Genomic DNA, 72,089 nt, shown 5'->3' on the forward strand with positions numbered 1-72,089 from the left:
CAAATCTAAGTGGAAGTTTGATTTTATGATTACAAAACTGATTTTATAATTACTTTGTAAAAAACCTCACCCAAAGTAGGAAAACATTTTCCAATCTTAAGTAACAGAAGCAGAGTAAAGCCATTACAATATAAGACTCAGATCTGGTTTTTTAAAATTGTTTTCTCATTTACTTTCTGTGGTCAATTTATGAGGTGGTGATTTAACATCATTTCCTCTTTGCTGAGTCAGTTTGTGGGGATGAGGAAGCTGGATTTTAAAATAACAGACTCAATAAAGAAATGAGTCAATTCCTGAATGCAAATTTAATTTAAACTTTACTCTCTCACCCATGGTCCAAATTTGAATGTGGGTTTCATACCCCACAACAGAAGTAGAAATGAAAAGTACAAAAGAAACATTTAACCAAATGGGGAAAATCCAGCATGTAAACATTTCATAGATATATGTATATCTTTTCATGGCAACAAGATAAACATCCATATTCAGTCTACAACCTGGAAGTCATCTGTGTTTTATCTGTTTCTGTGTTAACATCCCAGCCACATCTGATCTTCTGTATCCTCTTCCTAAGGCATGGCAGAAGCAGTGCACTTTTACAAAGCAAGACCACAATAGGAAGAAAAACTGCTAGCATAAATGTAGGGGGTGTATACCAGACAAATTGATTTATGTCGATCCATTTATTCCAGGCAAATACCAGAGCATGAATTGTGCATAGCATTAGGGCTAAATATCCCATGTTGGTCTGAAAAGATACAAAAACATGAGTTATTTATCTTCTTTCAATAGTAATAAAAAGGATTATTTTGCTAACTATATAGTGGGTGTGTCTACACATGCAAATACTCCTGGGTCAGTTTACCTTAGAGTAAATTACTCTAAACTGACCTGGGCAGGCATCTACATGTGAAGGGATGTGGGAGCCCTGTACCAGCCCCTGCAGCAGCCAGGTGGAGCTCTAGGCTCCCTCTGGGTGCTGGCCCAAGGGCTGGAAGGGAGCACGGGGCCAGGAGATAGCTGTCTCCTGGCATGGGCTAGGACATTGGTCCCTGCCCCTGGGAGCTGCCTGCTGCTGGGTGGGCTCTGCCACCAGAGCTGGGGCAGGAACAATGTTCCCCTGCCCTAGCAGCAGGGAGCTCCCAGCCCCTGCCCCATGATCCTGGGCCTGGGAGATCCTCATCTCTCTCCCTGAGCTCCACAGTTGTGGGGTCAGGGCTGGGAGATCCAGGCACTCTAACTCATGGCGTTTTACACAAAACATCATGAGTGACACTGAACCCAACAGGTGTTCGCCTGTTGGATTGGGGGGGGGGGGGGACCACAAGCCTGCTTGCTCTGGCCCTGGCAAACAAGAGAGGGAGCTCCAGCAACCTCCCAGACTGCCCCTCTCCCCAGGCCTGCCCCCCACACTGTGTGCCCTCCCCGCAACTACCCCTGTTGGGGTCTCCAGGGGACCTGGGCTGGGCTGCATGGGGGGAGGGGGACTGTCTCCCCCCTCCCCTGCCCCGGCTCCAGCCATGGCAAAGCTGAACTGGCGGCTGCGTGCTGCCCCTGTCAAGAGGCAGGGGCAACACACTGTCAAGCCAGCTGTCCCTGTCAAGAGGGGGGTGGAAGAAGGGAGCCCATTCCTTGCCCTGCAGGTTGCACTCTAGGTATCCTGGCTGAGGTATTGGGGGAGCTGGGCGGGGTCCACAAGGCTTCCTTCCCCCATCCTCCATCCTAGCCTCTTAACAGTGGAGCATGCACCTGCTGGCTTGGCTTTGCTGTGGCTGGAGCTTGGGCAGGCGGGGGTTAGGGGAGGCACGAACAGAGCCCCTTGCCTCATGAGCCCAGGCAGGCTTCCCCCAAGACCCCATGGCCTGGCCCCAATATGGCTGCACAGAGAAGAGGAAGGGGGTAATGGCCTGGCCCTGATCTGGCCACAGCACGGCACAGGGAGGAGGTAGGAGGTTGACCTAGTATCAATCTGGCTGCAGGAGGGAGGTGAAACAGGTGTATGGCCTGGCTCCAGTCTGGCTCTGCAGGGCTTGGGAATTTGGCAGCAGGGGACGGGTGTCAGTATCATTTGCCATTGGTTCCCGACCACCAAACTTGCCAACTCATGGGGAGCCCTGTGGGCTGCATGCCATGGCTCCATGGGCTAGAGGTTGGGCACCTCTGTACTAAGGTATATAAGTATCTACATCACAGAACTGGTAAGAGAGAAACATTTCTTACTAAGTTTTCAAGTATAAGGTGCTTACTAGATCAAACTTCCAAACTTAGGGCCTCAGAGCCTGATTCAACACTTGTGTAACTGCACTAACTTCAATGGAGTCATTCTTGATTTATATAACGTAAGTGGCAGGAGAACCAGAGCCTCAGACATTAGCCTTTAACTTGAGTAAGGCAAGTACATGTGTATAATTTTAGCATCCAAAAATGGATTTGTTGCTGTAACTAAGGGTTGAAGCTGATTTTTTTTTTAAATAGATTTTCTTTTCTTGAACACAGCTTTTTGAAGGGTATGGCAGGGCTAGAATTACTGAAGACTGAAGTTCTCTGTATACATTAAGGCTGAATTTTTGCCCCTGAACTCTGGTTTCTTTGTGATGCTCAGGTATCTCAAAACAGCTAGGAAGTGGGCTCTAAGGAGTGAAGGGGCAAACAACAGACAATCCTGCTTGTATAATGGGATCCCATGTAGTACAAAATTGACATAGCCATCTCTAGACCACGCACTCCTAATGCTACAATGCAAAGGGGCATATTGAAATGAACAGGGATGATCTAAGGCTGTGCACACCACTGAACTTTGGTAAATGAAAAGAAACTGTTATTCTGGGTTATATCTAAACTGGTGTCCTGCAGGTGAGAGAGAGGTTTCATTTCATGATGACAATCGCTAATATCCAACAACTGTTCGTGGCAACCATTTTGAGAGAAAGTCAATATTTATTTGCCAAGCAATTGCCAGAGAACAATGACTAAACTTCTGGACTGATTTCTAGGAACCCCACTGCATATTGATATTTTTAATTGACGATCTTAACTGACACGCAAAATCCTACAAAGGAAGACAGATCACCCATAATGTAGATTTATTCATACCTGAATAAAATTGAACTCTCTCCAGGTCAAAGAGTGACTGATGGATGGAACTGATGTTACTGCTAGTATGGCCAGCATAGCAAGTCCCAGAATTCCTAGAGAGATATAAATCTCCATCCTCCAAACATCATGCTCAATCCAGGCATTTTCCTTGCCTTGCTTGACCTGCCAAAGAAAATAACATTTAAGTGAGATGGACATGGGACCTGATATTCCCCAAAAATATAGTTTTTTTTCTTTACAATCATAAGGAAATAGGCCCAGAGACCTGTTTCTCCTCCTCCCCTCTTCATTTGGTTTTCACTTCCATTTTATTGCTTTTGACCGTCTAATGGAATGTACACAAGTCTCTGAATGCAACTGTTATTACTTCTGACAACAGTTGCAGTAGCCTATGCTGAACTAAATTAGTCTTGAGTTAGAAGTATTTACTGATTTCAGTCCTGCCTTGGCCCAGCAGAGACTTGTTCTGCAGCTTTCTTAACCTGACTTCACAGTAGGAGAAACTTTATTCTTTGACAAACAAAATTCCATTTATGGCTAAATACCATATCTGGCAGATTTGAACAACAAGAAATATATTAACAAGGACTATTTTTAAAGGGCTAATTCAGCTGGCATTCCTGATTACTTTGTTATCTTGCCAGGATAGCCATTTAACTCTGATTAACATCCCACCCCCAACCTAAAACACATGATATATTGAGCTGTACTGAAAACAAAGGTTTACAAAGGCTGGGATTCAGGGGCCCTGATCTTTAAAGTTACAACTGCCAGAGGCTGTTTAATCCTAGTGCAATGTGCTCTAGAGTCATTTTCCCCCCTCTTGGACTCATGCTCTGCATCAGGGGCTGGGAATGGTTTAGTGATACTATACTGCTTGGAGATTCCTGAATGCCAGGGGAATGCCTAACAAGCCACGTAGGTCAGCTTTAAAGATTCTAATTTTGCATATTCTGTAGTAACGAGCTGGCCTATATGCAGAATTCTCAAGAATTCTTGAAAACATCCTATCCTCTGAATAAAGTAATTATGTACTATTAGCCGAAATCTGATATATAACTTTAATGAAAACTTTACAACTCTTTCAAATCTTCCAGCCATGATTTGGAAAATATTCATATGGAGGATCTCAAGCACTTTGCAAACAGCTAATTACTGAAAGCATATATAATTATAGCCATTTTACAGACAGTTTAACTGCAGTACAAATAAAGGAAATGACTTGCTCAGCAAAATATGATAACCTAGGATTTTTCACTCTGTTCCATTCTTTAGATCTAGCTCTTTCACTTCAAAGCACTGTGGCATATTAATGGAAATAAACTGCCCCACAGCTTTTAAACAGAAAGCTTTGTGGAGTTGCTTCAGATTCAAATGAAAGTATTTCCCCCAGGCCTGTGAATGTGAACAAGATGAAGACACTATCTGGATGCAAGTGTTTGACATCTGTGACCTGACCATACCTGTTGGTATGACCAATTCAGCAGCTTGTATCTGTAAGATCTTCTCATTGGATAACACAAGCTATAGCATGCATGCATTGTGGCAAAGAAGAAACTGAGAAGTCCAAACTGTTTCCTTGATAACATCCACTTATCTAACCACTGTGGAAATTGTTTATATTTTGTGCCATAATAGAGCTGGAACCCAGCAGCTAATGCTCCTGGTAAATAAACCAGTGCCAAAAGAGTGATTGAAACCACTGGTAAAACTTTGTTTGTCACTAGAATTGGAATTTTATAGAAAGCATTTTCATTAATAGTTACAAAAGGGTAGATGACATCTCTCAGAAAAGTATAGATAAATGTTAACAATGCCAATGCAAAAGCTATTTTCACTGGCAAATGCCACTTAGGAAAGAGATCCTGCTTGCGGTATTGATCTGAAGAGCACTCAAACTCATCAAAATGATGTTTATTCTCTAAATGGAAAAGTGCAGCCACTTCTGGTGTCCTGGTGGTAACTTGTAAATCCATATTCTGAAAAGATTGGAAAAAAGGAAAAAAAATACATCAAATTTATGGAGAGATTAAAGAATTCATCAACCATCTTAGCCTTCTGCATTACTGCCCTTTCACTTTATATCTCCCATATATTATATAAATGATAAAATAATCACTATTAAAGGTGAAGCAGCTTAGACATGTGAGGTTTCAGGTAGTAAGTACCTGAGCTGAGGATATTTATATTTAGATTTCTGCCTTAGATTACATTCTTTGGAGGTGATTTTAAAATAGATGCTCATTCCAGGAAGTTAACTGCCATAAGAGAAGTTTTCATTGTAAGGTCTTAAGATAAAATAAATTAATTTCAAAAGCGGAGATATGCACTAATAACACAAGCAAAATAATGCATGAGGAAATGAAATCCAGAAACTTTAGAATACAACAGTCTATTCACTCAGCACATTTTAACTGCATCTGTAGGACAAACTGAAAATCTTTCAATTTCTGATGCCCAGGCAGTGGACTACAGTGTAAGGGACACATCAACAAACTATATTTTCATTCTCCTCAACCCCAGCCTCAAGCACACACAGTCTTAGCATTTCCTACCTCATTTACCATTCTACAAATTATGCAAAATTAGATCATCTCAATTAAAAATGGAATTTTCTGTTGCCAGGTTGGCACTGCTTGATCACACATCTACTGAAGTGGGTGACAAAATTATCATTGATTTCAGTGAAAGCAGAATTAAGTCAAACTTTTAGCATAAAAACACAGCATGCATTATTATTGGATAGTACATTTAAAAACTATCCTATGCTCAGTACCTCATTGAGAGGGAAACAGATTGCATAGGTATAAAAAAGAAAATATATATGCTAATGTTGAAATGCTCACACATCTCATGCAATAAAGGTATGTCTGGGGGTAAGCTATTATTATATTTATTGCTCATAAGGTGCATCACCTTTAATAATCCAAAAAAAAAAATAATGTAGCCTCAAAGAGCCTAGAAATAGCTGAGCTCTAAAACTGCTAACTTGGCATATATCCAGTCATCAGCAAAGAGTATTAGATTTGGAGAAACTAATTGGTGTTAGTTATTTGGAAGTGATAAATCTGCTTCAGGTTAGGAGGTTGGAGGAGTCCCAAAGCACATTCAGTTCTATCGCCCAGAATCACTCTCAAGAACCAAACTGCTGTACGTGACAATGGGGCTGACATAAATCAGAGAGCCAAACTCCGAGAGGCTGCATAAGGGAAAAGAGGCAGCAGGCAAGTAACATAAGGTTAAATATGTGTTAGTTGAAGGCTTTATCTTCACTAACACAAAGCTATTTTCTTGTCTTGTGTTTTTTTTTTCTGGCAAGATGACAATGGTGCATCATTATCTTACTGTAAAATCTGAAGTGGAGACAAGGCACTACATGTAGGTAAGCAAGACTGGCACCGTGCCCCCATCCATGGCTGATAACGTGGAGTCTACCTCACAGTAAAACTAAGCAGCCTTACCTCCACCAGTATTTTCTGGTGGGAGACCTAGTGCATGTTTTTCCTGTAGTTAAAATATACCTTTTTGTCAGTTAAGTAAGTCTAAGGGAATCAAAAAACTTCACAAAGTTTGAGTAGGGACAGTTGAAGGCATTGTGTAACTTACAAAGGGAGGAGGCCTCAAGGGCCTGCAGGTGGTATAAACTGCATCCATTGAAATTCACCTTGGAGCTTGGCCCAGAGATGCTGACCTTTCAAAGAGCTGGTTTGAAAGGCGTAATTCAATATTCTACAGGCTCTAGTGATAGAGCCCACTGCCCTCAGAATAAGCAGGAGCAGCCTGAATTGTTTCTGTGCATCAACAGAGGCTTTTTTTTTTACTGTAACAAATGTTGTTTACTGGCCTCTTCTTTCTCATCATGATATGGCAATTTTGAAAAAAGACACTTTTAAAGGGAAATTTTAAGGATATCTTTGCTAGAATACAGTGATAACTATTGGGCTTTTTGCAGCTGGTGGAGCACAGCCTTCACAAGGCTCTGAATTGTGCTCGCTCAACCACTTAGCTGGCCCAAGCTTTGTGTGTTTTTTTTAGCCTGGTCTTTGATTAAACACAATGAAATGTGCCATTTCTTCTTTATCTCCTTGTCCCAATATTGTTACAAGATTTACAATGCTCTGATATTTTAGCCTTATAGGAAAAGCAGGAATCAGATCCTATTCACCCTCCAAGGCACTTCATACTTAGTTGTTGCAATGTCTGAAGTGTCTTGACTCAAAATGTGATCCAAATCTACAGGCTTGGATTCCTGTACACTGAGTGAGGAGACCTAGATACCTCCTAAGACTGATCCTGAATGCCTTGGTCACTCAGCAGGCAGGTACCTACATGTACTCTATAGGAATCCTAGCCACATGAGGTATACATGTCTGAATTCCTGCTCCTCCCTGGAATTCTGGGGAGTTAGCTTACAGACCTTACAGGATCTGACCCAGGACTGTAAGGGAGGCACTTCTCTTATGAGGCAATCCAGCAAGACCTACCTAAGACCAGCACCAAGTTCAGTATCAAGCACAACAACCTCTATGACAGCAACCCAATGAATTCTGCCTGGTTAAAAGTGCACATGCAAAAAAAATGGAGGGACAGGCCTGGCTAACTCAGAGGCAGCAAACTCAGGACTCCTTCGGAAATCCTTTGGGCCCTGTGAATTTTGCACTCTTCACTGCTCAGTGAGCTAATTTCCAGAGGAATTGGGGACAGTGCTCCTACCAAGCTTAGCCTACAACTTAGCAATTAGGGCTCTCTTACAGGAAATGGTAGATGTGGGTTTTAATACTTTCAGGGTAAGGTAGTCCTAGAACCAAGAGCTCTGATTTCTTGGGCAAGTGCTCTGTCACACCTAGAGTAACTGGTAAAAGATGGCACCATCATTCTCCCTGCTCTGTCTTGTGCATTGAACTGTGTTTATAACTGAAGCATCAAACAAATGCTAGGTAAGGTTGGAGCCCACCTAAGGAACTGCAGGTGTACAGAGTCAAGTGCCTCCTCACACCAATTTGAAACATGACAAGAGTATATGTAGAGGTTAGAGGCCAAGGTGGCTGATCTAGATTCCCTCTGAGCACAAACAGCAGCCCATGCCTGGGCACCTAGGCTTTTTTTAGGCATCTAAATGGAGGCAAGATGCTTAGGTGATTTGCCAGCTGCTGAGAGAAATCAATTTTGGTTGCTCTTTAGCTGCCTATATACCTGGATGGGGGTGGGGGCGCTTTAGCTAGAGCAGTTCCCAGACAACTACTCTAATTAAAAAGGCTCACTGTCACATATATTAAGCCCCCACACGTTAAAACAGCTGTGGGGTACTTCATCTAAACCTCATCGAATGTCCCGTGGCCATTTTAAAATGTGCATGGGCTTAATATACATGATGATGAGATGATGCTGGAGCATTCTAATTAAAACATGAACAACATGTATAGCCTTAGTGTATTATGCATCTAAATTTCACCTTAGTCCTATTTAGGTGCCTAAAGTTGATTAGGATCTAGTCCCATGTCTCTGGATCAGCTCTGGTTCAAGAAGCAAACATTGTCATGAAGCACAAGAACCCTTTTTTATTTAAATGAGTGTTACCAAATTGCATCGGTTTCCTGTATTCTTCCCAGTCTCCCTTTTCTGAACTTCATCGTAATCCACAGTATGGTTATCTCCTGTCATACCTTCCATTGTAGAGGAACCCTAAAAAATAAGTGCTGGATTTAAGACAAGTGTTAAAATACACCACTGCAGTTTTTTTCTTAACATTCTGAAATGATATTTTCATTCACAAGAGGTTTTTAGGATTGTTGATGTCCTATACAAATGACACCTTCTTTAGAATGGTGTATGTACTTTTCTGGAAAACAGATAGCTTAGAATGGAGCTTCTTCATTCCTCTTCACTCTAGGTACAGTGAAGATCCTAAAAGCACCTGTTGCTGTCTTGCTAGAGGTAGCACATTTATATTCATAGAAGCAAAGAAGAAGGCAAGCGGAAGTGATAAGATGGAGAGATACTTCTCTTTTTCTTAGCTCTCAAACATGTGAGAAAAGATTGTCAGTTACATGGAAAGGACTTAGGAGCTGTAAGTTGACTGCACTGGAATGCCCTGATACTGCATTGCGATACAGGCATCATGGTGTTGAATCAGTATATACTAATGCTAAGTTACAACAATGCTATTATTGGGTTTCAGTGTCAGGATGCAATATTAAGAAACATATTTCTGTGATTACATTTATAGTGTGCTTCTCATCTTTTCATAACTGTACCATTTGCCTATGGTACAGGCTGTAAGGACTGTTAAATATAATATTTAAATCTTGCATTGAAGTGACTCTGGATGTTTACCAATAATATCAGAATTTGGTTCATGATTTTTCACTATGTGCAACTCTTTCAGAGCATAGCTCTAAGAATCTAGTGAGGGAGAGAAAGAGACTATTGTGTCTCTGACGGCCACCTCCTCCTCTAAGTTTCATGTTTCTCTTCTGATTATTCCCTCTAGATAGCATTCCCTCTGGGCATAGCATCATAGATCCTGTTACACAGCAGGATCAACTAGAGCCTCAGTCTGGAGCCAAGTAGGTTAACTCTTTTCTTCCCTGGCTTAGGTTTGTTCACCTCACCACAACTAGTCTTTGTGGAGAAAAGGCACTGTGTCATTGTGGAGAAAAAAATGTTAATGTTTGGGAGTTACTCAATCACACTATTGTGAAAAGTGCCACACAAAACTCAATAAATAAAATTAATTATTCCACATTTCCCCTTCTCCAAGACAAAAAATATGTCTCTTCCAATCTATTGTTGGCTTCTGACTCTTATCAATCATGCTACTGCCATTATCATTTGTAGGCAAGTCAATCCTCTAGATCAGTTCTCAACCCATGGCCTGCATGCAGCCCAATCAGCACACTGCTGTGGCTCATGTTTCATCCTGTTAAATGGATACACAGGAAGTACATTGTGTGGGTATGGCCCACATACCACACTGAGAGCTGCAAGTGTGGCTTACTATAGCAAATAGGATGTGAACCACTATTCTAGATCATGGCGTACACATAAAAGGTCTAGTCAGATGCCTGATGATTCCATTTGTGGTTGACAAGTCTAATTTGAGAGTGACACAGCTTGTTACAAGTTTCACAGATCCATATGTTGTCTAAGTTGGAGTCCAAATTAACAGCATGTTGCTTCCTTCTTTCTCACTTTGCTTCCATCTTCTAGATCAAAGCCACTCCATGTTAAGCTGCATTCAGTGCCAGATGTTCCCTCCAGACTACTGTGCATTCCTCCCAGCTTTCTACATTGATGTTGAACAGCTTAATATAATTTTCGCACACATTGTGGTACCACCATACATGGCAACCCCACTTTCTAAAGCCATCTCAAATCTTACTATACAAAATATTCTTAGGGATACGGTCTTCTCCCATTCTTCTGACATAGCCAATCCATCGCAACTTCCTCTTCTTGATAGTGGTTTCTAAGTGTCTCAGTCCCGCGCATTCTAGTACCTCTGTGTTCAGTATTCTGTCTTCCCACTTTATTGTCTGTGTAAGATCCTGAAATCTCATGTGGAAGTTGTTCAGTCTCTTAATATGCCTTGTATATGTATTCCATGTTTCTGAACCATAAAGCTGGGATGACAGTACACAAGCCAGATAGATTCACACCTGCACCTTAGCTGATAGTCTCCTATTATTCCATACATATTTTTGTAATAGCCCAAAATTCTTAGCTGCTTTTCTGATTCTGTTAGCCAGTTCAGTCTGAAGGTCAAGTTTCCTGCTAATTGTAGAACCCAAACAGCAAAAACTGTCAATGATACTAAGAGATTTATCCTCCAGAGTGATGTTCTTTCACCGCTTGGTACATGATTATAGTCTTCTTCAGAATAATTGCCATCCTGAAGCTCTTGCATGATTCACAGAATCTACCCAAGAGATTTTGCAGGGAAAATTCACTGTAGGCAAACAAGGCTGCGTCATCCACAAACAGGAAATCTCTCAGAACCAGTTCTTTCAGCTTGATTTTTGCTCTAAACCTGGTGGTGTTGAACAAACCTTATCTAGTCTGGTTTGAAGATAAATACTATCATTGCTGTCTTTGAATGCATGAAGAAGTAGGAATGAAAAGCATGGGGGCTAAAACACACCCGTTTCATCTTGTTGTTGATGTCAAAGGCATTTGTTTCAATACACTACAGTTGCCTTCATACCTTGATGCAATGAGCAAATTACATTCAACAGTTTGGAGGGACCACCCAGTTTCTTCACAATAGTAAAAAGTCCTTGTTTGTTGACTGTATGGAAGGCCTTTGTCATACTGATGAAGGCTATGTACAGTAGTATTCATTTTTCTCTACACTTCTCTTGCAGATGCTTGACTGAAAATATTGTATCAATGTTGGAGTGTCCTGAGCAAAAACTGCATTGGCTTTCAGGATAGATTCTTTCACCTAGAGATTGCAGCCTAGGCAGCAAGATGCAAGTGACAATTTTTCCGCCAATGCTCAGCAGGGAGATACCTCTATGGTTGTCAAGTCACTTCTAGTCCTTTTGTTTGACATTTCCATTTAAGTGTTTTAGTGGAGCTGTTTTCTTCTTGACTGGACCAATTGCTCATTTGATGCCTTCGTACATTCCATGGCGAGCACCTGTGTGAGCTGCTTTCTAAATAGCATCGCAGAATTTCAGCCAAAAATCTTAGCCTCCTTTTGCATTTCTCTTTGAGTCCGTCTCAGATTTTTAGAGTTATGATGTTGGGAGATTTCTTATAGATGGTTAGCGCTATTCTTTTGTTCTCAACAAGCAGAAAGATTTCAGGGTGCTCTTCAAACCAGTACAATCCCTCTCTCTAAAAATCCTAATATTTCATAGATTTCAAAGACATTAGGGCTGGAAGGGACCTCAGAAGATCATTGAGTCCAGCCCCCCGCCCGAGGGGCAGGAAGTCAGCTGGGGTCATAGGATCCCAGCAAGATAAGCATCCAATTTACTCTTGAAGGTGTTCAATGCAGGTGCTTGAAACACCTCCGATGGCAGGCTGTTCCAGACCTTGGGGGCTCGGACAGGAAAGAAATTTTTCCTTATACCCAGCCTGAAATGGTCTTGCAGTAGTTTATAACTGTTCGACCTCGTCATCCCTTGGGGCGCTCTGGTGAACAAATGTTCCCCCCTGGTAAACTTCTAGGTGGCCATCAGATCACCCCTGAGCCTGTGCTTTTCCAGGCTAAAGAGCCCCATGGCTCTCAGCCTATCGTCGTAAGGTTGTTTTCCTGACCTCTGATCATGCGTGTGGTTCTTCTCTGGACTCTCTCAAGCTTCTTCACATCCTTTTTGAATTGTGGAGCCCAAAACTGGACACAGTACTCCAGCTGCAGCCTCACCAAGGCCAAGTACAAGGGGAGAATGATGTCCCAGGATTTGCTTGAGAAGCATCTATGGATGCAAGCCAGCATTTTGGTTGCTTTACTAGCCACAGCATCGCATTGCAGGCTCATGTTCATTTTGTGGTCAATGATGACCCCCAAGTCTCTTTCTTCTGTAGTGCTAGCCAGCATAGCACTGCCGAGCCTATAAGGATGCTGCAGGTTTTTCCTCCCAAGGTGGAGAACCTTGCATTTTTCAGTGTTAAACACCATCAGGTTCTCGTCCGCCCATTTGCTGAGCCTGTCCAGGTCAGCCTGGATTGCCCTCCTGGTGTGGATGCTTCTGACTGGCCAAGTTCCACATCATTAATTAAGATGTTGAACAATATAGGTCCAAGGACAGAGCCTTGGGGGACCCCACTGGTCACAGGCACCATGATGATTGACTTCTGTCAATTACTACCCTCTGGGTCTGCCCACGGAGCCAATTTCCCAGCCAGTGGATCGTGGTGGACCCAAGGCCACAACTAGCCAGTTTCGCCAAGAGGTGATCATGGGATACCAGATTGAAGGCTGTTTTGAAGTCAAGATATGACATCAATCTCTTCTCCCTTGTCCAGGTGATAGGTCACCTGGTTGTAGAAGGAAATGAGATTGGTCAACCAAGACCTACCCGCAACAAACCCATGCTGGCTATCCCTCAGGATGTTGGCATCGGCCAGTCCATTAAGGATGGCCTCTTTAATAAACTTTTCTAAGATCTTCCCTGGGATAGAAGTCAGGCTGATGGGCCTATAGTTTGCCAGATCCACTTTCCTCCCTTTCTTGAAGATAGGCACCACATTGGCCTTCTTCCAGTCTTCGGACACTACACGAGAGCACCAGGAGTTTTCAAAGATCTGTGCCAGGGGCTGGGCTATGATGCTTGCCAGCTACTTGAGTACCCTGGGGTGTTGATTGTCAGGGCTGGCTGACTTGAAGGTATCCAGCCTCTCAAGGTGTTCCTTCACGAGGTCAGCATTGCTGGAGGGCAGGGAATCTCCCTCACCCAGACCTCCCTGTCCCATAGCGGGCATGGGCGTCCCATGGGACTGATGAAAGACTGACACAAAGTACCCATTTAATAGGTTGGCTTTTTCCTGGGCGTCAGTTGTTCCATCTGGTTCAGCAGGGGTCCAATGTTGCCTTTGCTTTTCCTCCGGCTCCCCACATATCTGAAAAAGGACTTTTTATTGTCCTTGATGCTCGAAGCTAGTTGGAGTTCAGTTGCAGCCTTGGTTTTCCTGGTTTGATCCCTGCAGGACCGGACCAGTGCAGAATATTCTTCCTTGGAGGTGAATCCCATCCTCCATCCTTTGTAGGCCTTTCTTTTTAGCCTCAGGAGGTCTGCTAGATCCCTGGATTGCCAGGGGGGCTGCTGTGCCCTCTTGCTGCCTTTCCTCCAAGACGGAATAGAATTAGCTTGTGTATTGAGGATTGCTCCTTTGAGGAGCAACCACTCTTCCTGACCTCCCCTCCCCCTGGGGTCATGGTCCCTTAGGGCCTCACTGACGAGCCGCCTGAGCTTGTCAAAGTCAGCTTTTCTGAAGTCAAGGACTTCAGTGTTGCTGATTGACTTGCCAGCTTTACAGCGGATGGTGAAGGTGATCAACTTGTGGTCGCTGTCACCCAGCTTCCCATCAATCCCTCTCTCTAAAAATCCTAATATTATAACAAGTCATGGGATACCTGATGTTTCCTTAAAGCCCCAGATCCTGAGATCATGTGATTAAAAATATAAATTGAGAAACTTAACTAAACAAAGTAAATTTCTAGCCCACCTGGTTGTAGAGAATAGCTTGAAACATGAACCAAGTGCAGGCTTCAGACTAAGGAAGCAGCAGACAAAATGAGCCCAGAAATTGTTATTTTAAAAATAATGGGGTTTTTGAGACCTCACGCATGATTGTGAAAGGTTGGGGGAGAAGCAATACTACTGCTTTCCACAACAAAAATCTGTGGCAATATTTTGATTACTTCTCTGAGCAAAACATCATGGAGAACCTTACGTTTCACTTTGACTTCTTCGCACTGAGGCAACTTTTTGGATGTTAAAAAGCTTTTGTGAGTGATGTTAATTGTTTCTGTTTCCCATACTTATTCATTTACTAGATTTATATGCTACCCTCCCAATGAAGGCTCAGGGCAGCTTACACTTGAACAAAATAACATATAACACAAGAGAAAAAGAATTAACATAAAATCTAGTAGAGAATTAAAATATGAAACAATCCCATTAAACATTATCCTAGAAACCCCCAGAATATTTCAATACACCTCTCAGTGGGAACGTCTATACATGTGTTTTAATGCACAGTAGTCTATTTTACTGCGCATTAAAGCGGTGCACAAAAAAACATGCTATTGTGTTAATGCACAGTAAAACAGGTTACTGTGCATTAAGCATCATCTAAAAAGTGTGCACTTGTGCTACTGTAAACTAAGGTAGCCTAATGCACATTAATTTAGTACCTCACATTGGAAGTATTAAAGTTAATCTGCATTAGGAAAAGCGCATTAACGGATGTGTAAACGTACCCAGTATTAACATATTTTCTAGCCCAGTTGAGCCATATAGACCAAAATGAGTGCCTGAAGCACTGTCCTCTGGTAGAGACAATGTTATCTTGTTAATCTTCCTTTCTGGGAGGAACTTCACCCAAATCATAATCTGGAAAGTTAGATGTGCAATTATTGTTCATTTATTAAAACATCCGAGACCCATTTTAATAGGAGACTGGATAGATATGCACTTTATAGGCTAGCTAAATCTAGTTCATAAAGTGAAAATCTAGTCTGCCTTCTGCCTGACTGATACAGCTAACTGCTTCTTCTATTCCAATACCATATTTATCCTGTGCATGAGGATTCCCACAATACCTTCCAGCTACTAAAGGCTTGTGGTACTGGGAGGACAGATATAGTGAAATATACCACAAAGGCAATCAGCTGGGATGACAGCTGTTGATAGTAAAAGTTGATTTGATGGCTCTTTCAGGAAATGCAAATAAGCAACATCATAAAAAGAAACAAAGAGAGTGAATGCACCCAGGGAAGCACAGGTTTCAGCTGTGTACAAGGAATCAGAATTATCAAAGTCCACATGGCTTCTGAAGACATAATTAACAGAAAATACTTGTTTAATCTGTTCAATAACAGAAGAGTCTTAAACATGAGACTTTAGTAATTCCACCATACCGTGTCTTATGAACTGGCAAAGTAGCAGCCATCTCTAGTGCCTCCATGAAAACAAAAAAACCCCAAATCATTAAATTTAACATCTAGTTTTGAAGATTCAACTAAATAGAATTATTTGGCTAAGTAGATTGCAATTGTTATATAATGAAAAAGTTGCAGTAGTTATTATGCTCACTGCATATCAATGAAGCAATAAAAAAACCTCCCGAAAATATCAACCTGTGATTCAGAAGGGGCAATTCATTGCCACTCACTTCATGCTCTGTTTTATGAACAAGATTTCTCTTTATAAATGTGCCCATTCCATTTTGTAAGGTGAGAGCTAGCTCATTACTCTGCTGAATAAACTAGGATCCAAACTCAGCAGACCTCACTCATGGAGAACTTCCTCTGAAGTCAATGGCAGCAAAGACTTCAGGAGCTGGTCCTATAAGAGAAAGAGGAAAGAAAAAACTGTCTTGACGTTTGGCAAGATTCTTCGGGTAGATATGATATCTTTTACTAGACCAACTGAGTAGTTGGAAAAAAGACACCACAACTAGTCAGCTGGTCTAATAAAAGCTATCATCTCTTGCCCGCCTATGTCCTTAGACCAACACAGCTACAACCAACAACCCAGTATCATGAAGTTGTCTTTTGAGTTTCATCTCTTTTAAAACTTCAGCGGTGGCTGCACAATTGCACCATACACCTTTCAAGAGCACCAGCTCTTCTTGCAAAGAGTGCCTTGCATTTTGGCACGTGTCAGCAATTCTTCTCAAACCTTTCCTTGCATTTCCATTTTTTAAACCTTTTAACAGTTGCCCGAGCTTTGCAGAAGATGCAGCGATACAGAAGAGGCTAGCTGGAGTAGTTGAAATACTGCCCAGCGTTGTTATCTCCCGTCAGAATGCCCTTGGGGATGGGGAATCCTGTCCTTTAAAGGCAGAGCCACGTGGGACTCCCCTGAACAAACATTTTGCTTTGCTCGCCAAGTCTGAGGCTGCTCCACTCGCTGGCAGGCGGCGCAGCCGGGAAGGAGCCGAGGTGCGGTCACGTGGGCTGCCCCGGGCGGCGCGGCGCCCCCAGTGCTCCGGCGCAGGGGGCGGCGCTCGCGGGCGCGAGCGCGGTCCGGGTGATGCCCTGGCCGGCACCGTCTCCCTCTGCAAACATTGGAGCCGTTCCCTCCTGTGTCGCCAGCTGCAGCTCTCGCCCCCCCCCCGCCGCCACCCCTCTGCTAGGACATGCCGGGATCCGAAGTTTACTTACAGCTTCTCTCGACCTCGCTGGAGCGGCGTCGAGCCCGGGCAGCCCCTCGCGCAGCAAAGCCCGGCGGGAGCGGGGAGACGCGCGGTCTGGAGCCCGCAGCTGTCCTCCCCCTCCAGCCCCGCCTCAGCATCCATCCCTCTGGCCCGCGGCCCCGCCTTCTCTCCGCCCTGGGGCACGAGGAGACCTGCCCGCCCCCAGCCGCAAGTCCGGCTTCTCCTGCTGCAGCAGCAAACCTTTAGGGCACAGACAGCAGTTACATTCCTTGCAGGATTGCCCCCCTGAAAGCACTCCACAGCCCTGCCCTAGAGCGCTTTAAAAGTGGTCAGGCATGCAACAAATTGACCCTCATCAAATGAGGGATCAGATGGAGATGCTCCACTTCCGAGCGCTGTAGGGAACTTCTTGGAGCCCAGGCCTTCAGCCCGGGGTGAGGGGAGAGCGGGGAAGCCCAAATTGGAGCAGGCCAATGGAGAACTAGGGTGCTCCATTCCTCTTACACCCAAGAAACTGAAACCCCAATGAAACCTGGCCCAACAATACAACTAATGGCTGGATCCTGTGCCAGATGCAGGTAACTTGGCCCCCACTCTCTGTTTAGATGACCTGTTCTTATTCCAGGATGAATGAAACCACCAATGCACCTTAAAAGCAGTGGTACCAGACTCCAGCTTCCTGTTGTATCTTGCCAGTTTTTGTCCCTAATCACTCACGCTTCATGCCTAAGTAGAAAACAAGTGTAACCATTCCTTTGGCACCTTGAAAATCTAGTGTCAGTACACTGGGAGTTTCACTCTGTCCCCTTGCTTGTTTGTTTCTCTTCACTAGTTGTACTGTTAGTGCCCTCCCCTGTGGTCTTTTTTAATATTCCCTTCCTCTTGAAATACTCACTTGCCACATAATTCTTCCCTAGCCGACCTGAGTCAAGTGTAGACTCTTCTCCTATACCCCATATCCTGTGCACTGTGGCACAAGGGTGTCACACACAGCTGATCCAACCTGCACCCAGTGAAATTCTTCTGCCTTAACCTGCCTTCTACCATATACACTTCTCAAATCCACACCGAACCAAATAGCCTTTCTTTAGCTTGACTGCTGTATTGCTCAATTCCACTCCCAAATATCCCCCTAAGTCTTCCCCCTGACAAGCAGCCTTCATGTAGTTGTGCTTCTAAAAAATAAACCTCAGTTTGAAAAGCCTTTCTTCATACAGATATTCCTGATCATGCCCCTTTTATAGCTGGCACTTTTGACAAGGCAGTCTTACTCTGGAGACAGATTTGCAACGTTAGCCTGGACTACAATTGTCTTAATCTGGTTTCTTCTCTTATTGTTCCCTTGTCTATATGTTGTGAGTTAACAACATTGAAAAATGTAGCCAGCTTGATACAGAGAAAGATTCAGTTCATAGCTTGTGCCTCAGAATCCTCTTAGCCAGGTCTTAATGCAGGATCTTTTATCTATGCTATTTGGAAGGACTTTATTTTTCCCTTTTGTTTGGTGTGGGATGCTCTAATACAATGCCAACCTGTTTGACCTGCAGGCAGGATAGGCTGTGCCTGATCTGCCTGCAGGCCAAATCTAGTGCATGGTGAGGGTGCAGCCGGTGTGCACTGCCATCCACCAGATTTTTCAACTTGTGGGGAGTCCCATGGGCCATATGCCATGGCTCTCTGGGCCAGATTTGGCCCGGAGGCTTGGGATTGAGCTCTAGTAGTGCACTCTTCCAAATTGAACCTGAGGCAGAAGTTAAGAGGCTGCCTTATTAGCATTAAAAAAAAGAAAGAATTGTTCCTAATATTTGAGACAACACAATCTTATCCTTTGTGTTTTTTCAGTTACATTTTTAAATGCTCCTCCCCTGTGTTGTAATTTTACACTGATGATTGTCCACATACTTCCTCTTCAGTAGTCTTCTTGTTTTGCAGTAAGTTTTAAGCTTTTGCATGTTCCCCCCACTTTCATCCTGTTTTCTTCTCTGTTCTTTCCTTACTTGCTATCAGGTTTTAAATTCAAAGTAGACTCCTCCATGACTAACTTTATCAGGGTGACATCTAGTGGTGGGAACCTGATGGCAGCACATGACTACCTGTACTAACTATGCCTTTATAGTTTCATAGTAGCTAGGGTCAGGAGGGACCTGAACAGATCATCTAGCCTGGCCCCCTGCCACAGGCAGGAATGAATGCTGGGTTCACAAGACCCCAGACAGGTGATTGTCCAACCTCCTCTTGAATATGCCCAAGGTAGGGGCAAGGACCACTTCCCTGGGAAGTTGGTTCCAGATTTTGGCCACCCTAACTGCAAAATATTGCCTTCTGATCTCCAACCTAAACCTATTCTCCATCAGCTTATGACCATTTTTTGCTTGAAAATATTCTGAAAAGCTTTATTAGCTATGAAATATTGAAAGCAAATATTTGCAGTCAATATGCAATGTACTGCCACTAGAGAAAGAATAACCATTAACAGTTTTGAGCTTTATATTAATGACCAAAGGTGAAATCAGGTCCTGTTAAAGTCCATGGCAAAACTCTCAGAAATTCTGGGATAAATTTACTGAGCAAAGGCTCAATAAATAAATGAAGGGGTTTTAAACCCGAAAGCTTGCTACTTTTTTTCGCCAACTATTTAAGTTGTTCTAATAAAAGATATCAGATTCACACAAAGAACCTTGTCTGCCTTGAGCAAAGGCTAGAATTTCAAAGGCAATTATGTGTGGCATCACCAAAGTCCTAGGGACCTAGGCACTCAGATTCTGTATGAAATGAACAGGGAGAGCTACATATGGAAAGAGAAGATCTTTAGAAATTAGAAGATCAGGGAGCTGCCTAAGCTAGCCAACAATGGAATGGAACAGCACATAAGAAGTGGATACCTCAGGAAATAAGATGACATGGCTGGCAATTAGTACAGGGGCAGAAATTATTTTGGGCGGAGGGCCGCTTACCCAGTTTTGGCAAGCTGTCAAGGGCCATGGTAGCCTCGCCCCTTGACAGGTGCCCTCCTCCCTGGTCACCATCTTGGGACCAGTATTCCAATGTCTTGGGACCAATGTCTCAGGGTCAGCACTGGCGGGGCCCAGAGCAGGACACAGGCTGGCAGGGGTCTGTGGAGCCGGGCTGGGCTGCACCAGCAGGGAGAGGGGGAGCTGGCCCGGCTCCATAGGGCCCCTGCCAGCCGGGACCCTGTACTTCTGCCACCCTGCTCTGGGCCCTGCTCGCGCTGGCCCTGTGCTCCCATGCCTGCTCACTCCCAGTGCCCCCACAGCCCCATGGTACAGGCGGGGGGCAGCGCACAGCCCCGACCCCCTGATTGCTGGCAGGGAAGGAGCTGGTACAGAGCACGGGGAAAAGTAGCCCCTTGCCTCCCCTGCTTGCGGGCCAGGCAGTGTTTGCTGCTGCTGCCCACCCGGAGCTTGCGCACTGGGTAGCCCAGAGGCGGCAGTGGGAGCTGCACTGCAGCCTACCATGGCACGAGTTCTGGGTGGGCAGCAGCAGCAAACACTACCTGGTGTGGCAAGCAGGGGGGCTGCAGTTGTTGCCATGGCACAGCCCTAATGGGCGAGCCTGGAGCTATTCAGAGCCCAGGCGCTGGCAGCAGGGGCGGGTTACAAGCTGGTACTGAGCATAGGGAGGAAAAGCAGCCTTTCACCCGCCCCATGGCTGGTCCCCGCTCTGCAGCCGCTTGCAGCCTGCGTGGGGCCGCCTGTGCCTGCTCAGGACAGCCCCACGCAGGCTGCAAATGGCTGCAGCAGGGAGTGCCGGCCACGGGGCGGGGAAAGGCTGCTTTTTGCCATGCTCAAGAACAGCTCCTTCCCTCCCCTTCTCCCCACACCTTACCTGAGCTTCCCGCATGGTGCAGCCACATGGTCCCAGGCCAGAAGCCTCTGCTGTGGCTTCCAGCTGGGGGGGTGGGGCTGGGCAGGCCCTGCTGTTGTGGGAGCCTACTGGGCTTCCCCTGGGTCCTACTGCTCCTGGTTCCTGTCATCTTTTGACAGGAACCAAGGACACATACATTTTAATTTTCAAAAATTTTTTAGGGGCCCCGCAGGCCAGATAGAATGGCATCATGGGCCAGATCTGGCCTGCGGGCTGTATTTTGCCCACCCCTAAATTAGTACTAGGCCTGTGTGAAGTGGCAAGTATTCACTTTGGATTTGGATCTGGCCGATTCGGCGGGACAGTGATTTGATTCAGAGATTCAAATCACTGTCCCGATTTGATTAGGCTGAATCAGATCTGAAGCAAATTGGATCTGAAGCTGCCCAGCTGCAGTGGGGGGGAGCACAGGACTTGAGCAGTGGGGCAGGGAGGTGCAGGATGTGGGTGCTGCTGCCACTTGCCCGGCTGGGGTGGGGGGCTGTGGGACGTGGGTGTAGCAGCGCTGTGAGCAGGGCCTATGCCCTGCTGCTGCTTGTCCCCTTCCACCCAGAGTGAGCCATGCCTGCATCACATTCCCCCTTGCCCCAGCTGGGCAAGTGCTAGCAGGGCATAGCCCTGGCTCCCAGCGTTGCTGCATCTGCATCCCACGCCCCTCCACCCGCTTCCCCTAGTCCCGTGCCCCCCTGCCCTGGCTGGGCAGCTTATCCCAGCCCCAATCCCTCCCTTGCTGTGACGGTGTTGATTTGCCCCCCACCACACCTCTTCCCTCCCCCCTCCGCCCACCACAACAGACTTACCAGCTGGATGCAGCTGTGTCCAGCGTGGTGAAGACTGCTGCCTGTTTAGTCTATGGCTGAATCTCTTTTCTGAATTGATTCAGAGGCTTCTGACGTGATTCAGACCTTTTAATTGGTCTGATTTGATTCGGATTCAGAGATTTGGCCGCCGAATCAGGCCAAACCTCCTCTGAATCGAATCGTGTACCGAAGTTTCACACAGGCCTAATTAGTGCCTGTTTCTGGCCAGGCAAGGGATTCCTTCCAGTTGGCATTATAAGCTGTTAACCCTTTCTAAGGGCTTGTCTGTGAAAAAAGAGAGAGATGGAGAGAGGGAGGGAGGAATAGTCCTCCTTCCTTTTCCCTATTGTCCACCTTTTGGAACACTGACTTAGGGCATTTTTGTGGGGCTTTGTGGAGATATCTGGATTTAAATCTGTATTCTGCTTGATTCAGAGCAGGGACTTGAAGCTACCTCCCAACAACCTGAGTGCCATGATCATTCAGATAGAATCATTTTAAATTAGTTATACAAAATGGAAAAGCTCCAGCAGAAGATACATTCCTAAAATACTGAATACCCCTAATATTTTATGGCATTAACCTGGGTTGCAAGAGACTGAAGTTTAAGACCCTGATCTGGCTCTTGGCTGCGGTGGCTGCCTGTCACTTTTTCAGGCTCTGGGGTCTGGGAGCATGGCCACCTCCCCTTGTGAGGTCTGCTCCCTTTCGGGGTCTCTGGCGTGCCAGCTGGAGGAGCTCCAGGCCACAGTCCAGAGACTGTGTGCCATCAGGGATGGCGAGCGAGAGAAAGACTCCTACTGCCAGGCCCTTCTCCCCCTGGAGGCGGAGGGTAGACCACAGTTGCCTTCCAGGACAAGGGAGGACTCGAGGACCTCCCATGCTGTCCAGTTAAGGGGTTGGACCAAGGTGACCAAGGGCCCTAAGGCCCGCCACACCAAGGTCCCCACCCCGCCCTGCTGGAGCTTTGCAACAGGTTTGATCCTCTTGCAGCCCCAATAGAGCCTGCCAAGCTGCCAGCTCCTGCAGGCAACACAGGCTCAACTGTAGCTACTGCCCCCACACCCCCTAAGACAAAACACAAAGTGTTTGTCATGGGAGATTCCATCCTGAGGGGGCAACCTGCCACCCCATCCCCTTAGCCCAGGAATTCTGCTGCTTCCCGGAAGCCCAAATCCGAGACATTGCAGAGAAGATCCCTGAGCTCCTCCAGCCCACTGACCACTACCCTATGCTCCTTATCCATGTAGGCACAAATGACATGGCTCGGAGCACTCCCAGATGGGTCATGAAGAGCTACAGGGATTTGGGAGTGGAGCATAAGGGGTTGGGGATACAGGTGGTGTTGTCATTGATCCTCCCAGTTTCAGGCTATGGGCTGAGGAGGGAGAGGAGGATTGAGATAGTGAACCAAAGACCGCAGAGCTGGTGTCATCGGGAAGGCTTTGGCTTCCATGACCACAGTCCGCTCTTTGGTGAGAGAGGCAGTGAGCTGCTGGGAAGGGACGGCCTCTACCTCTCTCCGCTGGGGGGGAAGCCCTTCTCAGCCAGACTGGTTGACCTGCTCCACCGGGCTTTAAACTAAGTCCGCTGGGGGATGGGGGGACTACTACCACTGGTGGCTCACTGAGCAACCCTTGTAAAGCCAGCAGGCCAAGGCACTTAAGGGAGCCCACCCCTGCCCCAGCCCTGGAATGATCTGTAGGCAAGGCCAGGACCCCCAAAGGGACACTTGTGTGCCTGTACACTAATGCTAGGAGCTTGGGGAATAAACAGGAGGAAATTGTCTTCCTGCTAAACACAAATAATTATGATGTCATAGGGATAACAGAGACCTGGTGGGATTCCACCCATGACTAGGGTCACAGGTATAGACGGCTATACCCTGTACAGGAGAGATTGAGTGGACAAAAGGGACAGGGGTGTAGCTCTCTATGTCAAGGAAAGCTACATGTCCCTGCAAGCCAACATTGGCACCCAGGGTGGATGACTGGAGACCCTCTGGGTTAAAATCCGTGGGAAACATGGCACAAGGGACACAACGGTGGGAGTCTACTACAGACCTCTTACCCAGGATCAAAAGCTTGACCAGGAGTTTGCCAGAGAATTGGCTGAGGCTGCATGCTCCCAGTGCATGGTTGTCATGGGAGACTTCAACTACCAGACATCTCGTGAGAAGAGTGCTCAGCCAAATCTGAGCAGTTGCAAAGCTTTCTCTCATGCGTGGATGAGCTCTATCTGATGCAAGAAGTCTGTGGGCCGATGAGAGGTAAAGCGCTGCTCGACCTGGTACTGGCAACAGGGGACGACCTAATCAGCAACCTAATGATCGAAGGGAAGCTGGGTGACAGTGACCACGAGCTGATCACCTTCACCATCCTCTGTAAAGCTGGCAAGTCAGTCAGCAATACAGAAGTCCTCGACTTCAGGAAAGCTGACTTTGACAAGCTAAGGAGGCTTGTCAGTGAGGCCCTAAAGGGCCACAACCCAAAGGGGAGGGGAGCGCAGGATGAGTAGTTGCTCCTCAAGGGAGCAATCCTAGATGCACAAGCAAAGTCTATCCTGTCTTGCAAAGGGCACAGCAAAAGGGTACAGCAGCCCTCTTGGCTCTCCAGGAAACTAGTGGACCTAAAAAGAAAGACCTGCAAAGGATGGAGGACTGGATCCACCTCCAAGGAGGAATACTCTGCACTGGTCTGGACCTGCAGGGAGTGAACCAGGAAAGCCAAGGCTGTGATGGAACTCCAACTAGCTACAAATATCAAGGACAATAAAATGTTCTTTTTTAGATATGTGGGGAGCCGGAAGAAAAGCAAGGGCAACATTGGACCCCTGCTAAACCAAATGGGACAACTAACAACCGATGCCCAGAGAAAAGCCAACTTGCTAAATGAGTACTTTGCATCAGTTTTTCACCAGTCCCAAGGGATGCCCCTACCCATTATGGGACAGGGAGGCCTGGGTGAGGGAGATTCCTTACCCTCCATCAATGCTGACCTCATGAAGGAACACCTTGAGAGGCTGGATACCTTCAAGTCAGCTGGCCCTGACAGTTTACACCCTAGGGTACTCAAGTAGCTGGCAAGCATCATAGTTCAGCTGAAATCTTTGAGAACTCCTGGTGGTCTGTGAAGTGCCTGAAGATTGGAAGAAGGCCAATGTGGTGCCTATCTTCAAGAAAGGGAGGAAAGTGGATCCAGCAAACTACAGGCCCATCAGCCTGACCTCTATCCTGGGGAAGGTGTTAGAAAAGTTTATCAAAGAGGCCATTCTTAACAGACTGGCTGATGGCAACATCTTGAGGGATAGCTAGCATGGGTTTCTTGCAGGTAGGTCTTGGTTGACCAATCTTATTTCCTTTTATGACCAGGTGACCTATCAGCTGGAGAAAGGAGAAGAGATTGATGTCATATATCTTGACTTCAAAAAAGCCTTCGATCTGGTATCCCATGATCACCCCTTAGCAAAACTGGCTAACTGCGGCCTTGGCCTCACCACGATCTGTTGGCTTGGGAACTGGCTCCATGGTAGGACCCAGAGGGTGGTGGTTGACGGAAGTCAATTGTCGTGGTGTGCTGTGACCAGTGGGGTCCCTCAAGGCTCTAGGGCCTATACTATTTAACATCTTCATTAATGATGTAGACATTGATGTCAGAAGCGGACTGGCCAAGTTCGTTGATGACACCAAACTCTGGGGTAAAGTGTCCACACCTGAGGACAGGAGGGTGATCCAGGCAGACCTTGACAGGCTCAGGAAATGGGCGGACAAGAACCTGATGGTGTTTAACACTGAGAAATGCAAGGTTCTCCACTTTGGGAGGAAAAACCTGCAGCATCCTTATAGGCTCAGCAGTGCTACGCTGGCTAGCACTACAGATGAAAGGGACTTGGGGGTCATGACTGATCACAAGATGAGCATGAGCCTTCAATGTGATGCTGCAGCTAGTAAAGTGAGCAAAACGCTGGCTTGCATCCATAGATGCTTCTCAAGCAAATCCCAGGATGTCATTCTCCCATTGTACTTGGCCTTGGTCAGGCCACAGCTGGAGTACTGCGTCCAGTTTTGGGCTACACTATTAAAAAAAAGATGTGGAGAAGCTCAAAAGAGTCCAGAGGACAGCCATGCACATGATCAAAGGTGAGGAAAACAGACCTTATGATGAGAGGCTGAGAGCCATGGGTCTCTTCAGCCTGGAAAAGCGTAGGTTCAGGGGTTATCTGGTGGCCACATACAAGTTTATCAGGGGTGCTCACCAGGATCTGGGGGAACATCTGTTCACCAGAGCGCCCCAACGGATGACAAGGTCGAACAGTCACAAACTCCTCCATGAACATTTTAGGCTGGACATAATGAAGAACTTCTTTACTGTCCAAGCCCCCAAGATTTGGAATAGACTGCCACCTGAGGTGGTTCAAGCACCTACTTTGAACACCTTCAAGAGACATTTGAATGTATATCTTGCTGGGATCCGATGATCCCTGCTGACTTCCTGCCCCTGGGGCAGAGGGCTGGACTTAATGATCTTCCAAGGTACCTTCCAGCCCTAATGTCTATGAATCCATGACTCTATGAAACAGGCAAAGCTAGGGTTTTAAACCAAGTATCCCACATGCTAGACTTTTTGGTGTGGTCAAATGTGTTCACACATTCCCAGATGCCGTAAACATCCTCTGAGCATGCTTTAGGAATTAGTTTTTCCAAACAAAAACACCCTGAAAGACACTCAAAACATACCATGTGGGGAAAAGAGGTGTCAATGCTGGTTTTCCATTCTCCTAGGACAAAAAACGTGGAGCTGGCATCTAAGTTGAATCAAGGTGGAAAGAATAATGGAGGTATTTAATGAAATCAAACCCGGACAAAAGGAAGTAAATGAGACCTGAAACTTCTGGAGGCTTCACAGCAGAAATTAAAACAATATTTAAAACAAGAATTGGATGCTTCATAATTAGAGGAAGGACAGTGGTGTCTGAAAGTTTTCCTGAAAGGGCTAAGGGGTGAGGTATGGACAGAGATGAAAGCTTTTTTGGAGCAGAAACCCCAAAGTATAAACAAACTTCAAATATAAAGTATCAGGGAAGCCCTGCTACAACACTCCCGGTGTGGAATGGCAGCATGGATCCTTGAGGAGAGAAACAAACTGGAATAGCCTGGGCCTGAAAGTATTTCACATATTAGAGGATTCAGGGTAGGTTTGGCCAGCTAGGACTTGTTAATAGAGAAGAGTTGCAGCAAGGGTCTAATGAGGTGAGAATTCATCGGGAAGAAAATCAAAAGATCATAGACTGTAGTGTATAAGTCAGCTGTCTACTTGCACAATAAGGCAGATGACTTGCATGTTTACAGTAGTTCTCTACCCCATCTCTCACAGTCAAATGTTATTGTCCACTTGTTAATTTTTCACACAGGCATCTTTTTGCTTTCTCAAATGCTGTCCTTCTAACCCATAAACACCCACAAAAACCCCTTCTGATAGAGGGGTTTTCCTTCTTCAAAACTATCCTTACAACTCTCTTTTGCCATGATGCCTACAAAAAGCTTAATGACAGTAAGGCTGCTGATGTGTTGATAGCACTGCCTATCATGCAAACTACTATTTCCTTGTACTCCTCCGTCTGGGTGCACCTGTTGTCTCTTGCCAAAGGAAATGGCAATAATGTAAAAATTAAGGCAGACAGTTCAAATGACAATTAAAAGAAGGATTTTTAAAAATACGAGGTAGACTAGGAAAGAGTATTATGAGGGTCCACAGAGAATATCTCAACTTGGCCACAGTCTATGCTAAAGTCTGAGCACTTAAGCAAAAGTAATGGGAGTATTGTTATTAATGTGTACTAGAATTTTTGTGAAATATGCAGAAAAAATGCCAGCATCAGCATAGGTTGTCAGAAACTAATATCACTTAGAAGGATTCTTTTTTGTTACCAACAATAGCTGACACCTTGGTAGCTGTTGCAAGTTCACTTTGGTTTTCAGCCTACTGGATCTTCAAAGTGGGTATTGACAACTGAAAGTTGATCCAAATGATGGGAAAATGATTGCCTTTATGGCGATAAAGCAGCAGGTGGCAATTTAAAGTGATGACTTTTTGCTGTTGCAATGGATATGCTACATTTGAGCTGTTAATGGAGTGGGTATTGCCTGTTTGTGACACCTAAAAAGTATCTCAGAGTACCTGAGAACCTTTGAACATGAACATTTGTAAACATGATAAGCTTAAACCTTCATGTTCAATCTGAAATTGAACAGGGAGAAATGTGAAGTGTTTCCAAGAGAGGTAATTTATTTTGGGTACACAGTCAAGGAGGAAAGGATTTCCACTGACAAAAAGGAAATTGCCACTGTACAGAATAAGCCAGTTCCCCCAGCACTCACAGTCATAGACCTGTGGTGTTGTGGAGGGCACTGCTTCTATTTCAGGAAGTTTATTTGCAGACTTGCCAATGCTGTAAAACCATGCTGTACACTTATGAAATGGGAAATATTTTTAGTAGTGGGTAGAATGTGATTTAACATTTCAGCAACTGAAAAATAGCTCTTATGACTTCTCCTGCCATGTTTCAAAACTCTTCTTTTACTGGACCCTGGTGCCAGTTCTTACAGATTAGGGCCAGAATTGACGCAAGGGCACAAAGGACTTTTGAGGGTGGTGGCCTATTACTGCAAGTTCTCAGAAGAGAGATTGCTGTATCATGCAAAAGACTGTTGAAAGTTTTCACCATAACTAGCATGGGAAGACATTTGTGGTCAGGACTGATTGTATGCACTTGTAAGAGCTCTTTGCATTACAAGTGGTGTCTTGCCAGTGGTTGTAAAAAAAAGCAGTAGTGCTATGATTTCACTGTCACATACAAGTTTAGGCACAGTCCTAGAAATACTGGTGTTTTGTCTGCAAGCCATTGTTTGGGGGCTAAACAAGTTAACAAGGAGCTGGTTACTGAAGGGACAGAGTATACTCAGAGAGACATGGCTGTCTCATCTTGTTTCATAATTTACAAAAGTGAAAGTGTTCTTATTTTAAGGAATAAGAGGGTTCTTGTAAGAAGGAACTGCAAAGTAGCTAAACATTGTACTTTTCAAAGAGAGGATTCTACTATCAGAATTGTGTGTTAGGAACAGCAATTAGCAAGTGCAGCTATCCCATCCCTCAGAATATCACAGTAAAAGCTTTCTGCTCATGGTGAAAAAGTGAGGAATTTAAAGATGGTGCTATTGTCTTGTGTAGAATGATACTTTCATCTTTTATAGGAAGGGATGGGAACAATACCAGGTGACAGATCTAGACATCAGCTAGCTGATCTACGAATCTGTAGGAACTGACATGCAGATGTTACATTTAGATTGACCTAACTAGGGTTACGTTGATCTAAATGTCCGTCTGTACAGACATTTTGGGGGAGGGGGGATTTAAAATTGGGACAAAAAATGGGGGGCCTGATCTATGTTACTTCACCTGAGTAGGTGATCTAACTTAGATTGGGAATGAGTTAACCTGATCCAGCAAACATCTGCATGGGTTCAGAGCAAGCGTGGGCAAAATGCGGCCCACAGGCCTGATGCGGCCCACCAGGCCACTCTATCTGGCTTGTGGGGCCCCCCCAAAATTTAGAAAATTAATATTTATCTGCCCCTGGCTGCCTGTCATGCGGCCCTCAATGGCTTGCCAAAACTCGGTAAGCGGCCCTCCACCCGAAATAATTACCTGCCCCTGGTTCAGAGCATAGCCCCAGGTCTGGGAAAGCCCAATGACTCACCCCAGCTGCACTCTTCCTACCCCCCTGACCTTGACCGAGCTATTTTTAGCCCCAATCCCATCTTCCTATTGGATCGACACACCCCTGAACGCCGGCAGGATGGGCTACGCTTCCTGCAAACCTATCAATATGCCTGCAGACCCATCAGTTTCCTCCCCCAACCTCCCCACCCCTCTCCTACCCCAAGTTTCTTACATTGGGTTTCCCACTTAGTTCCTGGCACCAGTAAATGTTTTTACATGGTGCTCCTGGTTTACAATCATGTGGCTTAATATAATCCGTATGACCATAAATTGGGTATGGCAAATATTTATACATACCCATTATTTTAAATCTTCTGGATATTTTAGGGTGCCAAACCCTTAGCCAAGGTATGAGAATGTTTCAGCTGGCTAAATGCAAGCAGCATATAGAAAAGTGGTACAATAAATGAGATGCTTATGTTGCTAAGTAAGGTCCCGCTGTTGACAGTCTTTGAGGCCCAGGAGTGGAGAACATTGTTATTCATGTGCTCATGTCTTGCATATTCATATTTACCTAGGAATGAAAAATTCCTGCTAGATATGGATTACTTAATAGACCCCGAGAGCCAATAGCAATAACATTTGCAAACTCATGTATGACATGCAAGGCCCCAGTGGACTGGAGACATACTAAAATAGTGACCCTCTTCAAAAAAGAGAATTATAGATGATTTCAATACCTGAGATGTTGCCAGAACAAATTATGATGAATTCAATTTGTAAACATTTGGAAAATTAAGTGATCTTTAGGAGCCAGCTTGGATTTTTAAGTTTAATTAATGCCAAACCACTTGGATTTCCTTCTTTGACAGCACAACCGGTTTTGTAGATACAGAAAACAAAACCAGAGGTGGACATACTACATCTGGACTTTAGTATGGCTTTTAACAGTCCTACATGTCATAAGTAAGCTGGAGAAATGTGGGCTAGACAGAATTACCATTAGGTAGATACAGAATTGCTTGAAGCAGAAGGTAACTATTAGTAGCTTGATTAGTAGCTTGGTCATAGGAAGTCTCATATAGATTCCCCAGGGGTCTGTTCTGGGTCCAGTGTTGTTTAATATTTTTATTAGTGACTTGGATACAGGCATCTATGCTGGTTAAACTCACAGACAACACAAAACTGAGAGGGGTTGCAAGCACTTTGGAGGATAAGAATTATCAAGATCCCTTGAATTTTAATTGGAGATCAGAGCTATAGATAACAACATGAAATTCAGCAATGTTGAAGGCACTATGGGGTGCTGTAAGATGCTTTTAAGGTGCTGGAGGGTGCCATACAATATTAGCACTCTTTAAGTGTGCAAGCACCATCACAATTCACAAGATAAATCCAGGGATTAGAAATAGGATTCCATAATGTCAAAAAGATGATAATGTCTGATGTATTGTGGTCTTTCTGAGTTCTTTGTAACAAAAGGATTGTTTTATTGTTTTCATTCAAAAGAACGATTGGACTGCAATTGTAAAGGAATACTCAGTGACTGAATTGTCAGGGATAGGTGCCCAGGTGACTGTTTATGCGAGTTCTGTTGGATCTGACCATTTCCCCCACTAATTCAAGCACAGGTTGTATTGCATGAAGTATTCCAGTCCTGGAGAAGAGCAAATATACTGTATTAATATACGTCTTGTATAAATATAATGTATACAAGAACCATAAGCATGACCAATTAATATAACAGAGAACTTCAAGACACTGGGAAGAGAAAATAACCCTGATGCCAGATCCTGCTTCCATTAAGTTTAGTTGGGGCTTTGGTGAAAAACATTGTAATTTACTAAGGAGCCAAAGGGATTTAGGTGTGTAATTCTGCATGCCAGTGGGATTTGGGGATCTAATGCTTGTGAAGATCCCAGCCTAAGAAACTGAAAGATGACAGCCCCTGAGTAGGATGGAGTCAAGTTAGGCACAGAAAGGCTGAGTTCCCTCAACTTCTACTGGAGTCAGTGGGAACTTCTGATGCTCACTGCAGGCAGGGATGGCTCAGCCCCCACTGAATAAGGCCATCTGAGGGTATTAATATTTTACCATCAGCCAGCCTTTCCGTTTTACTGTGATTTAATAAATCTCTACAAGGTAACCTGATAGAAAGACATCAAAGAAGCATATCAACTGCTGCATCTACATGTATGGAAAGAGATCAGCTGTAAATAATATTATTAAAAAACAACAATCAAATAATCTTTTGCTTCACTTGTATTTATCAGCCAAAAGTGAAGGAGCTATAAAAATATTCAAAACACTTGAATTCCATGAGAGGATTTTTAAAACAGTTTAACAGGAAATAAACTGAGGAACCTGAAATATACTGGAAAACCACAGCATTTTGGGATAAGCAAAATGTACTGATAGAAGTTTTCCAGCATCCCAGAAAGAAACATGTAATTAATTATGCAGTACTGAAGAGAACATATATTGGAAATAATTAACTTGAACTAAGGGAAACCCAAGAGAACTGCAGGTCACCCAGCTCCTTTTTAACAAAGGTCCCTTTAGAAGTTGTTGTTGATAATACAACAAATAGAAGCCAAGTTGCCCAAAGCTCAAACAATAAAGTGCCAATAACAGAGAAAAACAAGCCTATGCAGATGGTAACGGCAATACCTTATTTTCATGTCCCTTGTAAAATGAATGGAGTTCTAGATTTCAAGTATTTAACTTACAGATATACATAGAAAACCCTTTGACTTCCACCTCACTGTCATGCCTTTAATTAAATACCTCCTGAAAAAGCACGTCCAATTTGTTTACAAGAAATGAATTATATAAATTAATTAGTTATTAAAAAACCCCTTCAAACAACTTCAGTGGAATAATCAAGCAATCAGAGCCTGCCAGTATCATCCTCTTCTGGGGAAGACAGCAGATGGGTCCACTCTTCCCCCATCTCATTCCTCCCACACTCTGTCTAATAACACCCACCCACAACAAGTTTGCAGATAATACAAAACTGTGGGGAGAAGTGGACACACCAGAGGGCGGGGAACAACTACAGGCAGACCTGGACAGGTTGGACATATGGGCAGAAAACAATAGAATGCAATTTAACACCAGAAGACAGGCAGGTGATCCAGGCTGATCTGGACAGGCTCAGCAAGTGGGTGGACGAAAATCTGATGGTGTTCAACGCCGATAAATGCAAGGTTCTCCACCTTGGGAAGAAAAACCCTCAGCATCCTTATAGGCTCAGCAGTGCTATGTTGGCTAGCACTGTGGAAGAAGAGACTTGGGGGTCATCTTTGACCACAAGATGAACATGAGCCTGCAGTGCAATGCTGTGGCTAGTAAAGCAACCAAAATGCTGGCTTGCATCCATAGATGCTTCTCAAGCAAATCCCGGGACGTCGTTCTCCCCTTGTACTCAGCCTTGGTGAGGCCGCAGTTGGAGTACTGCATCCAGTTTTGGGCTCCACAATTCAAAAAGGATGTGGAGAAGCTTGAGAGAGTCCAGAGAAGAGCCACGCGCATGATCAGAGGTGAGGGAAGCAGACCCTATGATGACAGGCTGAGAGCCCTGGGGCTCTTTAGCCTGGAAAAGCACAGGCTCAGGGTTGATCTGATGGCCACCTATAAGTTTATCAGGGGTGACCACCAGTATCTGGAGGAACGTTTGTTCACCAGAGTACCCCAAGGGATGACGACTAGGTCGAATGGTCATAAACTACTACAGGACCGTTTCAGGCTGGACATAAGGAAGAATTTCTTTACTGTCCGAGCCCCCAAGGTCTGGAACAGCCTGCCACCACAGGTGGTTCAAGCGCCTACATTGAACACCTTCAAGAGTAAACTGGATGCTTATCTTGCTGGGATCCTATGACCCCAGCTGACTTCCTGCCCTTTGGGCAGGGGGCTGGACTCGATGATCTTCCGAGGTCCCTTCCAGCCCTAATGTCTATGAAATCTATGAAAGGAGAAATGCAGAGTGCTACACCTAGGGAAGAAAAATGTCCAGCACACCTACTGCCTAGGAAATGCTCGGTAGCACAGAAGCGGAAAGGGATCTCGGAGTCCTAGCGGACTCCAAGATGAACATGAGTCGTCAGTGTGACGTGGTCATCAGCAAAGCTAACTGCATTTTATCATGCATCAGCAGATGCATGACAAACAGAACCAAGGAGGTGATACTGCCCCTCTGTTGGGCACTGGTCAGACCACAGTTGGAATATCTCATGCAGTTTTAGGTACCACATTTCAAGAGGGATGTGGATAACCCAGAGAGGGTCCAGAGAAGGGCCACTTGTATGGTTAAGGGCTTGCAAGCCAAGCCCTATGAGGAGAGACTAGGGCACCTGGACCTCTTCAGCCTCCTCAAGAGAAGGTTGAGAGGTGACTTTGTGGCTGCCTATAAATTTATCATGGGGGCACAGAAGGGAATTAGTGAGGCTCTACTCACCAAGGCACCCCTGGGGGGCACAAGAAATAATGGCCATAAGCTAGCAGAGAGCAGATTTAGACTGGACATTAGGAAGAACTTCTTCACAGTTCATAGATTCATAGATTCATAGATGTTAGGGTCAGAAGGGACCTCAATAGATCATCGAGTCTGACCCCCTGCATAGGCAGGAAAGAGTGCTGGGTCTAGATGACCCCAGCTAGATGCTTATCTAACCTCCTCTTGAAGACCCCCAGGGTAGGGGAGAGCACCACCTCCCTTGGGAGCCTGTTCCAGACCTTGGCCACTCGAACTGTGAAGAAGTTCCTCCTAATGTCCAATCTAAATCTGCTCTCTGCTAGCTTGTGGCCATTATTTCTTGTAAAGAGTTAGAGTGGCCAAGGTCTGGAACGGGCTCCCAAGGGAGGTAGTGCTCTCCCCTACCCTGGGGGGTCTTCAAGAGGAGGTTAGACAGGCATCTGGCTGGGGTCATTTGTACCCAGCACTCTTTCCTGGCTATGCAGGGGGTCGGACTCGATGATCTATTGAGGTCCCTTCCAGCCCTAATATCTATGAATCTATGAAACACAGCAAGAAGGGAAGAAGAGCTCATTATACCGTACTGCAAAGTATTAGCTAGTCCTCTTATCTCCCCCCTTTTCATATGAAATACATGCTATTTATACTATCATATGTTTATTTGTTGTTTTAATATAGCAGTGGTTCCCAAATTAGGAGGTGCTACACTTACATGTGGGTCCCAAGCCCCATAGAAATGTAACTGCTAGTCAAGCTTGCAAGCCCAAAAGAATTAAATCAGCTGGCTTAGGGAAGACACAATTACTCACTCCAGGGTAATTTATATCGATTTTGTACACTGATGTAGCTATCTAAGGATATCTGCATGCAGTGGATAGCTTTTTCTGTTTCTTGTGTTTAGTAGAAAGGGAAGAGATAACACCTTGTTTGCCTTGAGCAAATGCCTATCCCTAGATAAACTATGGACATATGATACCTAAACTTGTGTTACATGCTCCTATTTAACTTTACCTCTGATTCTTTCAGGCGTTATTCTACACTGACATGGGCAAAGTTTCCCTGGTTTAAATGTCTGTGTTATTGGTCTGCTACTTCATATGTGTGTGCAGTGCCAATTACAGTGGAAGCATGTTTCCTGTCCATGCTCTTAGAACTCAAGCAGATCCTATTGTGCTACACATTGCATAAACACAGAACAAAAATACAGGCCCTGTCCCAAAGAATTTATAACCTAAGTATCAGTGCATTACAGCAAAAGATTATTTGATTGCTGTTTTTTAATAATATTAACCTAAGTAACCTATGTAACCTAAGTATCAGGCAAGAATAGGGTGACCATATTTTAAAAACAGCATGTTGATGACCGTGCATGTGTAGATGCATGTAATGCACGTGTAGATGATGACTGGGGCTGGCCAGAGCACGAGGGTGCTATAATACGGGGGCTGTCTGCTGGCTAGCCCTACTCTGTAGCACTTTCATGCCTGAGCCAGCCGCTCAACAGCATGTTGAGTTGGAGGGGAGCAGCTCTGAGCTGGCAGGTTAATCCCCTGGCCCCCTTGCCAGCCAGGGCTGTGCCACCCTGGCTCAATATGCTGTGGTCCCGGGTGCTTGTGTAAATGCTGTGCCTGGGAGCGAACTGCATCTGAGTTTATTGTCACACTAATTTCACATGCAGACCTGCATGTATGCATGTGTATGTGTGAATGTGCTTGTGTATATCTGTGTATGTCTGTATGTGTTTGTCTGCATGTTTGTGAAGCTGTTCCAGATCCAGGCTGCTGTTTTGTGCATGCAATGTGCCTTGAGAAGCTGCTTGACCATCGTGTCAACAAGAGCCTAAACTTGGGCAGCCTCCTCTTCACTCTATCAGACTGCCTCCCCATGCCCCCACTCCCACTCACTTCCTCCCCTTTGGCTCCTTGTACCTCTGTCCTCATGACCCACAATCCTTCCTCCCTCCCTCACCACTCTCTCCTCCCACTGTTCCTCCCCACTGCTTCCCTGTTCCCCAGACCTCCTCCCTTGATCTCTCTATGACCCTTGGCTCACTCCTCTCTCTCACCCCTCCCTCCCTCCCTCTGTCCCCCTCTCCAGCTTGCCCCTACCCTCTACAACATGCGCACACACACTTGGTGGTAGCTGGGAGAGCACTGAGCAGAGCTCCAGGCTCCAGCCCATGGCCTCCAGGACTAGGTGGGATGGAGCTGGCCAGGACTACAGTCACAGGTCAGAGCCCAGAGCTGCCCCCCAAACATGGGTCCCTAGCAGCTGGATGGGTGGGAGTGGGGGGCGGCCTCCTGCTCCCCTCCGGGCAGGGGTCTGAGCTGCCCCACCCTCACTGCCCCCAAAAACCCTGCCTCAGGGGTCACTCCCTGGTCCTGACTTTGCTAGACTGTGAACAAGTGAACACACATGTGAGCAGTCTGTGCTCCCAGAAGTGCTCTCTCCATGCCCCGCTTCACTCCAGCTGATCCCTACCCCAGGCAGGAGGAGCGGTGTCCAGCCCAGCCTACCTCTCACATCCAACCACTGCTCAGGAGGAGCAGGCTGGGCAATGAAGTCAGGGTGGTGCCAATCTGAGACTTTGTTTGAATTTTCACAAACCCGCCGGGACAGCCTATGAAATCCAGGACTGTCCTGGCCAAATTGGCATGTATGGTCACCCTAGGTAAGAATCAAGGAGGAAGGGATATTTATAGACAGACAAAGGAACATAAGAAACAGTCAGACAATGGCCTACATGACAGATAGTGGTTATCAGCTCACCAGGGGCCAAACAATTGCCAAAGTTTTTTTTTAGTTGGAGAAGAATTTTTAGGATATTATTGAAGGAAAATAACAAATATTTATGGGGCATTTCTTATGTGCCTAGGTATGTATGAGGCTGTATAATGGGCAGTGCCTTAGTTTGGAGTTCCATCCATATTTTTAGGGAGGTCACTGGCATCAGACATCTACCGCAGTGTCTTGGATATTGACATAAACTGGATCATACACACAAATGTAAAATCAATTAAGGTCTATGTAGAGCAGAAAACACACATGTGCTTATCTTGATTAAATACATGTGTCCATTTGTTCTAAGCTGCCTGCCTTCAAGTTTCTGCCAAAGTATATTACATGGAACTGCATGAATATATTAATTATGGATAACCGGTAATGAAATTGATGCTCACACCGAAAGGTTGACATCTTAATCACGTTATCTGACAGCAAAGAAATAGCTATCCTAAAGAGAGCAGTTTAGATTTGTGAATATTTTCAGGAACAAAAGCAAAGAAAGTGGTGTCATGTTATATATTCATTGCAAGCATTTTAGATAAAGCATGGGCATTTGAGAAAGTGCTGGAGATTCCTGAAAATTTAATGAATTTTACAACAAATGATTATCTGTCCAAATTTGCTTACTTGAAATTTAGTATTAACTCCTATTCATGATTTACTGCACTCCAGCTGAAAATGTTCTAGTCATCATCAGAAAATATAAATTACACCATTAACAACCTATACAAAACAAAATAACTGCAAATAGTTGAACGGTTCACCAATAATCCATGCATAGCCTGAAACTCTTGTACAAACTGTTTGGTGAACATTGATGAAAGAAGGAATTCATCTAAAAAACAGGATTGGATCATGAATAATTCCTTACCCCAAAAAAGCATCTTTTATAAAAATTCAGCCAGGGCATATTATTGCAACCATAGATCAAAAGGACTACTCATAGGGTGACTGTTTCTGTTTGCATTAATATCTTTGACTTTTTAGGACCAGCAAACTTCATGAATCAGACTGGGGGGGAAAGAACTTATTTAAAAATCATCAGATATGAATAATATTTTTTTTCTTTTCCCTTTTTTCTTGTCTATATCCTGCTATTTTAACCTTTAATAAAAGGACTCAATTTCCAATGTGTGTGTGATTAATCCTTTCCTAACACCAAAGGTATGGAAGCTACCATTTTAGCTGTCTCTCTCTTCAGGACATAAATCTCCACACACACGGCATCCCCAATTCTTGTCAGTTATTCCTGTTACCACTTTCCTTTCCCTATGCCCCACCTTTCTTTATTATGTTTGTCTCTCACCATGTCCTGTGCCCATTCCCACTGATTCTCTTTACAATTTCCAGCCTTTCAAATTACTGACCCTTTAATCTCAGGGTACGATAATGGAAATGGAAGCTCAAATATTTGTAGCTTGTTTGTGATTCTCCACAATATTTTTTATGCTGCTGTTAGCTACCTTCAGCTAACTGGAAATACATTACATTGAGGTGAAACAAAAGGCTCCTGTGGATATTCTTCTGATATGCAAAACAGGGAAATATATACAACATGGGGAAGCAAAATACGGTTTAGTAGTTATGTTAAAATCCTAGAAAGTCTCCCTGCCTTTCGCTCAGCATATTATTATTTCGAACTCAAAACTTGGGTCCCACACACGTCTGGGCTTTGAGCTTCTATACACATGGCTCTAACTATAGATCTGTGTCTATGCTTGGCTGTGGGGAGCCTGTGGTCCAGCTCCCTGGCTTTGAAACTAGCTTCACGCTGTGGCTGCTGGACACTCCATTGAATCTGTGGACCCTTAATTTTATTGTTTTCCTCTGCAGGGACTGTGTAATACTTAAAGTAATACGCAAAGATTTCTAACACAGTTTACTCACCTGTGCAAAAATAAGCAAGTGAATGCAAAATTCCCTCCAGTGTCCTTAACTTGAAGATATGTGCTTCAAAAACTCATTGATCAGCCCTCCAGATGTCCATACCAGTAACAATTAATTGTTAACAATTGATAAGGTCTTGAGCAATCTTTCCCTTTCCATCCATTTTCTAAAACATCAGTAAAGAATACAGTATATCAGAGAATCTCAGCTTGAATTTTTATGCAGTACAGCAGAGTGGGGGGAACAGGGGTATAATGCAGATGGGTGATTAAGTTTGTGTTGCCCTCCTCCGTCCCCACCCACCTTTTCCCAGGGTTGAATTCCTTTCTCTACCTGATGGATTCAAATCCACACCATCCAAACCACTAGGGAAAAGCTATACTTTCTCAGTTGCTCTTTCTGTACAGAGACCTAGTGCATTTTGCATTTAATATTCATTCCCAGCAGTGAAAAAGTTTCTGCCCCATGGGGAGCAAGGGCCCAAGCTAGAATGTGTGCGGGCCGGGAGCGGTCTGAGGCCCTTGGGGGCGTGCGGCGGGCTGTGGCCAGCAGCCCTGGCATGCGGGTTGGGGAATGCAGGCCGACGGACTAGAATTAGGCATGGATGCGTAGCGGTTGATTAAAGATTTTTTTACTTACACCGTAGATGGTCGCGGTGCAGGCAGGAAAACTTGCTTGCGTTGCAGTTACAGACAGACACGAGGAGTTTGCTAGGCTCCACAACATGAACTCGAACAAGACCCGCAGAAAACTCGAGCCTCGTAAAATAACTCGGACAGAGCTCTGGATACACACACTCACGAAGCTTGCTAGGCTCCGTGGAACAAGCGTGCAGGGAAGGGGTTCGTCGAGGGATTGTGCTCGGCGGCTGGGAGAGGCCAGAGGTTGATCAGACCCCTATAGCCTTCTTAAGGCACACGCTGGGTCAGTTAGGCTCCGCAGCGCTTAGAGTTCTTCACAAGACGTGAAGTCCTCCTCCTCCACGAGATGGTTGTGGAGTCCTCCAACTTGGGCGGAAACCGCTCAAGCCTCTTATATGGCTAGCAAGCCAATCGCTAGCTGCCACGTGGGAATAATTTAGAACTGGCCAATAGTGGGACACAAATTTGCATGCGAGTGGCGGGAACTCCTTTGCACCAGGGTTTTCTCTTTGCAACTGAGAAATGTACCCTGCAAAGAAAGCTCCTCGTGGCGGGAAATAATTTAGCAGTGCCAAAGCACACACACGCAAAATCACACCCTTGGGTTGTGACAGAACGTAGGGCCCCTTCCTATCTAGGGTAGCAGCCATCTTCCTTAGCAAAACATAGATCCCCTCTACATGTTAAATTTAAGGTGTGATTAACCAGTTAATCACGCCTTAAGTTGTGACCCGGCTACATGTTCAACCAACTCATGGCCTGATCAAACAAGCAATTAGCTACAAAGTTATTCCACAAAAAATGTGTAGTAACTTTGTACCCTGTTCTAAACAAGCTTTTAAACTGAATGTGTGTAAAAGTGCTCCCCTGTGGCTAGAGCCCCTCAGTTGGTGGGGCTCAGTTAGTTGGGCTCCCAGCCACAGAGGAGCACAACCAGCTGCCAGCCCCACATCTGACAAGGCTCACAGTGGTGGTTGTGCCTTCAGCTGTGGGGCTTGCAGCTGGGGCAGCATGAAGAATGCTTAGATCACACCTTACAAGGATTGCAATGGTGGTAGTGTTTTTCTTGTTGCTGCTGCTGCCAAGCCTGCACCTCACAAGGCTCGCAGTGGGGACAACATTCTCCCTCCTGCCAGGCCTGCAGCCCACAACAGCTGCAGGGCTTGCAGCAGGGGTAATGTGGGGAATGCTGCCCCACCATTCATTCTCATGGTGTGAATGAACTTAGATCACCCACATGGTAGGCAGAAACACTGCCACACAGCCACCAGTGCTGGCACTACTCCAAGCTACTAGGGGTCATAACCTTCCCAGAGCCCCGGCCTCACATCAAGATGCCTGGGCTCTTATTGGAGGAGCTGGAAGCAGGGCTGGGAACCTCTCAGGTCACTGCTCAGATCTTTGCTGGAGCTGGGGAGCCTCTCCTGTTGGCCACAGCCTCTCGTAGAGGGTCCTGGAGCCCAGCAGGAGCCTCTCCTGCCGGCCACATGCCACACTGCTCAGGGTCCAACTGCTGCCTGCAGGTCCCACTCCTTCAGGCTCTTCTGGGGCAACTGCTCCCGCCCCACTGGCCCAGCTCTTTGAAGCTCCTTCCTTGTGGTCCCTCACTGGTCTCTCCTGCGTCAGCTGCGCTGCCCCTTTTATCCCCCTCCAGGTGACCCAAGGCGCCAATCAGGGAACACTGAGGGTGAGTCTCTGGGGCCTGATTGGTGAGGAAAGGGAATCCCAAGTCCTCCAATCATCTTTTGCCCTTTCAAAACCCCTGGGCTAAGTCACTGCCAGCTAGCCCGTCACACTTAGGATTCTGGATTTTGCCTTGGCAGGCCAGAAACTAGTGAGACAAACACTGGAATATTGGATTTCAGGATCCTATTTTCCTCTCCTGGATGGGGTAGAGCAGTGGAGCATACCTAACTATTAACACAGTGCTTATAGACAAGATAGCTAAATGCATATATGTGGCATGGTGCTTTAAATGTGCTATGACTAAGAATTTATCTACATGGAAGTCATAAAGTATGATAACATCAAGGTGTTATAAGGATAGTGAAGTGCACATAATTATTAGCAATATAAGCAGGTAACTTAGACTAGAAAGACTAGGATTGTGGCCTGGGTCTCTTGGGCCACAGTTAAGTAACTCTACACCAAAAAATGAGGCAGTCTCCTTCTCCCTTTCTCTCCCACCGTGTTTTGCCAGTTTAGCTATATAAAGAAAAGGGCTTGGGACAGCTATTCAATGTAGAGTTTGTTCCATAAAAATGAGACAACTGGTGAATCTATTCCCAACTGGACAGAGCCCTGCTCCTACTTTTTCTCTTCCCCTTGGGCTAGATAGCAGTTAAGAGAATGCTTATGCCAGATAAATTTGTATCCTATGCTCTGTACCACAAGAATATTACAAAGGGTCATAATATATTCTAGAGGTTATAGTTGGAATGACAGTGATTAAATAGTCATCACCACAGAGTTATAGAGACGTGGGGCTGGAAGAGACAGCCAGAGATCATCTAGTTCAAGCTCCTGCCTGAGGCAGGATCATTCCTTTCCAAACCATTTCTTACAAATCCATTGTACAACTTCTTAGCTACTAGGCAGTCAACCCTGATAACACAAAATATAACACCCTAATCTGCCACAGGTAAAGCAAGGGAATGATGGTGGCCAGTATAACTGCATGTTGCATGGCATCTCTGATTTTGGCAAGGCAGAAAATAAGGATTTAGTGGAATGAAGAGAAAGCCTGGTATTTGTTTCCTCTCCAGGAATTCATGGTCTAAATGGCTGTTCCTGTCTTAAATTACAGGTATTTCAACATCCCATTAAAATAATTAAAAGAAAAGTTTAACTTTACAACTTTGTCTCACTAATATGTATTGAATCCTGGTTATGATGTAGTTTAAACTGCAAAGTTGCTTCCTCTTGATGCTGCTCTGTGTCTGCTTTCTTCTCAGGTGTATGGTTTGCAGAGACAAATTGGATGATATATAATGAGTGATGTGAAGTTGAGGAAAGGAGTAGAAAGATTTTAATTTAGACAGTTTTTTTATAACCCCCTCCTTCCAGAACTGCATGGAAGCAGGAAGCCTGCCACTTTAAGGTCCAGAGCAGGCATCAGGGCAGCTGGCAGGTGTGTGCCAGAGTAATAAGGTGGTCACATGACCACAGGAGGGCCCTGGGATTGGAGGAGGGGGGCTGAGCAGCCTCCGTTTTAGATCCAGGCCCTCAGGGCTGAGGAGGCGGTCTATTGCTGACAGCTAGAGGACCACCATCCTGCTGAGCTGCTGCTCAGAACATCCTTGGAGGTAAAAGCAGGAGCCGTGGAGATGGCAGGAGGCTCCTGGTCCAGGGTATGACCAAAAACTGCACCCTTATGGGGAAGGGTGGCGCAGTGGGACTGCCTGTGGTGAGGCAGTTCTCCAGAAATGCCAGGCCAGTTGCCTCCCCAGTGAAAGGCAGGTAGGGGTGTCTTATAACCCCAGCCCCCACTACCCAGTGGAAAGTAGAGTAGGCAGTAGAGCCAGGCATGTCACCAGACATCTGAGCTCATGGGAGGTAATAGGTAGTGAAGCCAGGCACACCTAGGCAGAGGCACCTGAGTCCATAGGGTGTAAGACCCTGAGGCCCCATCATGAAAGCAGAGTGTTGGCCCCAGTGAGGGGGTGTAGCAAAAGAAGGTAGAGCTATGTGAGAGGGAGTGGGTGAGCAGCATGAGAGCCTAGACAGAACCCTCGACTGGTCAATGCTGGGGACAGGACCAGGATGGCAAAAAGGGCTAGAGTGCCCACTGTGAGGGATGCCCAGAACCAAGGGGCCTGGGGTTCCGACTGGCCTGGAGGTGGGCCAGGGCCTGTGTGGCCAAAGGTCCCAGAGGGGAGCCACACCTGAGAGGTAAAGAGGTCTAGGGAGCTGACAGCCCTGCATGATGGCGGGGACTAAGTCCACCTGATTAGGAGGAATCTAGTTGGGGTTTGAACACCAGACTTTGGGCCCCAGTGTGGGGCCGAAGTCACATAGTGGATGTCATCTGCAAGGCATGCGACATGGTGTAGGGAAGGTTGGAGCCATGTGTAATGCCCTAGACATCAGGGCATTAAATGGACAACCTCCCGTATTGTACATCAAATTTATTAGAACAAGTCATGGCAGGTGAGATGGGGCAGACTGCCCTAGACAGAAGGGCGGTCGGTATGGTGACTGGCCATGAGTTGGCCTCTGTCACACAGGGCTTAAAAAGAGTAGAAATTCTGGTTCAACTAAATCCTATCTGCTCTTTTATAGAAAAGGTTTCTAAATCTCAATTTTTTAAAACTTAACTTAAAGCATCTTTACTTTGAACAGCTATAAAAGAAGACATTCTCCGCTTTTTAACCATCTTTGGAGAGGTAGCTCTCATCCACAGTTTGGAAAGCATGCATATAGTTATTCACCGCACCTGTTCTTCCATATACTTAGCTTTAAGTTGCATGAAGCAGAGAAAGCAGCTTTTTGCTGGTGCTGGGAGCCATGTGGGGAAATCAGTGCAAGTCACTCAGGGTAGGGGAAGGGCTGGTGGGATTGAGGGGTGGTTAGCAGGTCTGTAGGGAGGGGTTTTGGTGAATCTGGGGGGCTGGAAGGTCTGTGTGTTTGGGGGGGGGGGAGGTGGGGGTTGCCCACTTGGGAGGTTAAAATTGCCCAGAGTTGGGAGGGTGGGGTATGTGAATAGCAAAGTCCAGGGGATGGGGTGAGTGGCCGGCCTTTTCCCACCCTGGGGCTGTGCTGAAAATGTGTACAGGTGTTCATGAGATCAAGTTAACCTTTCTTAGATTGGGGTAACCAGATCTTGATCTAAGTTAAAGCACCTCCTCAGGTGAGGTAACTTAGAGTTGGCACACTATTTTAGGTGTGATTTAAGCCATCCGCATGCCTGTATGACTGAACATTTAGATTAATCTAACCCTGGGTAATTCAATTTAAATATAAACCCTGAATGTACCTTAAGAGTTGCTTGAGCATTGCTAAACAATAAACTAATATATATGGTCTATATTCATTAGGGAGGTCAAAAGAGAAGCCTATAAGAGATGGAAGCTGGGAATTACCCACAAAGAAGAATACACGGGAATGGCTCGCACTTGTAGGGAGCAGATAAGAAAAACAATGGCAGAAACTGAATACAAACTGGCAACAGAAATCAAAGACAATAAAAAGTCCTTCTGTAGACACCTAGGCAGTAGGAAAAGAAAAAGAGAAATGTAGGACCCCTGCTGAATGTAGTGGGACAGCTGATAACCAACACTCAGGAGAAAATTGAACTCCTAAATGAATACTTTGCATCAGTATTCCACCAGACCAAAGATATTGACTTGCCTGATGGGAAGCAGGATGGACAAAGTGGGAGTGATCACCCATCTATAATCAGTGAAGATTTTGTGAGGGAATATCTAGAGAGGCTAGATATTTACAAGTCAGCAGGACCGGATGAACTACACTAAAGAGTGCTGAAACAACTGGCTGACATCATCACACAATTGATGGCAAAGTTATTTGAGAACTCATGGCACTCGGGTGAGGTCCCAGAAGACTGAAGGAAGGCCAATATGGTGCCTATCTTCAAGAAAGGAAGGAAGAAGGACCCGGGGAATTATAGGCCAATCAGTCTGATGCCAACGCCTGGAAAAATCCTGAAAAAAAAAATCAAAGAATTCATCAGTAATAGGCTAACAGAAGGCAATATTCTAAAAGACAGCCAAAATGGCCTTGTTGTGGGCGTTGGCTCTGGGTTTAGAACCCAGAGGCCTCATTCTGGGGGGGGGAGAGGGGGGAGAGTGGAGAGGAGAGGGGGACCCACTCTCAGACTGACCACTTCCTTTCCGCTCTATAATAGGCAAATTTATTGATACACAGTGATAACAGAAAAGAAGCAATATGAACAATCAAGCAGTTCTAGATATATACTAAATTCTAGGGCTGTCATCAGAGTCAAAGTACATCTGGCCAGGACACAGTCTTCACTCTGAAGCTCTCTCTCAGGTGTCAGATGTCAACAGTCTGGAGGTGAGATGCTGAGGCCCATACCCCACCCCCCTCCAGTTGGGCGGATGAGACGGGCTGGTGGTGTGCCCTCTGTCCATGGTCGCTTCTGGGACTCTTCCTGGAGGATGGGGATGGGGGTCCCTTCTCAGGGAGGAGGAGGAGGAGGGACAGGGAGGGACCCTTTGTTACTTTCAAGTCTCTGCTTTTGTATTCTCCTTCCTTCCTGATGGCTCTTCATCCGTGGCTATTACTGGTTGGTTGCTTTGTGTGGTTGTCATACATCCACATAGCTTATCACATGCATGCATACTAATTTGGTCCTTCTCAGGCCATCTCTTAATTTGGTCTGCTCCCCCAAAACCAGGACTTAGGCCCTTCCTCCTCTGGGGCCCTGTTAGCTGGTGCCACTTTATCTTATGTTCTGGGTAGTGTAGTACATGTTCCCTCTGTTTTCCAGACTGTGTCCTTGTTCGCCTTGTTGTGTTAGACAGCCTGTCTACCTCCAAGGCTGTGAGAAACTGTGTGTGTGAGACCCAAGCTTCTTACAAATCAATTAAACCGTGCTGCCCATCCTGAACCATTCTTATGCATGTATCTATACCTATAAGCCAGTTCCCCAAAAGCAAACCTTTAAATACCATTTCTAAGCCAACAATAGACAGGTCATATCTAACCAAAGTCATCTCCTTCTACAATCAGGTAACTTGCCACCTGGATAAGGGAGAGGAGGTTGATGTCATATACTTGGATTTCAAAAAGACCTTTGACTTCGTCTCCCATGATGTCCTCATGGTTAAATTGAGAAACTGTGGCCTCAACAACTTCACAGTCTGGTGGTTGGGAAACTGGCTCCAAGGTCAGACCCAGAGAGTGTTAATAGATGGAACTGAGTCAACATGGTGAGAGGTGACCAGTGGCATCCCTCAAGGCTCAGTACTCATATCAGTGCTTTTCCACAACTTTTATCAACAATTTGCATATGGGTGTGGAAAGCATACTTGTAAAATTTGCAGACGACACCAAATTACGTGGGGGTGCCGTCATACTGGAAGACAAGCTGAGGATACAGGCTGACCAGAACAGGCTTGTAAAGTAGGCGGATCTAAACCTGATGCTGTTCAATGCCAAGAAATGTGTAAAGTGTTCTAGCTGGGGATAAATAATGTACAACATACTTACAGGCTCAGTGGTGCTACCCTAGCCAGCACCACAACTGAAAGAGACCTGGTGGTCATGATTGAACACAAAATGAACATGAGCCACCAGTGTGATGCTATAGCCAGCAAAATGAATGACACTCTGGCATGCATCAATCGATGCATCACAAGCAAGACTAAGGATGTCATCCTCCCACTCTACTCAGCATTGGTGAGGCTGCAGGTGGACTACTGTGTCCAGTTTGGGACGCTGCACTTCAAGAGGGATGTAAAGAAGCTGGAACAAGTCAAAAGAAGGGCCAGACAAAAGGTTAGAAGTCTGTGGAACAGACCACATGAGGAGAGGCTGAAAAGAAAAAACTCAGAGGGGACTTGGTGGCAGCCTTTAAGTATATAAAGGGCATACAACAGGGATTAGGGGATCATCTGTTCATCAAGGCATCCCAGGGGAAGACTAGGAATAATGGTCATAAACTGATAGGAGATTGCTTCATATTAGACATAAAGAAAAACTTCTTTACAGTTCATGTGTCTAGAGTCTGAAATAGACTCCCCCCGGAGGTGGTACAGCCACCTTCCCTGGATATCTTCAAAAGACAACTGGATGCACACCTCGCTGGGGTCATTGAACCTCAGTGGTCTTTCCTGCCTTACAGCAGCGGGGTTGGACCTGATGATCTTGTGAGGTCCCTTTCAGCCCCTAACTTCTATGAATCTATGAAGTAACAAATAGGGTTTACACCACTGAGAAGAAATGAGTTACATCAAGGGAATCGCCATCTTTTGTCACCAACCATCAAAGTTTTTTTTCTTAAGGTTTGAAGGCTCTACAGCATTGTAGAGAAAGTGCTTTTTGTAAGGAAGCCTGTAGCACCTTTTGAATAGGTTTAAACTATAGACTTTTCATGACAAGTGGGTACACTCTGACATGGTTAATGACTTTGGTAGTGCACTCCTACTTTTCTCTTTCGTCCTATGTAGGACACCTTTACATTTTAATGCAATGTAGTCTTTTATTAAAACAAATATTTTGCATGGTTTGTGTTCTTGAGATCAGTCACATCCTACCATGATAGTTTCTTGTACAAAGGGCCTTGCTTTCTATAAAGTCCTGCTTGTTGGTTGTTTGCCTCTTGAGTTCATGATTCTTGGTTTTACAATTTACCACTTCAAGTATACTTACAACTTACACTGCGCAAAGAAAAATAGTATGCAAAGTTACAACTTTATAAACTTATATTTTGCTTTATTTCTGAGTTTGTTACATCTAGGTACTTTATCACTTAGAACTCTATTTTCAAAATTTTTCTGGCCAATTTACCTCTGTCAAATCTCAACATTTCTTACAGTGCAACTCATACCTTTCTAGTAGAGAGAAGCTTGGTCTAAACCAAAGATGCTCATGATGCTCATGCTCATCCTTGTGGACAACCACTAGGTTGCCAGCCACATTTTACAAACTAGTCTTAGGGTGCTATTATCTTTGACATATGAAGTTATCCTAAGGTGACAGAAGTAAGAAAACTTCTGGAATTTATTCAGTTAGCCTGCACGCTTTATTTAATAAAATAATCAATGAAAACATAAATATATTATATTCTTTGAGACTCTGAGGTATAAAGCAATGATAGGCATCTCTTAAATTTCTGTTGAGACACTGTCAAGTTTGTAGTGGCTTAACTTTATAAGAATAAATTATATAATTTAATTAATAACCATTTTACATTACTGTGACAGGGCCATCTCAGGACTGAATCTCATTGTTGGCCTACCCACCTGTCTAGGGCAGTTTGCCCTGTCTTTCCTGTCACAACTTGTTGTTTGAAACTGATATAAATATGGGAGGCTGCCCATTTTATGTCCTGATGCCTAGGGTGTTTAACACTGTTCCAACCCTCCCTGTACCGTGTCCCATGCCTCGCAGATGGCATCCAAATTAAGTTCTTAACCTCTGACCCAAAACTTGGCCTCACAGTGTCTGAGGACTTACTGGGGTCTTGGCCTCAGGCATCCATAGACTTACCTTGGCCTTTCTGCCCCCTCCCTGGGGTTTCAACTTATGCCCTCTTGTTTGGGTCTCCTACTTATGTTAACATTTTCATGGGGCCAGACCATGTGCAGCCCTTCAGGTCACCCCTGCAACTCTACTCTGCATGCCCCAGGTGCAGCGCTTCAGACCTGCCTCAGCAGGCCCTACATGACACCTCTTGTGCATAGCCCTTCAGGCTGCAACCATGCACCCTATTCTGTATGGGCCTCTGCACATACTTCTGCCCCCTCTCACTGGGGCCCCTCACCTGCCTCCTCTCACTGGGGCCCCTGGGGTCTTGCACACCATGGGGCTCGGGTGCCCCTCTGTAGGCATGCCTGGCCCCTGTGCCTATCCATACACCTGGGTTACCCACCAGGATGTGGGGGCTGGGGCTATAAGTTGCCCCATACTCGCCTTTCACTGGGGAGGCAACTGGCATAGCATTTCATGGGGACCACTGTGCCATAGGCAAACCCACCACACCATCTTCCCCCAGCAGGGTGTAGTTTTATGTCATGTCCCAGGACCAGGAACCTCCTGTCATCCCATAGTTCCTCCCTGTACCTCCAAGATATTGTGAGTACAGTCAGGCAATGTTCTTCCTATGGCTGCAGTCAGCAAATTACTGGCTCCCCTGTTCAGGCCTGCTCTGTTATTGCCAGCAGCTGAGCCCTCTTTCTCAATAAGCCAGTCCCCTGCCAGCCATGTGGCCCCTGATTGGGAACTGCAGCCACCTGCAGGCTGTTCTGCTGCTAGCTCTTAGCCCTTAAAGTGGCAGGCAGCTAAGGTGCTCTGCCACAATTAGTTTTGAGTTTCCCTCTGACAGCAGGCTTTTGTGTGTTGAAGAAAAAGTGCTGCCTTTTTCTGCTGGTGCAGAAATACTGTCCTAACCTTTGAAAGAGTAACAGGGCAGTCCTTTTTTTTTTTTTTTTTTTCTACAATGCTTCTTGAAGGGGAAGCATTTCACAGATCACTAGAGCATGGTAAAATGGTGATGGAACAAATTCTTTCTGGCAATACATTCATTTGAAATACAAATTTTCTATGTGAACTTGTAAGTGGCAATGTCTTTCATAAATGAATCACACTGTAGTAGGGCTAAATATGCATAAACTTATAATGATGAAAAAAGGAGAAAGACTTAACTGAAATTACATGAGAGAAGACGTGTTACAATATTTTCTTATGTGAGTCTTTTCTCCTCCAAAACATTGGTAAGTCTGTCATCAGAAATATTAAATGTAGTGCCAATGCCTTTGGGTATAGATTAGTCATGTGCTGTGGAAGAGATTAGACTGTACTAGAACAATTAGAGTGCTTGGTTTGCATATACCGCTTTAGAAAAATGATTGATAGTGATACCGAATGGTATGGATCATATGCCTGATTCAATTTCACAACAGTGTAATGTTATTTGATTTTCTTTCTTATTTCTGCAGGTTCAAGAGCACCATCAAGCCTTTTGAGTTTACCATTTATATACATTTCTCACTAAAATGGGTAGGAAACTTAGTGCATGCATAAGGCACTGGAACATTCTACAGTGAATAGTTTTCCTTTGTGGTCTTTTAAATCTGACCTTCCATGATAATTAATTTAAACATGGTCAAATTGTACTGCATAATAACACTCTTTGTTTGACTTTTACCCTTTAATAGAACAGCTTTCTATCTTAATTGCTAGAGGGAACTCTAATATTTCCCAAAGCTAAACACAAAGAATTGTGTCTCTTCTCCATGGACACATTGTTCTGCTTCATCTGCCCTGCTTCACTTGGGAATCATATGAATGACTTAGTCAATCTGCTCCTATTGCAGATAGGATAGAGCCCCAGCTGGACTACAGTCTTAGGAAGAAAAATCTCCCAGGACCTCTCTCATCTGGGCTTGTAATTCTAGAAAATTCAGCTTCTGTCAAAATCTCCTTTTCTTCTTTCTCTTATTTCTTTTCCTTCTAAATTAGCTGCAATACCCCTGCATACCTTTAGCTCCATGACAAGGATATACAGCCTTCCCACTGCCTACCTAAGAGAACTTTCCAAGCACTATACAGTTATGGTTAAACAGTCCAATCACCAAGAAGCAATTGACTCGATTCTTCATGCACTTGCATTAGATTACACTAGCATAGCTCAAGGTTATGTTAGGGCGTGTGTAGATGAAATGGGGGCCCTAAACTGAAGTGTCGGATTTTAAAAAACGCTGCTTCAACTTAGGGCTGATTAAACCCCTGTCTAGTGCACATACCCCGCTAACTTACCTGCCTCTCCAGCGGAGAGGGGAGGATGAGCTGCTGGTGGGTGGAGCGGTCCCTGGGTTGCAGGAGGAAGGGCTGGTGCTTCCCTCCATGGCAGTGGTGGTTCCCCCAGGCAGCACTCACCCCAGGCAGTCCTGGGGGGCACCACAGCCATGGAGGGAAGCACTGGGCCCCTGTGCAGCTCAGACAGGCAGGCAGGTAGGCTCCAGGGGGGAGGGGGGAAATCAGGTTTGCTGCTTTTCTTAGATGGAGCCTGTTTCCCAGGCTGCTGCCAAGCTGCCTACAGGGCTTTCTATAGAGCTGCAGAGCTGCACAGAGCCCAGTGCTTCACTCTGTGGCTGTAGGAGCAGCAAACTAAAATTCCTTGAAGGAGTTTTAGTTTGCCGTGCCCCAAGTCAAATAGGCGCATTATGCCACTGAACTTCTGATAGCAGCTGGAATTAATGCGTAATACACTGCCGAGGTGTGCAAACACTGACATCATTAAAGCAGTGCAAAAGCATTTAGCCTGCTTTAAAGTATCATGCACACATAACACTCGTTTCGTCTACACACAGCCATAGGTGTCAGAATCTACCTGAGGATCTAAGTCTATAATCATTTTTCCATGGGCTTAAAAGGACTTTCTATGTGGCTTTAAATGAGAAGACTCATGTACTGCAACCATTGCTCAGAAGTAAAGGTCAGATCTGAGGCTAGTTCCAGGCTGAAGTTGCATGTAAGATGAGCCCACTTTGTGGTCATGAAAAAAACTCCCATGCCCAGAAAAAAAAAAAAAGCAGTTGTTTTAATTACAGAATTGGGTTAAGCCATAGCCGTCAGGAATGAAGACACATTGTTACTTTATAAGGATATAAATGTTTTCACTAAGTAAAATGAACACTTATTTAATATGTCTTGTACTTCCAGAAATACAAAACTTTTTGAATTAAGTAATAAAATCTCCAAAGTTAAAGATTATATAATGGAAGCAAAAACATACCATGAAGCAAAAGTCAGGAGGCCGTGAGGCGAAATGAGTGCTAGAACGAATGGATATTACCATTGAGATTATTTAATTGTATTTAGTATGCATTGATTATTTCCACACAATATTTATATACCACATACATCTGTAGTTAGATTGGATCAACACACAATAATCACTTGAGCTCAGAAATTAGGGGTCTGAGTTTGGATGCACATATTCCGCTGCATCAGAACTTCTGACAGAACATTACATTAATTTCACAGATTTCTTAGAGAGGCAGCACTGGAGCACAAGAACACCTCATCTGGTGTCCATAGCAAGTGCCTGGAGTGAGAAGCCTGCTTGCAGGATCCAGTTGCACTATACTGGTTATTTACCTCGTTACATTTGAATGAGTGAGGGCTTCTAACACTTAGGGTTTTCCCCAGCTCAAATCAATCCCCTGAACTCGTCTAAAAACTTACTGGCAACCAGTGCAGCTTACAGAGCATGGATGTCAGATGCCATCTATGCTATGCCATCCTGAACAAGTAAGCAGCTACGTGCTTCCAGCTGGTCTCATCGTGTCACAGATATATATTGTATAGACCAGGGGTAGGCAACATTTTTTGGCCAGAGCGCCAAAAAAACCACGTCTACCTTGGAAGGTGCCCGAGTGCCGACATGCCAGAGCCCGGAGTAGATGTTTGCAGCCTCCCAGTTGCAGCTGGCCCATGGAAGCAGGGCTTGCAGCCTCCCAGCTGCCTGCTGGGAGCAGCCTGGGCTCCATGGCTGGGAGCAGCTGCTTATAGCCTGGGCTGGTGGTGGTGTGCCAAGCAAAATGGTCTTGAGTGCCATGCTTGGCACACGTGCCGGGGGTTGCTGACCCCTGTACTAGACCATCATATTATAGAAGATGTACTTTAAAGTAACTCTAATCTTGAAACTTTTCCTGAGCTCTTCAATATATAAGTTACTCCAACTTAGACTCCATGGGGCAGATTTTTCCTGAGTCTGTTGGGTGCAACAGGGCATACATTCACTGCTGGTCAGATACTAGTGTCTAGAAGCTCCTAATACAGATCAAATTTTTACCCATCCTTGGGTATAGGGATGGGTAAGAAGAGCCAAGAGCCTGCTGGCTGTTGTCAGGGCCCCCTTCCCACTCCCCTCCCTCCCTCCCTGCTGCCCAGGCCCGACAACAGCTGCCATGACCCCCCTTCACCTCCTCTGCCCCACTCCCCTCCCTCACTCCCTTCCTGCCTGCTGCTGCCTCCTCCCTGCCAGCTGTTCTGGGGGATGGTAAGGAGGGGTGGCGGGGGCGCTGCCACCATGACCCCCCACTTTGTCCTCAGGCAGGGAGGTGTGGGGAAGCCCCGCTGCTTAGGTGGCCAGGGCGTGTTCGCCACTGCCACAAACTTCCCCAGCAGTGGATCAAACTTGGACCCATGCAGCCTGGGCCTGCACAGCCAATTGCTGCCCGCCCTCTCAGCGGCGCATACTCAATTGGCCAAAAGTGTTATGGATGGACAGACAGACACACAGACAGACTAAGCCCTTTATTATACTAGAATAATAAAATAATATTATTCATTATTTGCATGGTAGTAGCTCCAAGGGACACAAATCATGGTCCACTGAACTTGGCATTGTAACTAACAAGGTACAAATAAAGCAAACAATAAGGCAAAAAAAGTACCTAGGTAAGTATATAGAAGAAGCCATTGATCTAAGACAGGAAAGGTCAACTAACCTGTTGCTTAGAATAAGATTTATGCATGGACAGCTTTATAAATTTGTGTTCAGGCTCAGAGGGGATGTGAATTGAGAGCAATTCACTTCTCAGGGCACTGGCAGACATAAAGGTCCTCACTCTAACCCATGATGCTTTGTGTAAAGTGCCATGAGTTAGAGCAACACCCCCTGATCCAACAGATGTTCATCAGTTGGGTCAGAAGTTGAGCGAAGGAATGGAGCCAGCCTGCCTGTCCCATGATCAGGGCAGGGCTGGTGCAGCCCTGCCCCTCCTTCCCCCTGCTCCCCTCCCAACTCTGGTGCTGTCTGCAGGAAGGGGTGAGAGAAGAAGGAAAGGGAGGAGGAGTGGGAGCTGTGGCCTGCCCAGCCTGAACAGAAGAAGGGGGAGCATGGGTGGGGGGCTGCAATCCACGCCCCCTCCAGCTCAGGCTGGGCAAACCCCAGCCCACAGTTCACTTCCCTTCCCTTCTCCCCACTCCCTTTCTGCAGACAGCCCCAGGGGCGGGGCTGGGCTGCATCAGCCCAGCCCTAGATCATATGACAGATTAGGCCTAGGGAACACAAGTTCTCTATGGCATTCTACTTTGGAACGCCTTCATCTGATCCCTCATTAGATGAAGGTTAATTTGTTGTGCGATTAGCCACTTTTAAAGAGCTCTGCAGCTGTGTATGTGCATCACTGCATGGCTGTAAAGCACTTTCAGGGGCCTGAGCATGTGACAAATGTGATTTCCATCTGCCCTTGTGTTTTAATAATGTAGGTAATTTTTTTTCTGGTCTTTCCTTTTTCTTGCCTCTTCGCCTCTTTCATTATTGTGAACTTTTGATCCTGGAAAATTCTTATCTTATTGCCTATGCTCTTATTTTAAAGTTAGATTGCTGACAGTCTGATCCCTTTGCAATAAAAGTACTTATTAATACTTATTGAAAAAAAATTTAAAAACTGTTTTGCCAAAAGGTGGCAGGCAAGATACACAGAAAATATGATGACATACCTCGGAATAGTAAACGTTAAAAAAATCATATCCATTAACAGTTTAAGAGTATTATTTTTTTAAAGTTCCTAATTTGCTTGCACGTTAATGTGAAAATCAGTAATTGGGCCTTGACTGACTTAAGTGACTTTGCTCCCTTGTGAAAGACTGCTATAAAACTGGTAGGAAGTATTTTGTGCAAGACAGGAAAGAATAGCTTTGTCTTCAACTAGTCTCCTTTTGCTGAGAGAACAGACCATGGAACCTTAGGAAGGCTCTCCTATTGAGATGGAAGCATCTTAGGCACTTCTTATCCATCATTCCCAGTTCATACACTAAAGGCCTACAAAACTGTGTTAGAATCACTAATCAAACAAAAATGTAAACTAATATTGTCAAAACTTCTTTAACTGTCTTGCTCTGCACTCTAAAGGGTATATAGGAGCTCTTTTTCGGCTATGAAGAATAAATGTTCAGCCCAACCCATAATTAGGCGACTTACCTTTTCACGTACAAGGAGCCCCTTCCCAAGAATTTAATTTAAACATACATGCTGAGTTTTTAATGATTAATTACTAATTATGCCTTTGTTATTAATATTTAATTATTTATATTATAAAAGCTCCTGTTGTACTATGTACTAAATAAAACACGTATTAAAAAGAAGGTTCTGATATCAAGAAGATAACAAACAAGCCTGTAACTCCTTGCCCTGTCCTCAAACATCCTCTTCCTCCGTAGAACAAGATGAGTTATATATACTTTTATCCTGGTGAATTTTTCAAAAGCTGTTCCTGACAATAGCCTTTTGATTTAGTCAAATTGTTTCAAGTATCTTTTGAAGAATAACATTTTTCAGTATATTTACCACATGAATATTAGAAGATGCTACATGTACATATAGGACTGAAACCAAAGGAAAAGACTCCCAGGTTAACTTCATCAGTCTCATACCAATATAAGACTATTTCAAGAGTGGACTTCTGAGTGCTTTTTTCCAATCAGTTTTAAAATAACCTATGCAAAGAAGCCTCCAGCATTTCCCCTGGGGGGCTGTTCCACATTGTTTGTAAGGAAATCCTTCATGATATCCTACCTATACTTTTTTCCCCAATTTCATCCCAAGACACTCGCAATTCAATTGGAAGCAAAGATAAACATCTTCCAAAGATAGAGACTGAATAAACATTAATGAGTACTTGTTTAAGCAGCTATCATATGCTTGTGATGAGAAGGAAATTAAAAATATGAAAGGTGCAGGTTCACTAAATGTTAATCTTAAGAAGCCTTTGCTGATGTCTGTGCAATATAAGTGGCTGGCTGATTAAAATTAGCAGCAGTCATGTTTACATCTACGCATGCACTGGAGACTGAAGGATAGATCTTTTGCTTTACAGGGAGCATTCCTTCAACTTCACACTTAGCTACAGGAATCAGGAAAGGAGACAAAGGAAACAGGTGTTGAAGACAAAAGCCCATAGGAAGATACAGAGCCTGACGACCTGGATAAAAACTCACTAAAGGGAAGCAATACTGGAAGCCTTAGCAATGCTGTCGGGGAGGAGAGAGGACAGTCAGTTAAATACTTGAAATGTTTATATAATAATGCAAGTGGTATGGGGAAAACACATTGGAGGTTCAAGTACAAGTCCAGAATTCAAGTACATGCAATTGGGATTATGGTGATCTGGTAGAATAGTTCATATGATGGTATATGGTCATGGGTGGGTACACCTTGTTCGGGAAGAATAAGCATGGGAGAAAAGGAGGAGGTGTTGCCTTTTATAAAAAAGGTGATGTACACATGTTCTGAGGTGCAGTACAAAGTGGAAGGCAGGCCTGTTGAAAGCCTCTGGCTAAAGGTCCAAGGGCAGAGCAGCAGCAGGGGTGTCATGGTGGACATCTGCTACAGGCCACCAAACCAGGAGAAGGAGGTAGATAAGGTCTTCATTAAATAAATGGCAGAAGCTTCCAAATTGCCAGACTTGGTTCTTATGGGGGACTTTAATTATTGGAACATCTGCTGGGAGGGAAATACAGCAGCTGAGGAAGGCAGTCCAGCAAATTCTGGGAGTGTGCTGTGGATAACTTTTTGAGACAGATGGTAGAGAGGCCAACTAAGGGTGGGTGTGGAGGGAATTCTTCTTGACTCCTCACAAAAAGGGAGGAATTGGTTGAGAATGTGAAGGTGGAAGGTAGCTGGGGTGACCACAACCAAAAAATAATAGAGGAGGAGGAGGAAGGAAGGAAGAGGAGGAAGGAAAGAGAGCACCAGAATAAGGATGCCAACCTTCAAAAAAGCAGACTTTTACAAACTCATGGAAGTGGTGGGAAGTTCTAGGAGGCAGGTCTGAGGGGAAAAAGGAGTCTAGGAGAGCTGGCTGTACTTTATGGAGGGCTTTTTAAGGATACAGGACCAAGCTATCCCAAAGCGCAGGAGGAATGGGAAGTGTAACAGTAGACCAGCTTGGCTAAACAGTATTTACTTGAATGAGTTGAAACTCAAAAAAGGAATCCTATAAAAAAGTAGAAACTTGGTCATACTACTGGGGAAGAGTATAAGAAAACCACAAGGGCATGTAAGGAAAAAAATTAGGAAGGCCAAGGCACGATTTCAGATGCAGCTGAGAAGGGACATAAAAGGCAATTAAAAAGAGGATTCTACAAATATGTCAAAAGTAAGATGCTACTAGAGAAACCATAAGTCCCTTATGGAATTTAGAAGGCAATCTAGTTATGGATGATGCAAAGAAGGGCTAAGTATGTAACACCATTTAAACTCCAGTCTTCACAAACAGGGGCAGCCACCAGATGGTGAGTACAGTTGGCAGTGAAGATATGGAAGGAGGCAAACAGACTAGACTAGTAGAAGATTAGGATATACTTACAGAAGCTAGATGCATTCAAGTCAGCAGGGCCAGATGGGATGTACCCTAAGGAACTGAAGGAACTGGCTGAGGTATTTCAGAGCTACTTGCTATCCTCTGTGAGAATTCATGGAGGTCAAGTAAGGTTACAGATGATTGGAAAAGGACAAATATGGTGCTCATCTTTAAGAAAGAGGACAAGAAGAATTTGGGAAATTATAGACCACTAAGCTGGACTCTGATACCTTGGAAGATCATGGAACAGATACTCAAAGAATCTATTGTGAAGACCCTAGAGGAGAACAAGGTGGATCTGGACTAGCCAGCCTGGCCTGGATTCACTAAGAGCAAGTCATGCCTGATCGACCAGATTTCCTTCTATGATGAAGTGACAGGCAGTAGTGCAACTAGGGTCGGGCAAACAGAGCACGAGTCCCAGGCATCGATTTAGGAGGGGTATCAAAATTATACCATACCCCTTTGGAGTCTCTGTCCTGACATCAGAAGCAGCCCCATGACATTGTGCACAGACACCCTGCTGCTGCTGTAAGAGTAACAGCTGGAGTGGGCAGACCATGTTGGGATAACGGCCAGGGACTGTTTTTGCATTCTTGGCATAGGTAAGACTCTTGCCTCCTCATAATTTGAACACAAACCTCCTAGCTGCTCTCTGCCCCACTCACCCTCCCTGCTCTTGGAACTGTGCTCTTCCAGCTCTCTCCTGCCTGTGCCTTCCCCATTTTCCTGTGGGGTTTGCCCAGGGCACAAACCCTGCTTATTATGCTTTTGGTGACAGGCTCTGTGTATGGGTGCAGAGCAGCGGATGTGATATAACTTGATTTCAGCAAGGTTTTTGACACTGTCTCACACCATTCTCATTAACAAGCTAAGGAAATACAGACTAGACGGAATTATTGTAAAGTGGATACGTAACTGGTTGAACCATAGTACTTAATGAGTAGTTAATTGCTTAGGGTGTTTATACATGTGTTCTGGGAGAGGGGGCAGCTCTGAGAGCTGCTCTAATTAAAGCACTGAGAGCGTCTCATGTATCAGTGTCCTCACACTTCAAAATGGCACCTTAACTAAAACTTATTCAATGAGCTTTAGTTAAAATGCTCCTGCTGCCATTTTGAAGTGTGGGGACACTGATACACAAGATGCTGGAGGCTACTGGAAGGCCGTAATTACCTTTGCTCCAGCCGACTTGATTAATCGAGTCAGCTCCAATGTGCTGTAATTACAGCATGCTGAGCAGCCTAACTGCTCATGTATAAGTGCCCTTAATATTTAGATGGGAGGAAATATTAGACAGAGCTCCCCCAGGGTCTGTCTTGAGTCTGGTATTGTATAAAATCTTTATTAATGATTTGGATGATGGGATTGAGGGCATGTTTAGCAAATTTGCAGACAATACCTAGTTTTATGGCATTACAAATACTCCAGAAGGTAAGGCTAGGATTCAGAATGACCAGAAGAAACTGGAAAGATGTCTGAAATCAATCAGATGAGATTCAGCAAAGACAAATGCAAAGTCCTGCACTTGGGATGGAATAATTGCATGCACAAATACAGAATGGGGAATGACTGGCTAGGTTGCAGTACTACAGAGAAGGACCTGGGGGTTACAGAAGATCATAAGCTGAATATGAGCCAACCATGTGCTCTTGTTGCAAAAAAAAGCCAACAGCACGGAGTTTTAACTAATAAGTGCATTACTTGTAGATTAAGGGAAGTAATTCTTCTTCTGTATTTGGCACTGGTGACGCCTCCTTTGAGTACTGTGTCAAGTTTTAGGCCCCACACTTCAAGAAGGATGTGGACATTTTAGAAAGTGTCCAGTGCACAGCAACAAAAATGATTAGGTCTTGGGAGGCAAGATTTACAAGGCAAGGCTGTAAGAACTAGGGTCTTCTTTAGTCTGGAGAAGAAAAGACTGAGGGGGGAATTTGATAACAGTCTTCAAATACCTGAAGGGTGATTACAGAGAAGATAGAGATGGGCTTTTCTCTGTAGCCATAAGGGACAGGCCTAGGATCAATGGATTCAAGCTTCCCCAGGGGAAATTTAGGTTGAAGATTAGGAAGAAATTTCTGACTACAAGGATGGTCAAACATTGGAATAGACTATCCAGAGAAATTATTGAATGTCTATCCTTGGAAGTTTTCAAGAGCAGATTGAACAGACACTTGGCTTAGTCTAGGATGATCCTGTCTTGAGTAGGGGGCTGGACAAGGTGACCTCATGACATTACTTTCAGTCCTACTTTTCTATGATACTAAGCACTTTTGCTGCTTTTTCCAGTTTTAATTACAATTATTTAAACATAATTAATTTTCTTGTTATAAGCTCAGTTAAGCTATGGATGGAAGATGGAAAACCAGGCGCATGGTGGACTACAGTTTTTTCCAAACGAATAAAAAGCTAATTGTGGGAAAGAAGCAGCTACTGAACTACATATGTCATTTGGTTTTCACATTTTTCCAGGGATACAAAACTACTAGGGCTGTGTGACGCTTTGGTGGTGATTTGATTCGGAGGAGATTCAGCCCGATTCAGTGGCCGAATCTCCGAATCTGAATCGAATCAGGGGACCAATAAAAAGATCCAAATTGATTCAAAGCTCTCCAAATCTTCAGAAAAGATCTGGAGAGCTTTGTTGATTTGGGCAGTCCTTGCCTGCTGCAGCAAGGAGCTGCAGCCGGACTCAGAGCTGGTAAGTGGGGCGGGGGGGAGGGGGCTGGAGGAGGAGGGAGGAGACCATGGGGGGACCCCTGCCAGTCCCCATTCCCTCCCTGTTCCCCCAGTCCCCCCCAACCCCCATCTGTTTCCCCAGCCCCCCCATGGCTGCCCCACCCACCCCAGCTCCTGGTACTTAAAAAAAAAGCCCTGACTCACTGGTGCTGCCAGGTGGGGGGTGATCAATGCTACCCCCCACTGCCCCATGCTGTGTGGGGGGCTCTGCCATGAGCCCCCCCACAACTGCCCCACCTGCCCCAGCTCCAGCCCTTTAAGAAAATGAAAAACCGAGAAACCCCCCAGGACTCACTGCTCCTGCAGTGGCCTCAGGGCTTTGGGAGGCTTGTGGAAGAGCCCCCCCATGTGGCACAGGGTGGTGGTGGAAAGTGGGGATTACCCCCCACTGGCAGGAACGGTGAGTGTATTTTTTTTCCTTAAAGGGCCGGAGCTGTGGCAGGTGGGGTAGCCATGGAGGGAGGCTGGGACAGCGCAGGGGGGGGTGTCATGGGGCTCATGCAGAGCCCCCCATGCAGCATGGGGCAGTGGGGATTCTCCCCCCCCCACTCAGCAGCACCTGCTGTGTCAGTGCTTTTTTTTTCAAAGTGCCGGAAACTGGGGTGGACGGGGCAGCCATTGCTGGGCTGGAACAGCAGGCAGGGGATGGGCCTGGGCAATTTGGAGATTTGGCTGAATCAAATTGGGACAGTGATTTGAATCACCAAATTGAATCGCTGTCCCCCGAATCAGTTGAATCCAAATCCGAAGTGAATACGAGCTGCTTTGCACAGGCTTAAAAACAGACTTTTTTCTGAAAAAGCAACAAGTGAGTCTGTGTAAGTCTGTGTGCTGTGAATAAGGTGAATTGATGGTTAAATGGAGGCTGGTACAAACCAGCTACAGTGAGTAACAAGATAAGATACAGGGGTCTTAGGAATGTAGAGATGGTACAACATGGAACTGAAAAAAACAGACTGGAATGTGAAAGACAACACGTAACTGGTAACAGAATCCGAAATAAACATATGCGAAAAGGTGAATGGTGATTGGTAAAGAAGCCTCCAGAAGCTTCCAGGCTTTAGTTGAAGTCTGCCCAAGTGACCGAAAGAGGGAGGGGTCAGGGTCTTAAGCATGTGATCATAGCAAAAGACATGTAAATAAGTGACATGCATAGGCAAGTCCATGCTAATGAAATAAACAGTTAACAAAGGCAGAGCTCAATTGTGGGAAAGAATAGGGGTGGAACAAAGGAGGGACAACGGTGAAGTAAGTGTTAATGACCATAAACCAAGGTGTATAAATATGGAAAGAACTGTTTGTGGCTGCTCCCCAGTTTGTTGGATCTGTCTTCATTTTGAATAAAGCTGTTGATGAGCAATGTGTGCAGGTGATGCATAATGGCATTGATCCATTGTCTCCCTAGTTGTTGGATGTCTCATGGAGTCGAGGTCTAACTAACGTTCTCAGAAATTTACCTTTTAAGCCATTTGCCAATGTGACTGGGCTTATTCAAAGAGGCCTAAGGGAATTTGGTGCCCAAACCCTAAAGAGTTTTAACAGGAATTAGGCACTACATTCCCATAGTTCCTTTGAAACATCCCCATATAACTCATAGGTTTTTCTAATGATGGTAATTAATCTTGTATATAAATTACAAGACAAAGATTTGAAAAAACAGGAATTTAAAGTTTGCTTCTAAATGAATGACCTGATTTTCAAATGCTGAGTACCTAGTGATTTCCATCAGCTCCAGATGTAATACAATACTTTAACTAAAAGAAGGTCAAACTGAAAATAATTGATTAGAGTTTCAGGCCAAGATATTTTATCTTGAAATGAACCAGATTTTGTGCAGAGAAGCAAGTTTCTTTAGTAGCCACATATAGAGGAACAGCAGTTAGGCTTTGAAACTGCTTCGGGGATACTCCCTGCTACTGCTCTTAAGCACCCCAAAGAGAGTGGCGGGGGGGGGGGGGGGCACTCTCAAGGCAGCTTTAGTAACTTTTTTCCAGGTTGGCATGTTTGGAGTGGGAGTGAGTGGGCAGGGTGTGCTTCTCAGCAGTGCTCTCAGGGTACCACAGATTCTTGGGGGGTTGTCAACTGAATTTTGTAAAGCCAAATCTGGATCCAAAGGAGCCATTTGTTCAGAATTCCCTTAGTTCCCTTGAAGGCTTCATTCTTCTGGTACCCAGAATCTTTGGCTACATGAATTTCCCCTGAGCTTATAACTTTGACATGCAAAGACATTGAGATTCAGCTTATGATTCTGATGTGTGCTAAGCAGGCCACTTTTACATCCTTTTGATTCTATCATGATGCTTCTTTCACCTTCAAAATCCTGAGAGGCTGTTTTCTAATTTCCATGTGAAGATACAAAAAATTCTGAACAGCTACAGACATATGAATTAAAATCTATGCCACAGTAAATTTAAATAACCATAGAAAACTGTTAGGTGACAGAGTTAAACACCTTTACAAAAGTATGCCCTTCAACTAAACCAAAGCAGACCTGCCCTGCAGCAGTATCTAATACCAGTGAGCAATGCACATTAAACTCACAGTATGTTCACATTAGTTTCACAGTAACTCTTTTACATTATCAGAGGGCAAAAATGAAATTAGCAGCCAATAATGTTGTAACCAAGAAAACAACATAAAGGCAGATACAAAACAATTTAGAGCTGCCAATTACAAATGTTTAATGATAAAAAGGTACTTTCATGTAGAGCTTATCTTAGCTGGATTCCTCCTTTGCCAATGGGAGCTTCCATACGTCTTTCCAAAAATTTTCATTTTATTAACATTTAATGTTGCTTTAAACAATTATTAAGCACTTTTGGCCAATTTATTCTGTCCCCTTCGCCTCCATGTAAGGATGCATGCTGAGAACCTAAACTGGGCCTTGCCTTTCTTTCCCTAAAGAAGATTTTTGCTTCTTAGACTGTGGGTGGTGATAATAAAGGCTGAAATAAAAAGCACGTTTGATTTTAAAGAATTAAAGTCATTCTTTTTAACACACATTTGCTTCAAGATATAGAACAGACTCTCTGCACAGCTCTCCAATGCCTTGTTACCTTTAGTTTTTAGACCGTCACTAATTTATGTAACAAAAAGCTGGAAAACGCTGTTATATGCTGTTTTGAGACTGCATGAGTTATGCTGAATACCACTAATTGTTTAGAGCACTATAAAATGTTTTTTATAATTAGTCATATTTTTTATGTGAAATCAATTTTAAATTAAACCACTGCAGTAAGAATAGCTGTAGTTAAAAAGGTACTATCCATAAGGAAATTAGAAAATTGAGTATTATGGAGTCTCTTCAGCAATAACTTTTGAAGAACTTTCATATGTGTAATGAACTTTGTTACTTGAAGAATATCTCTTTGCAGAACGTGTCAATAAATAAAATTCTGATAGTGAATTAAGTTTAGTTATGTTATTTTGAAATTGGCAAGATGATTAATGCTGTGCTGAGGAGCAGAAAGCATTCCGAGACCACAAGGTATATATATAAATGATAGTGAGAAGTAGACAGTAGGAGATTTTGAATGCTTTTACTAGAGGAATCTGTCTTATTTGACATACCTATGGGCAGCATATTGTTTAATGGGAAAAAAACTGTTTTCCAAGTGGCAAACAAGTGTATTTTTTCTAGTAGAGTAAATACATCTGATACAAAGAGCACCTGAGAGACTCAGAATGATAGAATCATATAAAAGTAGGGCTGGAAGGGACCTCAGAAGATCATCTAGTCCAACTTCCTGCCTGAGGCAGGATCGTCCCTAGCCAAACTATTCCAAGCAAATCCTTGTCTAACCTATTACTAAAACTACACAGGTGACCCTGTTACACAATCATAAACCATAGCGCCTGGTGCAAAGCATAGGGGACAATCAGAAAGCTAAACCTTCTTTTATTCTCTTCCTCATCCTAACCTACCCAGGCAACAAGCCTGTCCACAAAGCAAGGTAGAGGATCCACATGACTATTCTAACTTGCAATGAGTAGAACAGTTGCTTAGGGACTTCATATTGGCTGAGACTCAGCAGAATTCATCCCATTTAAACTACTCCCCTTCTACCCAATGGCAAGGCTTCTTTCTACCCTGGAAAGTTACTGACCTGTCCTCAGATGGCTCTGAGATGCTTTTCTGTCTGTGCCAGAGGACGATCTACTTTGTCACTCAGCACCATTTTTGGCTCACTTTGGGTTTTCTCAGAAGACCAGAAAGGCTGTCTCTGAAAATCCTCTCTATTAGTACTACTTTAACCTATGGCTGCTTTGTTGTGTTAGCTGATCAGATCACAGACTAATGTAATATGTTGAGTAATCACAGTAGGCAGCGCACAGACAGTAGAATATCTAGTACTTGCTAGTCAGTAGATACTTGCAAAGTAGTTTATAGATACTTGTCCTTCATAGCCTTCCAAAAATAAAAAACAGTTCAACCTGTATATAATTAATCTATTGTTTTATTGTGTAAAGAAAATGTACTGATGGCATCAAGGCTAGAATTGCATCAAGGCACATATTCCAAAGCATTGTTGGGGAAGGAGTTTCATGCATATATATATAGTCATATAGGTACAAGAAGCCTAATTAGCATATGCATGTTGCTGCAGTTGTGCACATGTGCATTCATGTTTGCTTTTTCACATGGCCTTTTGCAAATGTGGCCCTTTTAAATTCCTGAGTGTAACAGGTGTTAAATATTTAATGAAAGCTTTTTGCTCCAACTAAAGAAGTAAATAGACAAATCATTCCAACACCTCTTGGGAAGGAGGAGTTGTTTTCATTTGCATCACTGCAACCTTGATGGTTTTTTCAAGCAATAGTGCAAGTTTCCTGAGAGAAAATACAAATAAAAACACTGTAAAGAGACTTTAGTATCTCATTTCAATATCTACTGCTTTAACTAGTCTATCAGGACCTTTTATTAGGGAAAATTATACAAGTGATTGCAATTCAAATGCATATGGCAGAGTCTTCATATTTAACATACTTTTATGATCTTTTTACATCCTTTCTATGACTGTTTTAAGTGTAATTTTATACATTGCTTCTTTTTAGAACAGGAACATAGTCTTCTAAAGGTAATAACATGCAAAACACGGTGTTTCCTCTTTAGGCTGGGGTATCCTCTCCTGTTTTTTTTGAAGAATGATTATTTCTGTAGACTTTGCTTGGAAAACTACATAGAACGTTCAGGACCAAAAGCAGATGGCAGGGGAAGGCCTGCGTTCCAGTCTCTGCTCTCAGGACTATTTTTTTATCCAGTGATTGGGTAGTAGTGACCAGAACCCAGATTTCTCCCCCTCTCAGCTGTTGCCTGGTGATAGGGCACTCATATCCTCCCTGATGTATTTTTAGAGGGCAAATATCAGGGAGAGAGAAGAGCTAATTAAAGTAAACAATAAAGATTGCAAAAACAAATAGGTATAAACTGGTTATAAATAAAAGCCAGACTGGAAATTAGGAAGTTTCTGACCACGGAGGTATAATGCTTTAGATTCAAGTACTGGGGTAGGAATTCAAAATAGATGCACAGCTGAACACGAGTACAGAATGACAAACTGGCCTGTTATTGCAGTTGTCTAAATCACTAATATTCACTAAGCTTCACTAAATAGAATGGAATATGGTATCACTGTCATACATGCAGTGAGCCCATAGAATCCATTGACCATACGTGGGAATTTTGCTTGAGTAAGGTTGAGAAAAATTAAAGGATATATGTATAAAAATGCTATGTACTTTTATACAAGGAAGCACAAACAATATTCACATTTCAGAGTATAAGCCTGACACCATCACAGACTTTTCAGGTTCACAGGATGAGTTAGAGCTTGCTAACTTCTCTTCTTGTTTCTGAGAGCCACCTTCTCTTCTTGTTTCTGAGAGCCACCTTCTCCTTAAAAGATACCTGTATGCCTTTCCAGGATAATTAGTTGTAAACTTTGTGGGATTATGGTTAAGATTGAATTTCTATTTCATTTACAGATCAATATGTGAACCCTCTGGCTAAAAAAAATACCTTCAACTTCCCATGAGTGTTAACCAAAGAGATTTAATCCTAGTGGATAAAGTGCTTGCCATATATTTCAAAGATATTGAGTTCATATCCTTCTGGGGTTGTTTTTTCATTTAAAATTCTTTGTATATTCCTTTCTTTCCATGTCAGAGAGTTACTAACATTTTAATTTGTTATTTTATTAAATGCTTTCAATCTTTTTTTTCTTATACCAAACAAACTATGTCAACATGTAAAAAAGAGTACTATCAAAGCAGATATTTAATGCTTAGATACCCACTTACTGGTAGAAATATTTAAAAAAACCTGATTCTTAGGGCAACTATCAAAGAAGAGAAACCAAAATGCAGGGAAATCAAACTAAAAAGACAAAGGATGGAGGCTGATGGAGAAGAGAAGGGGGAAGGGAGTGTGTGGATCTATTTTCAGTCTTCCATTCAGGTTTCCTGCAGGGATATTTAATTTATCAGTTTTTTGAAAATGGTCCAAACAAATGCTCATTTCCTGCTATTTATTGGAGACTGTCCTTTTGCAATCAGGACCATTGGCTCCATACTTTGGGGAGGCAGAAAGTCCTTTTCCAGTGAACCAATTTTTGACTTCTCTCAAATTGAAAAACTCTCTGTAGGTATCTCTATATGGAAATGACAACCACTTGCTGAGTGTATGGCAGAGTATGATGATAATTGCTTTACTGTCAATTCTCATTTTAGCACCATGCCAGCAGTTTGAAACAACAGGACATGACTAACACATATGCACAGTCATGACTCTTTGCCCCCAAACCTCCACCCTTAATCATTTCGGGCAGCTTTTATTTTGTGAAGTTTTGAGATGATACAACCTCAAGATTTTTTTTGATTCAATGAGATATAACTGGAAAGTGCAAATTTATGTCTTTAACCTCTGATATTATTTTATTCCATTGAGGGATGAAATATTTATTGCCAACAATAGCCAACTGTTTCTTGTATTTTTGCCCTATTATACTGTATGTATATTAATCGTTGGGTGGGTTATTAGAAACTCAGTGTGGCTGAGGCATAGAGAGAAGCATAATGGTGATACAGATGGTGTAACCATTTGTAGATTAAATTCTGTGGTGGATAAGTGATGGATTTAACTATGTTAATGCACTGCAGTACTTGATAAATTGTATTGTTATTGAAGAAAATGAAACACAGTGATATGATCCTCCATTATTAAATGGAATGTAGAAAGCCACATTCCACCCAATCTCTCACTCTCCCATTAACTTCCCTCCAGTTTTTAGTGTGAGATTCCCCAAGAATGGAGTCTTTACTAGATTAGAATTTTTGTTGGAGCACTATCTTGACTCAGTTTGTTGGCGAGGGGCTAGATGGTAGGGATTACATCTTTTCAATTTTTAGCACATCCAGAGCCTAGTGAAGTCCCAGCTGGCATAAGGTGTGACAGCTCCTTCTTACAACTTGTTCCTGTAGTCATAATATTTGTGGTTGCATGTGTATACTGAATGCTCTCATGAAAATGTATTATGGTATTGCCCCAGACTTGGCAACCTAATCTCTTTCCCCAATTCAGTAGACAGACAGACTAAGACATATGACCAGGTAGTTCTCCATGTCAATTAATGATATCCTGGAATTTTTTAAATCAGCATTGAGGTAAGAGTCCCTCGAGCACATTGATTTGGGAAGCATGTTCATTTTCCTTCAACGAATCAAGGGGAAGTCTTTATATTTGCCCACATAACTGGTCATACTGTTTTTTTAGCTTTTTGGAGTTAATTTATAGATATTAATACCACTGGAAATCCTACTAATTAAGCAAGGCCTGCTACATGCATTAAGTCTTAATGTCAGGATATAATAATAGCAAAAATTACAAAACAAATGCCCATTTTTTTTCAATGAGGTCTAATATTTCTACTATCAACCTTTGTTATATAGAGTAGAATATTGTATCATCTGCATACAATTTTTTTTGTTCAGCCTGACAATCTAATAGCAATTATATTTGTATGGTCCTGGATGGTACATATCCATTGGTATGTTGAAGAGCAGTGGAGATAGCTGGCAGCTCTGACTTGTTCCTATCTAATGAGAGAGATTCTGGAATCAAGCTATAGGTGATAACCTATGGTGATGTATTAGTGTAGAGCAGTTTAATCCAATGGATAAAATAGGCACAGAATCCCATGTTTAACGAACCAGGAAAAAAAATCGCAGGCAACTCTATCAAAGGCTTTTTCACCATCAGTGACAATGTTACCAAGGGTTCCTACAAGCTTTGTAATATTGCAGTTATAATGATGAGTGGTCTGCTCTGTGGCAAGCTTATGCAAGTCTGACCTGATTTACATGCATAATTTGAGCTAGAACTTTTTTCAACCAACAAGCAAAGGCTTTGGCAAGAATCTTCCTGTCACAATTTATCAGTGAAATGGGCCTCTAATTTGCACAGTTAGTTGACTATGTTTTTAACCTTTACAGTGAAGGTTCTTCCTATCAATTAACAGTTTGAACTTTGAAAAATGTACATTCTCTTTTTATTTATTAAAATTCTATTTTGTTTGGGGAACTGCATGTTTGCCTACTAGTTTTAGGTTTTAAATTATCATTTGTATTGATGTGCTTCACATGCAATGCCTAACTCTCAGCAGCAAGTGGTTATCACTTATGAAATATCCTAAATACATAACCTCAGCTAGCTAGGTGCAGTCCTTATCCACAAAGTAGGCCTGGATGTTTGAGGTCTGAACCTCTATACCCAGCTGTACCCCTAATATTAAGACATATACACATATTGAAAAAAGACCCCTAACTTCATCTTGCCTGCACAGTTAACACTGCTTCATGATCTTTTAGGCCCCTACTACATATTATATATATTATACAAATAACTGGTTAATCAAGCAATAACTTTAGACTGGACACAAGTGCAAAGTAATTATCACACAATTAAATGGTTAATCATGCAATAAATTTAGAGCAGGCACACAAGCAAAGTAATTATCTTACAATAAAACTGACTATAGATGCCTAGCTCTATTTATAACTGGATAAAGTTAGTGCTTGAAAATGTGTAACAACTCTATAGCTGGTTTCTATCTAGTTTTAAATTTGAACATGTAGCAGGGACCATTCTGCCACTTCCAGACATCAAAGGGAACTGGACCCCCATTTCAAAAAATAAACATATCCTATAGCTAAATCTAATCAATGACCTCATCTGCTTTGATATCAATCAGATCATGAGATCATCGTATCTGACTGTCACACACTCCATGTCTTTGAGAAGTTGTGCTGCCATAATTCTGCTAAGGTAACCATTACAGTTTTTCCTTACCCCCATTAGCCCCAACTACCATGAGTGCAGCTTGGTGCTGAAACAGATTTATCAGACAAAATCAAACTTGGATTAGCATTAGCGCATACTTGCTGTTAATGTCCTATAGACAAACACATTTGATGTATAATGGATAGTCTAGGAATCCAGATATGAGCCATTGTGTTGTGGCCAAAGGCCAAAGATTGCAAGAGGTTTCAAAGAAAATGAAATAGTCTACTGGAGGGGTGTGTGGGGGCAGAATTTGCTAAAAATGGTGAACTTTGAACGCTTGTAGGTTTTTGTTTCAATTAATTTGTCATTAAACCCCCCTGAAAAATAAATAGTGCAGAAATTGTTTATGATATAGTTCTGATTTTGCCATTTGAGTCAGATTTTATAAAATTCCTATTGAAAGAGAGTTCTGTGACTTACTCTTAACTATGGTTAAGTCTTTGCTGCAAATTAACCTAAAGTTAGCTCAAAGGTATGGCTACATAAGCACATCACTCTGAGGTAAACTATGGTGTGAACGCAAATGCATTTACCTCATGAAAATGCAAAGAAGGTCCCCCCCTCACGTTCACTGAGGGGTAAGTCACTTTGAACTTACAATGTACCAGTATGCTCACAGGGGCAATTAAAGCAACATACATATGTACTGGGACTCCAGAGCCTTGTTTACTTTATGGTAATTTGTTGGTATAGCTGTACCTTAACTCAAAGAAGAGCAATAAAATGCACTTAAAAATAAAAAAACTGCTATGCCTAGAACGATGCTGCATTCACATGACATGATTTGGCACTAATTTTGGGGAATGCATCCCTAGGACCCTTTTCCTTCTGTAAGCTGATCTACAGTATGATTTCTTTCACAATGAACTGTTGGAAAATGTAATCAGTTCTCACTGATAAGCAGGTTTCCTGATTTTCTGTGTTAAAAAAATTCCAAAATTCTCTGACAACCACCCCTCCACCCCATCCACATTTTTCTGTGATTAAAATGAAACGCCACTATATATATAGGTATCAGTTGAATGCAATGTTTTATTGATATATTTACAATTTTAAAGCAATTCAGAAGCCTACCAGTGCCTCAGTCATTTTAAATTAATAGGCTACTTGCAGATGTTAACCCCCAGTCACAGAAAAATGGTGCTTTTCTTTAAACTCGGCGCATTCCCAGGTTGAGGCCTGTGCATGCCCAGAAAAGGCAGTGCCTTGGTTGGATCTGGCTTACCTGACATCTATATAGTTTGGGCAGTTTAGTGGGGCTTTTCTGGATCTTATCTAATAGCTAACTGATTCAGCTTTTAGATTAAAGCACCAAAAAGCCCCACTGAAGCGCCTGATTTTTACAGACGCTGTGGAGCTGGGTCAAAGTAACAAGCTGCTGCCTCTGGTAAAGTGTGCTTCTTTTCTTTTTAACATCTGCAAATAGCCTTAAATTCTAAATACCTATATGGTTTAGCATTTGATTGTGTTCACTGCATCTCCTTAGGGTCTCTGCTAGCCTCCCCTGCCTCATCCTGCAACAGCAGCACCTCAATAAGCGCAGCAGGCAGTGCAGGAGGCAGGCAGGGGGGTAGGTGCCGCATCACCTCATGCAGGTGGCAGTGGGGCATGCAGAGTTGCAGGGAGGCAGGTAGGCAGAGCAGCACCAGTAGTGCTGCCTGCAGCACCCACCTGCTCTGCTGCCATCCCCCAGCCCTGACCCCAGCCACTCCCCCACTGCTGCCAGGCACTGGCTTTGGTCAGACTGCAGCCCCACATCCCATATCCCACTGTAAGCACAGCATTTGCAGGGTGAGTGACGCCTCCATTGCATCACTAGTGCCCTCATACATTGCCTATACTCCCCTCCCCCTCTCAACATACCTGTAGGCAGTTCCAGGAACTGCTCCCACCACCCTGTCTGACTGTATTGCCAGCCATGTATATGTGTATGCAGACACGCATGTGGTGCCCCCTGCCTCCACTCCCCCCAGCCCCAAACAGCTCTTTAAAGGCTAGAACTGCAAGGGAAAAACTGTGTTTTTCCCCTTTAAGGAAATGGAAAACTCAGATCCCTGCTGTTAGGTGGGGAGAATTGTGGAAAGGCACTGGAGAACTTGCAGGACTCAAGTGAAGCTACCCATGTGCATGCAACAGAGTGACTGTATTAGCAGAGGAGTTCAAAGAGCTCTGATAACTTGATGTTTAGCTTATACCCCTTGATAGACCATGAGTTAAAAGTTTTGGCCTGTAGATGTAACTCAGGGGCCCAGTGCTATAATACAAGTTCACTTTACAGTAAAGACAAATACTATAAAGTAGATATCACTATTGCCAACCCCACTGTGTTAAAAGCCAAGAGACAAACTCTTAAAAATGAAGAGATTTGTTACGTGAACCATGATATCCTATTTTTGAAGTATAAACCAATATAGATATATTGACTGTTGGTTTATAAATCCCATTAGTCACTTATTTAACTTATAATAGGTCAGAGATGTATACAAAAACTATATTACTACAACTGATAATGTTTTAGAAAAAAAACAGAATTCCTACCTGTTGTTATGATTGGGACAATATCTGCTGGCCTGTTGTGCATTTCACACTTTCCAGGCACAGACAGCACCCAGAAGGTAAGTCTGTGAAGGGGAAAGGGTGGGGAGAGGGAAAAGGCGGGGGGGAAGATTGAGCCCCCATGGTGAGGGAGAGAGTGGGGCAGAGGCTGGGGTGAATTAGGCCTCAGGGCTAGGACAGGTCATGTGATAGCCGTGGGCTGCTCATCCAGAGGCATGGGGGGGAGGGGCGGGGAGGATGGCATGGCTCCCTGCTGCTGCACTCACCCCCAGGGGAGGCATGGGGGGCATGTGTCCCCTGGATTTATGTGCAG

General features: G+C 44.1%; 1 protein-coding gene across 4 annotated transcripts; it reads right to left on the minus strand.

Moving 5' to 3' along the window:
* Positions 1-286: 286 nt before the first annotated feature.
* On the minus strand, positions 287-20,831 carry STEAP1 (STEAP family member 1). 4 transcript variants are annotated; one of them, XM_019498064.2, is made up of 6 exons: positions 16,937-17,066; positions 16,058-16,115; positions 8,674-8,778; positions 4,560-5,075; positions 3,094-3,258; positions 287-748 (listed from the first exon to the last, which is right to left on the minus strand). In XM_019498064.2, the coding sequence occupies exons 2-6, from the start codon at positions 16,064-16,066 to the stop codon at positions 491-493; spliced, it is 1,053 nt and encodes a 350-aa protein (XP_019353609.2). In that variant the 5' UTR covers positions 16,067-16,115; positions 16,937-17,066; the 3' UTR covers positions 287-490. The 4 variants fall into 4 exon arrangements, with proteins under 4 accessions (XP_019353609.2, XP_019353608.2, XP_059585008.1 ...); XM_019498063.2 differs by lacking the exons at positions 16,058-16,115; positions 16,937-17,066 and adding an exon at positions 20,776-20,831; XM_059729025.1 differs by lacking the exon at positions 16,058-16,115 and having other exon boundaries at positions 16,937-17,065.
* Between the last annotated feature and the right edge of the window lie 51,258 nt (positions 20,832-72,089).

This window comes from Alligator mississippiensis, chromosome 5 (genome assembly GCF_030867095.1).
Source record: "Alligator mississippiensis isolate rAllMis1 chromosome 5, rAllMis1, whole genome shotgun sequence".
NCBI lineage: Eukaryota > Metazoa > Chordata > Crocodylia > Alligatoridae > Alligator > Alligator mississippiensis.

Excerpts from the sequence above, each read along its gene's own strand:
- STEAP1 (XM_059729024.1), bottom strand. The coding sequence starts at position 15,990 with ATGGGCACATTTATAAAGAGAAATCTTGTTCATAAAACAGAGCATGAA. Across the intron at positions 5,076-8,673 it reads CAGGAAACCGATGCAATTTG|AATATGGATTTACAAGTTAC; the intron begins GTAACACTCATT and ends CAATCTTTTCAG. Across the intron at positions 3,259-4,559 it reads TGAATTGGTCATACCAACAG|GTCAAGCAAGGCAAGGAAAA; the intron begins GTATGGTCAGGT and ends TTTCTTTGGCAG.